Source organism: Papaver somniferum, unplaced genomic scaffold (genome assembly GCF_003573695.1).
Source record: "Papaver somniferum cultivar HN1 unplaced genomic scaffold, ASM357369v1 unplaced-scaffold_128, whole genome shotgun sequence".
Lineage (NCBI taxonomy): Eukaryota > Viridiplantae > Streptophyta > Magnoliopsida > Ranunculales > Papaveraceae > Papaver > Papaver somniferum.
In genome coordinates this window covers 372,986-445,074 of record NW_020621936.1, presented here as the reverse complement: position 1 = coordinate 445,074, position 72,089 = coordinate 372,986, and the positions used below count along the sequence as shown (strand labels likewise).

Genomic DNA, 72,089 nt, shown 5'->3' with positions numbered 1-72,089 from the left:
CTGCTGAAGTAGTCATCTAGTATATTACCTTCCTAGTTTGAGGCTTATAGGAATTGTTTGAGGCCTATCATTTTCTTCACCCACCTACACTAAAGAGATAAGGGGTGTCTAAATTAGGTAAAAGTATTAAATTGCCCTCACTATTAAAATTTAATCCCAAACCTTATCCTTTTAGATTTTAAACCTATTCCAATCCTTTGAAAACTAAGACTCATTCAAATCATTTCCACCACAAACTAAAATTAAAAACCTAACTTCAACTACATCAATCTTTTTAAAGGAAATTTCTTCATCTATTTTTTTTAATCAATCTAAACATCGTCGATTGCAACCCATTACTCTTAATTATACTTGTGATTGATTTATCCATTCAAAATTGAAAATCATAAAAAATCTTGGGTTTCTGTGTTTGACCATAATCTGTCGACGTCCATGTCCATATTGATCGATTCCTATGATAATAGGTATATGTACATGTCCACGTCAACCGATTATTTTGTATGTGTTTCCTGGTTGAAGAACATTTAACCAAAATCGGTTGATGTTCATTCCCATATCGCTCGTTACGGTATGGAAGAAATGCCAAGTTTTCTGTATGTTTTTTTTTTTTTTGCTAGAATCAGATGCATGTTCATTTAAACCGACTGTATAGCCTTTGATTTCTTATAAAGACCGATTATGGTGAAACCCATTTTTTTCCAGTTAATACTCAATCATAGAATGAGTATTTCATTATTTCAGTTCGAGCACGAAATGAAAAAAAGTTTTATACCCGAATTGAAAATGAGTATGATTTTATACCCAATTTGAAAACGAGTATGAATTTATACTCAAATTAAAATTAGTGTGTATTCAGATTGATTTGAAAATGAGTATGAAACCATACTCAATTTGGAAATGAGTATGGATTTAAATTATGTTTGATCACCACCAGATAATTGGTCGATGTGAAGGTTCACATCGCCTGATTCTGGGGAAAAGAATTTTTATTTTAATTTTTTTGAAGCTACAATTAGTTTATGTAGTAATAATAATTAATATCAACTGATTCTGGATTTTCAACCAGAATCGACCTACGAGAGCATGAACATCGACCTATTACGGTTGATGATTTAATAAAAAAAAAAAGAATCATGCTTGGTGATCATTAACATTAGTTGACTTCTGAATTAACAAGATTAAATATTTGTTAATCAATCGAATTAACACTAATTAATTAGGAGAAAATTAGCCATTAACTAAAATAATTGGATAATGGGATTTTTATTTTACTTCAAAATATCCCTTTTTGTCTTATAGTGGTAAGTCATCCCTATAGGCCTCAAACTAGGAAGGATATATTAAGGAAACTTTTTTTTCTTTTATTTATATATTTTCCTAGAACTCGTCTCGTGTTCTAGGAAAATAAAATAAGCGGCATTAGATTGTAATACTTAGTTTGATTTTTTTTATTTTTATCTTTTTGCCAAAAATACAATATTTCCTTGAAAAGAACTAGATAGTTAAATTGCCTATGCACTCCATCATCTTCAAAAAGAATACCAGAAACATGATCGGCTATCAATTAGCTAGTACCAATTAACAAAGAGTATGCTAATAGTGAAACTTGATAAATAAGAGATCAAAGTTCTCCAGTTTAAAACATTCCTAACCTTGGGACTACTTGTCTTTCTACATATAATAGTAATATTTAACGACAAGTCTATCAACGAAAATTCTAATTTGTTGGATACCAATAGTCTCAAGATAAGGTGGAAAACCATTCGTATTTCTACCAGTGTTCATGGATCAATCTTATATTGCTTCTGTATGTCTTCATATTAACAACCGAAGAGATTCACCAGAATCATTAACAAACTTCATCTTTAATCTTACCCCGCCTGCTCCCATTGGAAGAATGCTTCAACACTAGTCCTGACCTGATCGACATCGCTTATGTAATTGAATATTTGATATGTATGTCTCCTCTGCAACTTCCTGCATAGCCAGAAAGAATTAGTTTAGTTTCTCCATGGGTATTTAACATCACTCAGAAATCTAGGGGTTCCATTTGCTTTTGTAAGTGATTGACATTTTTCTGGCTTGTAATAAAACCTTTGGTAGTTGAGACCGAATAAACTATCCGGCCCTACTTACTCAATTTTCTTAGTATCCATGTATCTACAACCAATTTGGCCAACACATGTGAATCCCTAAACAAGAGTCCACTGTCAATAGTTATTCCATAGTCCGTCGTGAAGACTATCGCTACAACCTTCATAATTGTTCCGATCAAGATTCCTTTAGGACGTCTATTAAACAACAAATGACAACCAGCCTAATACCAACTCAGTTCCAATCACAAATCAAGAATAGTGATAAAGATTCTATTCAAGGATCTTCTATTTAAGATTTGAAATACCTGAATCACAAAGATAAGTCATATATGAAATTCCTTGATCAAATAAATCAAGATTTACGATTACCAAAATAATCCCCTCAATTACAAGATTTGTGTTTGTAAAGAATTACAAGCCACCTGTTCAACAAGATTTATGTTTACCTAAGTACAGTAGATCCATAAGCATATGTTTATCAAAGATAAACTACTTGGTAAGTCCCAGTCGATCAAGTCTAGCACATAGACTCACCAATTACCACAGTCTTCATAACTTCAAATTATTCAATCTTCAAAGTAACAATCTGCACCTTCAGCTTGATTCCTCTAAAGATTTATCAGACATAAAAAAGTCTTTTAACATTGACAAATCAAAAAACCTACCAACCGATTCTGAGTTACTTGAATTTGTTATAACCCGATCTTCAAAATTCTTGAGTGGTCTTATTATAAAAGAAAATGACTATGGAATAAATAAAAACGTATACAGTAGATAGCTATGCATCAGTTCAACAAGTACAATATGAGAGAAACAAAATGAAAAAATTAAAAAAATTGCCACGTTTTTTTTTTCTTCTTCATAATTTATTTAATGCCCATACCGTTAACAATTCCTTCCGGATCCATCAAAACAATAAAATCTCATGGCTTTAACAATTCCATCCGGGTCCACCAAAACAATAAAATCTCATGGACTTAGTCAATTTCTCATATGGAGAGATGATATTTAGGCGGGAGCAATTACTAAATTTCCCATTAAGCTAAAAACATTAAGAAAATCCTCTGCCGTCCACGCGTAAATTAATCGACGTCTTAAGATTAGTTGGATTAGATTGTTACACATGTTAAGAAATCGACGGTTCTGGAATAACGTATACCAGATCCAAACACGTGTTTAACTAGAGTCCTTTTTCTTCTTTCATTTCTCTTCTTTTTTTTTCCTCCGCGTTTGAAGTAACAAAATCTTCGTCCCCTCCGTCATCCCCTCAACTGGTTCTCTATTCATCTTCTTTAATGGAAAACAAATAGATATTACCGCTTAACATATTTTTATCAGATTCAGAAGCTAAACAATGATTTCTTCGTTATTCTTACAATACAAGAACAAGAATCACCATGGGAGCTCAAAACATTTGGGACGCCATGAAAGTTGCAGAAGAAGCTCGACACCATGAACGTTGCAGATCTTTTTTTCTTTCCCTGAAATGATCAAGTATGTTTGAACATATATATTGAGATTTGAGCTTGATTATATATTCATATGATAGAGATTTGATGTTCCGAGAATGAATGTTGGTTTGGGTGTGTGGAGAAAATTGTGCAAATATTTGTTTAAGAAATGGTCAAATTTGGATGATTCTCGTTTTTCAATGGAGACGGTTTCTGGTGGCATAACTAATTTATTGTTTGAACTTCAATCGATCGGTTGGGGGTTTCTTAAGTTTTGGTTCTTAAATATGTGGATTTTATTGTATGTTAACTTCTTTTTCCATTTCATTGATTGATTCATTGTAATTTTGTATGAATTGATGATTTACGATTTTCAATTGATGCAATTTGATGTTTGAGAGCTCTGGAATTTATATTTGGGATATTTAGATTTTGGGTCTCAACTTTGTGACCAGCTTTGAGTTTGGGTCCTGTGAAAATTTTAATTAGAGTTTGGGTCTCAGGACTGTCATTGACCGCGTTGACAGTTATGAAACTGGTTAAAAGAGGAAAAGACCAACTAAATCTAACGTTTCTTTTTATTTACTAACCATACCTACCGTTTACACGTGTGTAGAGGAGAACTGTCCAAGAATCGACGGTTCAAGATAAAAAAAAATTTGACCTAACTATATATCGAAGAGAATAGTAAAACTTATCATTTTTCTAGGGTTTTTTTGCTACGCTCAACACTCTCAACACGGACATTTTTCTGAAGAGAATCGACGGTTCAAGCCTGATCTGAGTTGAGTGTGGTCTTATTATTGTCGTTGTACAAGATTTCTGCAGTTGATTCATTGTTTGATTAATCTGATTTGAGGTAAGTTAAAAAGTTTCATTTTTGGGGTTTTGTAGACCCATTGATTTGGGTTTTTTTCTGGGTTGTTCTGATTGATGTCTATGAATTTTAGGACAGGAATACTAATTTAAACGATGAATTTTGTTTTTCACTTTGTCTTTTAGGGTTTTGTTCTGTTCAAGTATTTCTTTAGATTTTCCTTTTGATTATTTTTCTGCTTTTGTCGAGTGATGTTTAAATAAAGAAAGGGTACATGGAATAGTTAATTCACTGATGGAAGAGTTTTATTGTGGTCCTTGTTTTGCCTTTAATAATTTCTGTGAACTGTAAAGAAAGGAAAAGGATTTTTTCCTGTGTTGTTGTACTGTGGTTTTTTATCAATTACTGAAAATTGACTTCACGGTAGAAAGAAAAAAAATTGTGGTTGTAGTTATTGTGTGTTGTTGAGTCATTGTTGGGTAACTAATGCAAGTATGTGCGGGTATTAAAATGCAGGTACCATGGATGACTTGTTTAGATATTATCCCACTAGAGGTGGATATCTTGTTGGAAAATATAAAAGAGCCGAGCATCCTAATTTGGAGAAAATGCCTGACTATAGACCAGAAGAGGACTTGGACTTCCTTCCTATTTTGTACCCCAATAAAACTGCAACACAAGGCAGCTGTCAAGTTGAGTCAAGCACAACTGGAAGTCAAGCATCTGGTGTTGTAGACCCATTGCAAAGTAATGAAGTTTTTTCACAGGTTGATGATGATGAACTATTTGCTAGTACATACAATACTAGTGAGACAGTCAATATAGAGGAACAAGATATACCTGATGAAGACTACGATAGTGAAGATGTGGAACTCTTACATGAACCAGAGATAAAGATGATGAAGAGATTGATCTCACTGGTAAAATTCAAGAAACGTTAAATTCAACCCTTGAATTCAAGGAGTTCGTTGAAGATACACAGAAGATTGATGGTGACTTCAAGTTATCTGAAAAGCAAGAATTTGTGGAGAAGCTATTTGTTGGGCAGCAATGGTTGAGCAAACAACATTGCAGGGATTATTTGAAGGATCTTGCACTTGACATGAATTATTGTATGGTACAAAAAAAGAACAAGGAAAAGATTCAATCATACAGATGCAAGGATGAAACTTGTGAATGGAAGATTTACTGCTCTGTACTACCTGATGGGCAAACATTTGAATGCAAAGCAGGTTAGGCCACCAGGTAGACCTAGAAGTCAAAGAAGAAGAGACAGAGATGAGGGTGGGAATAATAGGAAATATATGTGCGGGAAATGTTATGTCTATGGTCATAATAGGGTAACTTGTAAAGGGGCTGCTGCTGAGGACCAACATCAAGGTAATATATATGTGTGGACATTGACTGTGTATGCTCTGAATTACTTTGAATTTGGCTTATGATCAAAATGCCTTGTGCTGGGATTGTTTTTGCAGCTCCAGCCACCTTCACAGGTCCTCATGTGAGGCCCAATCCAGCATTTAGGCCACCTCCACCAACACCAGCTACTGCATCAAATTCTGCATCAAATTCAACTACGACATCAGCTCGAGGTGGTGGTACCAGAAAGAGGAGAGGTGGTGCAACAACATCAGCTCCAACATCAACTATTGTTGCACCTTCTTCAGTTGTCACTGCATCAACTTCAACTACACTAGCAGAACAAGGTCATGCAAAAAGAGGAAGAGGTGGTAGGGGTAGCAGAGGCGGAAGAGGAGTTTCTACTGCACCAGTTGAACCTGTTGTTCAAGTTCAAGCATCTACAACTGTTGCCTTTGGAAGAGGAGTTGCTACTACCAATACAAGATGTGGTAGACCAAGAGGAAGGGGATCTAGATCCAATGCAAGGGTAAGGCTTGTGCATAGAAGACATGGCGAGATTATTGGTTTTGGTATATTACAAGCTGAACCGCCAACACTGCGTAGAGAACCAACACTAGCTCAGGTAACATTTAGGCTCAATTTATTCCCGTTTGTCATTCTTTACAACTTGTAGTTTCTTGTTGCTTGTCATTTTTTTGTAATTTACAATTTCTTGTTACTCAATGTTTTAGGTATTCAATACTGGCAGAGGAGGTGGCAGAGTGGGTCGCGGAGGAGGTGGCCTAGTGACAAGGGGTGGAGGTATATTTTCATCATCATATGGAAGGGGAAGTAGGAGGTTCATAGACTGGTTTGGGACACCAGAGCAGTGGTCCAATGATGAAAACTAAATGCATCAGGCTTGTTTAAGCTCTTCGTAGTCTTTTATTTAGCATACAAGTTAGTTTCTTTTGCAGACATCTTACTATGGGATAAAGGCGAAACATTGTCATCTTTCTTTTGAGAATATGAACAAGTTGTAGTGACAAACAAGTTGGGTACTATTGAATCTGATAACTCTTGGTTTATGAATGCAACTTACCTCTGGTTCTTGTATTCATGTGTTCTTCATTTTATATTTGTGGACATATATATTGATGTGTGAAATTGTGAGCTTAAATCTGTCCGCAGGTGTAAAGTTGATGTGTGAAAAATGGTTGAAACCTGGTTTGTGCAGAGGTTTGAGGTTGGGTGCAACAGTCAGGTAACAGATGAATAATCCAGACCGTTGGTGTACATCTATTCTGCACCGTCAGATGCGTTTCAGGAGATACTAAATAACACGTGTGTTTCACATGTTTGACGGCAACTTACGCCGTTAAGTAAATATAAATTAATTTTAATTATAATAATTTTCTTAACTGTCAAGACGGTCAATGACGGTCCTGAGACCCAAACTCTAATTAAAATTTTCACAAGACCCAAACTCAAAGTTGGTCACAAAGTTGAGACCCAAAGTCTAATTGTCCCTTTATATTTCAGAAAATAGGGTTCATGTGTTGATTAATGGAAGATATATTTGAGAAGGAGATGAATAGTGTTTGGTTTGACAGCGAGTCACGAGTAGACCACTTGCACTGTATGAGTCGCGAGTTAAATGAAAACTAACCGACTGTTTTAACTCGGCCCTAGCTAGACGATTTAATGACTTGAATGTCTTTTGACCTGGAATATTAAATGCCACCTGTACACTAACTTTCGTTAGCCGTATGAAAAAACGGGACGGAAAAGGTCAATTCATGGGCATTAAATAAGTTATGAAAAAAACTTGGGCATTTTATCAAATGCATTTCCCCACATAGGCACTTTTTTAAGTTTCCCAAACTAAATAACAATCTAATTTCCCACCAACAGTAATATTAGAGATTCTTAATCCCTTAAGAAGGTTTAAATTAGTTAGTCGTGCTTTTGCGCGAACTTAATCGAAGATACTCACTAATGACAATAACCTCACACTACTCAGATGTGTTCTGAGATAAGTTTGTAAGAATGAAAAACCCCACTGTTTATAGTGTTAGGACCAAGGCTTGTTTAAAAACAAGAATAAGTAATTTCAGAATCTACATATATTCATAAAAGCATTTCCCAATTTAGCATTATTCTTGATATATTTTTTTATTTTTATTTTGAACCATTCTTGATATGATTTTTGTTGTTAGGTTACCAACCACAAGTTCTGTATGATTTTTTATCTCTAATTGTAATCTTTCAATCCGATATTTTTGATATTATTTGATTATAATTACATGTATAACGTATTCCCAATGAATGGAAAAATATTGTTTCCAAAATATATAATTAATACTGGAGATATGTTTTTTTTTGGCCATATTTAGCTAGTTGTAAATCTTTGTACCTTGCTGAATTAGTCAACTGTGCAATCTTCTAGAAATGGGAGGCACGTCAATTCCGATGCTAAGTATAGTTAAAAAATCAACCTCAAATACTAATCAGGATATACCATTGAGTATCAAAGTAATTAACATTCACAATAATATATTAAAGTTATATTCGCGTGTTCAATATTTCTTGGATATAAACCTCCAAATCCAACTTGTAAGATCCTCGAAATCTGTTAAACAATAAAGAAATTGACAATTCAAAAATATGCACAAGTCAGAATCAATTCAAGGATCGGTTTTGGGAACTGACCTTATGGGATCGATCTTGAATACTTATTCAAATATGAAACCTAATTCGAGTTCAAACTAGATTTTAATCATGTTTATGAAATTATTTGTTTCCAAAAAACATATTAAAGTTCAACACTAAGTAGTAACAAGTACAAGATTAGTGTCATGCCGAAATCACAAAAGTATATAAAACTATACTAAGTTGTAGAAACAACTAATTATCATTGTTTCTACACCTTGATCATAGATAATCATCAAGTCACCTTATATACTAAAGCCATGTAAACAAACTTCACATGTTATGTTTTCAATGAATAAGATTCTAAGAACTACATAGAAATGGAATAGTCGTTCAATAGCTACTAACCTCATTTAAAGGATGATGTCTTCGTTTATTCTTCAATATGTCTTCAAGTCTTCAAGAGTAACTAGACCTTGTCTCAAAAATTCTATGTTCTAAGTATAACCTAACAAAGTTGACTTTAGTAAGCAATTCAAGCGGTGAGTTTTGAGAATAAACTTGACATGGGTTTAACCGAGCAGTACTCTAACATCTTGGGTTTCTCATGATGGTTTTTACTGGTGTATAACCATACCCCCTTCCCCTCTCCTTTATGGCATAGGTCCTTCACGTGGAAAAGTTTATTCTGGTATTTTTCATGGCTTCTGGTTGGATGATGAAAGGTTAGACAAGGGAAAAGTCGCGGAGGCTGCTGGTCTTGTGGAGGAAAGCCATATTCTCGAACCTGTAGCTGAGGTTATTCAAGGTCCGAATCCTTCAACGGTTGGGCTTCATCCTGGTTATGCACGTGTTCCCGATAAATAGGTAATTTCTTTGTGTCTTTCTATGTGCTATTATTTTTCACGTGGGTTACTCATCTTGTTTTTTTATGTCACTATAGGTCATTTAGGCCCAGCTTGCGGAGATTCAGAGAAAAATATGGGAGACTGTTGAGTAGCATGGTGAAGCCGTTGCTGAACTCTGTCGTGCTCGAGATAGGGAGAAGAGGGCTTTTTACCGCTAAAAAGCTGAAAGGGAATTTTTGGCTTCAACAGAGGTTCTATCAGTGACAACCGGTGGAGCGAAGAAAGACTTTTCTAGGCTAGGGTAGAAGTGGTTTTGGAAGATGAGTAACATATTTTCTGTATGGACCGAAAGCGCGAGATCCGTGGGCGTGTCGAACTTCTGATTAGGATGGTCTCTGTGTATAACTAAACTTTACGACTTTTCTAGGATTTTTTTTGTTTTTGTTCTTCCAGTCCGTGTGACATCAACAATCAGTACAATATTTATTATTAAGGAATATAATCGATGTACTCTTAATGTAAATTTTACTATGATTCCTTGTTGATCCTTGTTGATTCTCGGAGCTATTATGCTGGTGGCCTTCATATTCTGATGAGAAAGATCTATGTCACTTAAAATCCTACTTGGCACCATGCAGACAAAATGTCACTCAATATCACAGTCGCTTGTTTATCATGTCACTCATATTTCCAGATATACGCTATCCTCAGATGAGAATGATAGTCGATTTAAAGAACTTTTGCTTTACATAGCTGCTGATATTTATCTTATCTCATTCACCCTAGTAGGAGCTTGCTCCTCACGTGACCTTCATAATACAAGCAGAACATCCATCCATTTGCCATTTTACCTGTGGACTTTGGGTTTTTACTGCTTTGTCTCCCATATTTTTATAGGGAGCATTCAGAGTATAGTCCGACATATTGTGTTATATATTTGAAAGGTCACACTCTGTTCCATATTATTTTTCCCGGGGTGGTCTGCAGGGGGAGATTTTTTTTTAATCAAGCACACATAAAAAAATATAATTTCGTTGATACTTTCACTTTGATTATTGATATAATTTTTTCAAGTGAATTGTATTCTTAGGATGCGTCATTGCTCTGATGATGATTTCTCCTTGCTTCCATATGCTTGTTTGGTATGCCTATAAGACATTGGGTAGGAATTCTTCCAAACTCCCACCTTCAACTTTCAACTATAATTTTTAGATTAGTACACCCTCACCCTATTAGCAGCCTTGTAAAATTTGATGACAAAAAATAGTGTCCTAGCACGAGATAATTAGTAGTAAAATTTACCACTAAATTTTCACTCTCATTATCAAGTTTGATACATATTTTACAAGATTTTAGAAATGGTTTTTTGTTTCCCCTCCTAAAGCATTTGGTCTCAAGGAAATATTTAAGTCACATTGTATCACAAATTAAATGTTTGGTCACATAGCAATCTTTAGTTACAATATCCACTAAATATCTTGGGTCCCGACTAAAAGGGCAAAACATATTTTTAGGATCCCATTGAATTTACGGTTTCTAACAAATTGACCAGTCAACGGTTTGATCAAGGACCTAAATATAGCCAAATCCAAAATAAACGTGAAAATTTATGGTCTCGGATCTCTGCCATGATGCGGCTTTAATCCACTTAGTGAAGTGGTCCACCCTACAAGTAAATTCCTTTTTTTTTTTATGGTCCAAAGATATGAATCCCCCACATGGCGCAAGGCCACAAACTTAATACTGAATTTTTTCTTCGCTTGGGGCATATATTGTTGGTAAGTATTTTTGTCACGCTTCACATATCTGGACTAATATGACTGCGAATACATGTAAGGACAAAAGTACCATTTTTCTAATAACATTTTCTCGAAATGGTTACTGCAATCTTTTTAATGGATTGTTCGTAGAATTATCAGTTATCACATCTTGTGAAATACATCTTAGTAATGATCCCAAGATGATCATCCCTTAGGTGAAAATAAGGTCCAATTCTTGTGCTACTAACATAACCATGCATGACTAAGTAAAAATTGCTTAGAACTTTATAGATTGGACTGATAAAAGTTTAATCGAATCATGAACTTCAAGATATAAGTCACAATTTCTGGATTTAGTGGTTTCAAAAGTGTATCCCTTATAAATTCGAAAGTTATCCTATTTTAGTCAACTTTCGAAAGTTAGGTAATGCAATATCCAGAACTTTGCCAGCGAGCAAACATGGTGACTGGCTAACTTTGAGAAGTTAATGGACGAGCATTAAAACATTCCATAACCTCATTTATGAAAGTATGGTAACGAAAGTATGGTAACGAACAATGTTCTTAACTGGCTTTACTTTCGAAAGTTCAGAGTATCATCTTTTGAAAGTTATGCGATTTCAAAAATTTACATCTCTTAGTTTTTAAAAGTTCCATGGTAATGACTTAAACATTCTATGTTGTTCGTCCATGAGTTACTCGAAATTTACGCAAGACTCGATTTGGAATCCATATAATGATCTAATAAAACACTAATTCTATAATGCATTCCTTCGAAACTTTGATCATATTCTATAATCAAGTCTCTCATATTAAAGTTACAATTTTACTTGATATATATGTTGTTTCTTTCACAATAAATCAACCATATGAAGAAAATTAAATCTTAAAATACTTATTTTTATGATATATGAATACGAAGTATTCGTGTAATCTTAGGTCTTTGTTTTTAACTCTTTAGTGTTAGCTTGAAGTATTTCAGTCTACATATCTACACCCCACTCTAACCTTTTTTGAAGTCTAATTTCAACAATAGTTCAAGCATCATTTTTGACATCTAAACTTGACAGCATACATATCATACTAACGCATGCGGGCTCAACCGAGCAATGCTCTAACACAACCGCCATTCTTATATTGCTCCCAGTTTGATCTTTTTAAATGGATACAACTTTGCTTGTGTAATCTAATTCATACATCACTGTCAAAAAGATTACTTTTCAACAAGGTAACACTGGGTATATAGAATAGGTATCGAAACCGAACGTTACTATTAGGATCAAAACCCAAGTGTTGGAAAGTAAAGTAAAAGCACACAACAATATTTTGTTAATGAGGAAACCCCATATGCAAAAAAAAAAAAAAAACGGGACCTAGTCCAGTTTTGAATACTCTCAGAACTAGTTACCTAGTTTCCTCAGTATCCCCGTGCCTACAACCAATCTGTCCAACACATGTGAATCTTAAGATAAAGTCCACAATCTTATGTTGCTTCAGTCTCTTTGAAGAATTTAAGCACTCGATCCTTTAGATCGTCTTTCAAACAATAAATGACTAATATGTTTGGTAACCGCTCTTGATATCTCAAGAAGTTAATCATAGACATTATAGTTGAGCGTGACAAAGGCTTTTCTGTTTAAAATCAATTAAACTCTTTTGTCGGGTTAGATCTTCAAAGATTTGGATTAACGAGTTAACCAGATCAAGTCAAACAGAACTACCAGATTCGTATATTAAAGAGTACCACCAAATGATAGCTTGTCAATCTAAATACGACTAGAGATCGGATCCTAGCCGATCAAGTTTGTGCACGAAGCAAATCACAAAAGATACGAAACCAATAAGAAAATCCTCTTATCCAATCTTCTGTACCTGCACAATAACAAACTTGATTCCAACTTATGATCGATCACGCACAAAATGAAGTCTGTCAACAATGGATGATCACAAGTCAACGTCATATCTAAAATCAGATATGAACTACCACTAATCTCTTGATCTAGTTTGAGTGATCTTATGTCGGAAGAGAAGGCTCTCAAGAAAGGTGCAATCAAGAGTTGACAACCGTTAGCCAATTAAATCAATAATCGAAAACTAAAATAACAATGAGATTCTAGTTTCCCACAAACGGTACTAGTAGACGCTTCTTGATCCCAAAGAAGTCTTTAAACTAGCGGACGTAAGAGATTTCGCGTAATTAGGTTACTCTCCTCTCCAAGATAGTCTTACAAGTAATACTATTAGTCGGACACATCAATGACTACAAAACAAAGTGCCTTCCTCAGGATAAGTTTGTAAGATGAACAAACTTCACTATTTATAGACCAAGGTAGTTTGGACACCAAGGAATTTCTATAACCAAAAATATTCTCAAGATATGCAATAAAACATATAAATCCGGTTTTGTCTAAATCCAACCAATATCCAACTGTATAACCGAAATCCCTCTTGGACAACTCAATATTATCTAATACTTAATTAATATATCTTTCCAGAGATATGTTTTGTTTGCTGGTAAAACAAAAACATATACATTCGAAAATCTCAAAATATTCTCAAACATTTTGGTTTGAGATCTCACCTCGAGTATCAAGGAAAATCTTTGAACAATAAAATATAAGATTTCAGCACATGTTCAAATTACTCATCATGTAGACCTCTTGAACTTTCCTATTTTGCAAACCCAATTCCCAAATCAAACAAACCCTAAAGTGTATGTAACTAAGAAAAACAGTTATGCCTATTGGGATCGGTTCTATCTTAACTCCCAACATAGGTTAGGAGCGGTCCTACCTTTGACTGCCAATATAGGTAGGGATTAGTTCTACCTTGACTCCCAACTTTAGTTAGGATCGGTTCTACCTTGATTCCCTATATAGGTTAGGATCGGTCCAACCTTAGATCTTCAATGAAAGCCGGATTTTCAATCTCTTAATATTCAATTCAACGTAAAACATAACAACTAGAAGGTGGATTAGGTTGGGAAAGACTCGTAACCGTTAGATTTTAATAAGAAATCGGGACAATCTTTCGACCAAGATACTAGACTTTAATTTAAACTATAAATTAATAAATTTTGTTAAAATGAGATTAGAAATCATAATCATCTTAAGAACAAGGATATGGGGAGTATGAAACTACTTCAAAGTGAAGTAGCATGTTAAATTTGATCATATTTATCTTCCAATATGGAGGTAGAGAAGGCACTAATTTCTCCAATTTTATTCAAGCACTGCTTCAACAGAAGAAGTAGTGTCCAAACGTCTTCAGTAAGCAACAATAGATGAGTCGTTTGGGTGTGTGAAACTTGTTTTTAATCCTAATTTCCCCGGTGGATTTTATCCAAATATACCTCCACTCTACTCCATAGTGAAAGCTATGTTATTAACCCATGCTTAAAAGGTAAGACAGATTCCAAATATTATGTACTTGGACTAAAATAGTCTTACTAACACCAAAGTTTTACATTCGCCATCAATGATGTCGATGTTGACATCGACAATGAAGATGGTGGCGGCAGAGATAAAGGTAAGTTGTGACGGCCTCCGCTTTAGTGATCACACAAGCCAAGCTTACGCAAGGATCGTGCAACCAACTCCCAACTTGGAACGGGCGAGTCAATAAATTGTGCGGACAAGAACCTACCGAGTGAAACAAGCTCGGTGTCATTAAGCTAAATTTGTTTGTGCCCATATGAGTTCATTTGTTTAGCAAGTTTCATCTCCTCTGGATCTGAATACTCATATCATGACAGAAGAAAGTAAGCAACATTCATGCGAAAGAGGTTCATCTCCCAAGTTTGTGTGTTTAGAATAAGTCTAATGGTGGAAGAGGTTCATCTCCCAAGTTCGATGCCACCTCATCACTTGGAATAGATAGGGAACAACAAATGTCGAGATATCTCTGAAATGCAACATTCATGCGAAAGCTTATGAGATGTGGGGTAACGGCAAAATCATTACCATTAAGGAAACTTGTAAAGGGAAAAGATGGATTAATTCTTTCTCCGTCGATGGGGGTTTATGGTTGATTGCAAAACTTCGTGATATTCTTCAGGAAGAATTTTTCAATCAAGAGTGGTCGTACTCTTGTAAAACGGAATGGTTTCTTTTATCCAGGGATAAAAACAAGGGAGGGGAATTTTTAAAGTTATCTATTCCTGATTCTAAAGGATTTTTGCATCCTAGTTACTTTCCAATGGGGAAGAACAAACAAGGCTGAAGGGAGTTTTGTAAAACCCTTGAGAGATGCTGCAATTACAGTGACAATAAATCTCAAGCTCTTAACGTCATACAGACAAAAAGTCATTCTCCCATTAATGGTTCTTCTCCTATTAATTGTTGGACGAAATCTCCTCTGGTGGCAACGACAGTTTCAGGTGATTCAAGCATCAACTTTTTGGGCAATTGGGATTTGGCCTTAAAGCTAGAAGTGAATACGTTAAATGTGGATTGGTCAGAAATAGGAGGGTGGTTACAGCAACACCTGGATATTCTTCTTTTAAGATTTGGCCGTTATCCTTCAACGCCTAGTTAGTAAGTTCGCGAATGATTCGCGAATCATTCGCGAATTTTTACGTATCACGAATTTTACCGTCTTATTCGCGTACGTTTGCAACTCCGAACCCAAGTCGCGTATTATGTGGCATTCCCGGATTATTCGCGAATCGTTCACGAATTTTACGTATCCCGAATGATACGTCCGCTTAATTCTCCATAAATTCTTTAACTTTTACTTTTCAAAGACTCCACTTTTTGGGCTTTACTGCCTCCCGAACATACACGACCGAATATTAGACGTGTTGTAATTTTTATGAAACAAAAACGACTGAAGAGATTTGAAGGTGAAGGTGAGAGAGATCTCAAACTCACTAACCAAGCATCTAAACCACCATACGACGTCCTTTTGGATAACTAATGTTGTATATATTATTAATATCATCATATTGAGTTTATTTTTTCCTTAAATAACTCACACATATGCATAAAAATTGGTCTATGACCTTATAAATACAAATTATTTGTTATATATAGATACCGAATTTTCAGAGCCGAACTCACATTTATAAATCGAATTATACACGTACGTATGCCGTTCCGAATTAATGACGAATCACATCCCGTTGACCGAATTTTGGACCGAATCTGGATTTTACAAAACCGTATAATACTCGTACGTTTGTCGTTCCGTACGTTTGCCGAATCCCGAATTGCTAACTAGGCTTCAACGAGGCTTTGATTTTTGCTTCTTCCTCGGTGGAGAAAAACAGAATTGTTTCCAAGGGTTCTTTAATTCTCGAGGAGGTGGAAATAAAGTTTTCTTCTTGGTCTTTTGAGACGTCTACTTCTGCAAATCTCAAAATCTCTAATGTTTGGATTGTGATTACTGGTGTCCCTCAACATACTTGGGATATTTCTATGTTCCATACTATAGGATCAACTTGTGGAGGGCTTTTAGCGATTAGTCATGAGACTAGAACAGGGGAAGTAATCTCAGAGATTAGACTAAAAGTTAAAGGACCAGTTCCAACAGGAGAATGGTCTCTAGGGTTAGCAGGGAAACAAGAATGGATTTCAGCTCGAATCACTTTAGCAGAAAAACAAGTGGAACACTCGTCGGTAATTCATCGGAGCTTGGTATTTGAACCCGAATCCTCATCGGTGGGTACTGGTATGGAAGAAGATGACTCTTTGCGTCGCCCTAGGTTGAATCAAGGACATCTTGTTGTCGTCGCGCCGTTGGATAACACGTTCACTCTCTTAAATGCTCAACTACCTCAATTTAATGGCGCCAAGGACGGTATTGCTTTGTCAGAGTCGGGTCAAAGATCAAATTCAAATTTGAATTTCTATGCTTCGTCTCAAAATGCTAACGTTATAGCTTGTCAGGGTGGTCCTTTGAAAGCCCATTTGGTATTCCTCCCTAAAGGTACTTTTGGTAAGAACAAAAAGCCCATGATTATAGAAAGCCCATTTTCTTCACTTTCTAAATCTCTGGATCGGGCTCTTGTCCATGACATGGATGATGTAACTAGTAAATCGGTGGAGGAAGTAACTAGTAGATCGGTGGAGGAAGACGTATCTGATGGTGAGTATTTGTATAAGAAAACAGTTGTCTGTGAGTCGCCTATTCTATTCTCGCTCTAAATAAGGGAAATATATGTGATTCCCATTTAGAAGAAGGAGAAATCCCAATTCCTAGTTGCAGGGAAAATAATGAGCAAACAGAGAATAAGGGCTCTACTGGTCATTCCACTTTTGAAGATGGAGAAATCCCAATTTCAAGTTGCAGGGAGAATGAGCTGACAATGGAAGAAAATCAAACACACCCATCGTCAAATACAGTTAATTCTTCATTGGCATCTCAAGGTTTAAATCACACGGTGGAAAGAAACAAAATCGCCTACCAGGTTAGCAGTACTGAAACCCCTTCTGATTCCTGTTTTTTGGGTAGACAATGTGATCCCGTCAAATTAAACAAGGCTCAAAGATACTTGGAACACAAATTTGGTACTCTATATGATATGGCAAATGGAGTTTTAAATCCTACGGTAATGACTTTTCCTAAATCTAAAGAAGAGTTTATGGAGATGATTGTTCATGGAATTCAACTTCATGTTGATGCTCTCAAAGACCAAACTTGTGAAAAAGGGGAGGCAGATTCTAGTGGAATTTCTATACCATCAAGAGTTTCTCCTAGTCTCGGGCATGAGTCGCATGATTTGAATCAAATGGAAGAAGGGGCAAATTCCTCATCTTCGGATCCGTCAATTCCCCTTGGATTCGAAACATATGACCGATTCCAAGGGACTGAAGAAGATCAGGAGGTTGCTTCAGAAATTGCTGACATCGACATTACCAAATCAGCAGTGTCCGAGCCGGTTCAAGGAGCTAACACCAAGGTGGGCAAGAAGTCTACAGGTTCAAGGAGCTAACACCAAGGTGTGCAAGAAGTCTACAGGTCTCCCCCAAGAATAAGACGATAAGCACAAAAAAGAAAATCTTCTCGAAATTTCTTACTAGTCCTAGTAAGATTTCAGCAAATAATCTCATGGAGTTTGGTTGTATAATGGGGTTAAGCTTTCCATCTTCGAAGGCAAATCGCAATGAAATGTTTAGTGGTGTGGCAAAAAATCACAAGGGTTTAAATATGGAAGAGGTTGATGAAAAAATCCTACTTAAATGTAGCTTGCGCTCTTGTTTTAGTTCGCAAGTAACTATGGTTGTTTAGTTTCTAAGTGTTGGAAATATGGGCACCCATGTGTTGTGCATGCCCAAAGTCCACCTTGGATGGTTACATAAAGTCATGTGCTTGACTTTGCCAAAAGGAAAAATCCTTATCCAACTAACCAAGCCATGGTGAAACATGTGTCTTGTTTCTTGCCACCATGTGTTTGCATGATGATCACAAGTGTTTAATCACTTACTCCATGTGTTTATCTCCATGCTAACAAGTGTTAGTACTTGCTCCCAGTGTTTGGTTCTTCCTTGATACTTTCCAAGAGAGGATGCTTGAAGTTTGAGTATAAATAGGCTTCTAGTTTCATTTGTTGAAACAACAATTAGAAGTAGTAGTGAGTTTAGCAAGAGATAAACCAAGTATGGAGATTTATCTAGATAGTTCTAAGTGAGTATTCAAGTTAGCTAGCAAAGTCTTCTAGTATTCAAACATTAGTTGTAGAATCACTAAAATTCCTTTGTGTCCTTTGGAGAAGAAGTAGAAGTTCTATACGGTATTTAGTTTGTGGAAATATAGTTTGTGCTCATTTTTGTGGCACCTACTCACCGCCGAGTTTGGAGGTTCAAGAACGTAAACGCAAGTGATCCGTTGGTTCGACGTCATCCTCATTTAGAGCGATTACAAGGTACGAACTAATAACCCGCTTCCGCATTTGATATGTTCAACTTACATATATTCGTTATATATGACCAACATTGGCATCAGAGTCTTTTATGCGTTTTCATTATTTTTTGAACCATGGACTAAACGGCCATTCCCTGAAAGGACTATGACCTAAAATTAATTATATGGAGTCATCACCTTTGTGGTTCAACGTGTTCCAATTTCTGGCCTCACACCGACCATCCAATGGATCATGGACTAAACGGCCTCTGCCCGAAAGGACTACGACCTTAAATTTAGTTATGTGGAATCATCACCTTTGTGGTTGATTTAATTAATTTCATATAAATACAAAATGCATGATATTAATTTTTTTTAAATATGATTAATTTGATGAATCATGTTGTTTAATTTAATATCATTAGTGTTTTGCTCAACAAAAATACTTAGTGTATGTGTTTGCGAAAATATATATTACTCTGTGTATTTTCAGAATTTTAGAAAAATCTAAAAGTGGATTTTTTTTCTGAAACGGGACATATTTTTATTTTGTTTTTCATTAGTTGAAAAATAATTTACTTGATTTATTTTCATTAGTTGAAAATAATTTCAATAATATATGTTTCCGAAACAGTGCATATTTTTGCTTTATTTTCGTTAGTTGAAAATAATTCGTGAGCGAGATATTTTGAAAATTAGTAACAAGAAACTCCTGATTTGGTGTCCGTTTTCCACATGACGTACTTTGTAGCTTATTTATCTCTGTTGATAGATCACTAATCATCATATGTTGGTTGATTTTAAGTGGTTTTATTGGCTCAAGTTATGTGCTTTACCAATATTTATTAGTCCAAATTAATTGATAGAGGTTATATTAAAATGTATATTTGGGTGATGATTATGAGCCTAGCGAAATTTTCGATCTCGAACTTGTGTGTAGATATGATTTTATCAATTAGATTTTGAGACAATATAGTGAGTGTACACATAATAATAATGTCCAACTTTGTGCAACAAACGTGTAGAAATGGCTAGCAACAATGTGATTGTTGATCTCAATAAGGGTGACAAACTTGATGGGAAGAACTATGATGTGTGGCATAGAAAAATCCGATACTTGTTGGATGAAGGAGGCAAAATGGAACTCCTAACAAATGAAATGGTCCGACCCGCAGAGGGTTGGTAGCTCAAGGAATGAGACCTAAAAACTACAACCTATGTTTTACCTACAAGTATACAGGGTCTTGATGAAGATAGAATGTAAATAGAGGTTTGTCCACAGAGACTTGGAGGATTTGCTAAAGTTTTCTAAATTTCTAAAGTTATCTGAATTCAAAAGAAGGTACTAAGGCTTTTGATTCCACTACTTGACCCTAGGCTAAGGAAATTATGATGCAATGTATGTCTTGTTCTTTCATGAAAGACTACAATGAGGATTCTACTAACTATCCTAACCAAATTACCCCTAGCATCAGTTGTCTTTAATCAGCACAACTAATCACAGGCATTTAGCTCCTCTAGCTAGTTTAGCTTAAGGCAATCTATCTAGTGGATTGAATTCTTGGCCAAAGACCTAGCTCCACTCCTAGTATCAGCTGTCTTCTAACAACACAGGTGATCACAAGCAGGTAGCCCAAATGGCTAAGCATTCATCCTAAGGCAATTCAGCTCAATAAAAGAACATACAAATACATTAACATTCCTAGCATATGATCAAGAGCTTCCTCTAAACCCTAGCAAGTGAATTAGAACATGGACATGCTTGTAATCATGATACTAACAGGTATAAACATGCTCCACATTACACAACATACAATTCACATTCAACCTTTATGCATAAGAAAGATTCAACATGGATGAATTGAAAATGAATTTTGAAATTAATATTGAACTGCAAATATTGCTCACTGGCTAGCCCAGAGATGCCGAATTTCACAACCCCTAACACCCTTTTATAGTTACAACAAAAAAAATTCCAAATTCCCCAAATCAGTGAAATTAGGGTCTGACAAAAAGTGAGATTAAATCACCTAATACATTGAAAACTACTCGAAAACTTTCACCCATGCCCCTAATTAGACGTACACTAACTTTCCCCCAAAAATCCCCAATTTATGAAATTAGGGTTTTACAAAAAATCCTTACCTAATCTCTGAAAACGACTGATAGCTCTCACCCATGCTTCCTTCTCGTCTGCTGATGCTACCCATGCCTTCGATTTATCCTCTAACCTCACCTATTTCATCAACTCCTAACCTAGGGTTCCTGTGAGATGAAACGATTAAGAGGTGATGTAATAAGTAGCTAGAAAAGTAGGTCTTGGTTTTTAGAAGTGATGATGGCTCGAGTGGTGGTGGTTGAGTGATTTGTGGGTTATGGTGGTGGTGATGGAGACAGCGTCGCTGTTGCAGAAGAGGGGAAGAAGGAGATGAACGAAGAGAGAAGGGGGTTGTTTGGTTTGGGTATAGATATTTAGTGCTCGGGTGTTGGGCGGTTGTAGCAAATTGGATGAACAGCGAGGATGAGCCGTGGGATGTGGAGATGATGGATCGATCTAACGACGAGATGGAAGGAAGCGAGGAGCGACCGTTGGATGCGAAAGTACAACGAAACTGACGGCTCAAGATGGAGTTAGGTGTTATAGTGTTTTTCAGGAGCTTCAGATTTTGATGCACTATGATGAAGCGACCGTAGGATGCTGAGATGATCAAATCTGACGGCTGAAGATGAATGCGGGTATGGATATTGGAAATGGGTTTGGGTGAGGGTTTTGGGCCTTGGGTATGCCAAGCCCATATCTTCTTTAAGAACAATTCTTCCTCTTCAAGCCCACTTCTAGCCTTTTGGTCTTGTGCACAACATTCTTCACGGCTTCCTTGTGTAATTCCTCCCGGCTTTTCACTACTTTTCTGCTCTTTTCGCTCCGCTATTCATCCAAACTTTATTTATTACCTAAAAATGAAAAATTAATTAATAAAAATATTTATTCTTGAAAACAATGAAAATACAGAATATGGGATAAAATGTAGAATTAATGCACAAAAGATGAGTTAAATTCCAAGAAAAATATATAGAAATATGCACTTTTTAGCACTCATCAAATACCCCCAAACCTGAATTTTACTTGTCCTCAAGTAAAACAAAACTAAGGAAATCCTAACTATACCACTGTCGCTGGTCTCTCGAATGCATTTAGCGTATGCACTAAGCCTTTTGAACCACTAAGTGTCCCTAGTGGACGAGTGAAGTCTCCTGAAGGTTTGCTTAGAACGTACCTACAAAGTTCTAGGACAAAATATAAGCTCAGATTCCATCAAATGTGACATGTGCAAGACAGTTTAAGCTCACAGCAAAATGGAGATGTCAATCTAGCTATCAAAGGCACAATCCTAGCACTAATAACAAATAAAGACATGTGATAAGAGTGTAAAGTGTATCTACACATGTGTAAGAAAGATCGGATGTTATGACTACTAATCACCAAGAGATAGTTTCTTAGGCTAAGAACCGAGGTCGAAATCTAGCTAGCTGTCCGGACTTTACGAGAATTGTGAATGAGTTGGAGGTATTTCACAATTACTCGCGTTGTACATCATGGCTTGCACCCTTCCTTGCTTATTACAATGAAACAACAAAATGCCTCTTTACATGACTCTTATTGACTACTCTCTTTTATTTTTGGATAAGAGAGAACTATTTTCTTTAAATGACACAAATGGAATTTGAATATTTGATTTTATTTATTTATTTATTTATTTATTTTTTGTATTTTTCTGATTTTTTTCTGATTATATACATTGTTTTTTTCTTTTTTTTGGAACAAGGAAACACTTTTGATACATAAGGAAAAAGAAACAAAAAATTACATGACACTTTGCAAGAGGTAGCCCTTTTTGATGCACCCAGTTAAATTCGATGGTTGTTTTTCTTAATGTAACCTCCACCTTCTATCCCAACCAACCAAAGAACAAGCTAGTCAAGTTTCGTTCAGTATTCTAAAGTGATTGGCAACTAAAACTTCCGATAGAACACCTCAAGGATGAGGCTATACATGTATTGGTAGATCGTGCGCGTGCAAGTTTCTTATCACTATGTGAATTGTGCTAGAATCAGGGGTGCCTAAATATCTAGACTAAGACTCCTAAAAGTTACATATTTGCACAAGAGTCAATATTTCAAGGTAAATGAGCTCCATTTTTATGATTTTTTTTTTTTTTTTATTTTTTTTTTTGATTTTTCATTTTTTCAAAAAGAGGGAGGAGTTTTGTTTTCAATTATAGCATGTTATAAGGGTATATACTGATTATCACCCCTAAACCTAAATTAAACAGTGTCCTCAATGTTTAAATAGTGCAAAAGAAAGAACTGTACAGAAAAGGAAAAACATAAAATAAAATGGAACGTTCAACCTGGTTTATGTACAAGGGTGGACCAATCAGGACGCATAGACGGGATCCTCCAGATCGGTTGCCTCAATGTCAGGCGGAAGTGGTTCAAGGAACGGTTTCAATCGCTGCCCATTCACTTTGAAAATGTTCTTGTTGGAGACATCTTCAAGTTCCACAGCTCCATGAGGGAATACCGTGCGTACTAGGAACGGGCCGGTCCATCGGGACCGCAATTTTCCTGGAAAAAGATGCAGCCGAGAGTCGTATAACAAAACTTTCTGACCCGGTGTGAATGACTTGCGCAGAATACGCTTATCATGAAACAACTTCATCTTTTGCTTATACAGCTTGGCACTGTCATAAGCCTCATTCCTTAATTCTTCTAACTCATTGAGTTGAAGTTTCCGTTGTGCACCCGCCTTGTCGAGAGAAAAGTTAAGTTTCTTGATAGCCCAGTAAGCTCGATGTTCTAATTCCACAGGAAGATGACATGGCTTTCCATACACCAGACGATAAGGGGACATGCCAATTGGTGTCTTATAAGCTGTTCTATAGGCCCACAAAGCATCATTCAATCTCAATGACCAATCTTTCCTTGACGGGTTGACCGTCTTCTCCAGAATGTGCTTAATTTCCCTATTAGAAACTTCTACTTGTCCGCTTGTCTGAGGGTGGTACGGAGTTGCAACCTTGTGGGTTATGCCATACTTGCGTACTAAAGACTCAAAGTACTTGTTACAGAAATGTGAACCACCGTCACTGATTATAGCTCTAGGGGTACCAAAACGTGAAAATATGTTCTCCTTCAGAAATGAGAGTACCACCTTGTGGTCATTCGTCTTGGTTGCAACAGCTTCAACCCACTTCGAAACGTAATCAACAACAACTAGGATGTATAATTTTCCTTCAGAAATAGGAAATGGACCCATAAAGTCAATCCCCCACACGTCAAATAGCTCAACGATCAAAATCGGATTCAACGGCATCATGTTTCTCCTCGAGATACTTCCTAGTTTCTGACAGCGCTCACAAGCAATACAATACTCATGGCAGTCTCTAAACAGCGATGGCCAGTAAAACCCACACTGCAGGATCTTTGCAGCGGTCTTCTTGGCACTGAAATGCCCTCCACATGCTTGGTCATGACAGAAAGATATCACATCTTTGTCTGTTCCATGTCGGGTACACATCTCCTAATGATTTGGTCTCGGCAGTACTTAAACAAATATGGGTCGTCCCAAAGGAAATGTTTAACTTCAGCCAAGAACTTGGAGCGGTCTTGTCTCGACCAATGTGAGGGCATTCTACCTGTAGCAAGGTAGTTAACAATGTCGGCAAACCAAGGAAGGTTTGACACAGACATCAATTGTTCATCAGGGAATGATTCTCTAATCAGCTCAGATTCATCAATAGACTCACTAATTAATCGGGACAAGTGATCAGCAACCACATTCTCACAACCTTTCTTATCACGGATTTCGATGTCGAATTCCTGTAATAAGAGTATCCATCGAATAAGGCGAGCTTTAGCATCCTTCTTAGAAAGAAGATACTTCAAAGCCGCATGGTCAGTGTATATGATGATCTTAGATCCTATCAAATAAGATCTAAACTTGTCTAATGCAAATACCACGGCAAGTAACTCCTTCTCGGTAGTCGAATAGTTGAGTTGAGCATCATTAAGAGTTTTACTAGCATATATATCACATATGGTAGTCTATCAACACGCTGTCCTAAAACAGCGCCAACGGCATAATCAGAGGCATCACACATGAGTTCGAACGGTAGTTCCCAGTTGGGTGGTTGGACAATAGGAGCTGAGGTGAGGAGAGTCTTGAGTTCTTCCCATGCCTTCACACAAGCAGCATCGAAGTTAAAGACAACATCTTTGACAAGTAGATTACACAAAGGTCTTGAGATTTGGCTAAAGTTTTTGATGAATCGCCGGTAGAACCCAGCGTGACCTAAAAATGATCGAATACCCTTCACAGAGTGGGGTTGTGGTAAATGTTGAATGAGGTCGACTTTAGCTTTATCTACTTCAATTCCTTTTTCCGAAACGATGTGTCCTAGAACTATGCCGGAGTTTACCATGAAGTGGCATTTTTCCCAGTTTAAAATCAGATTCTTTTGCTTACATCTAGACAACACAAGGACCAGATGGTCCAAACATTCATCAAAAGAGGAACCAAACACAGAGAAATCATCCATAAAGATCTCGAGAAAACTATCTATCATGTCTGAAAAAATGCTCATCATGCAACGCTGAAAAGTAGCAGGTGCATTACACAACCCGAAGGGCATACGTCTAAAAGCAAATGTCCCAAATGGACACGTAAATGTAGTTTTTTCCTGATCTTCGGTGCAATGTGAATTTGGTTATAACCGGAAAAGCCATCTAGAAAACAGTAGTGACTGTGTCCAGACACACGTTCTAGCATTTGGTCTATGAAGGGAAGGGGGAAGTGATTTTCTTGTTACTGTGTTCAACTTCCTGTAGTCGATACATACTCGCCATCCTGTGGTTGTACGTGAAGGGACTAACTCATTCTTTTCGTTCCGAACTACAGTAATGCCTGACTTCTTAGGCACAACTTGAATGGGACTAACCCATTTACTATCTGAAATCGGATATATGATACCCGCATCAAGTAGCTTCAAGATCTCACTCTTAACAACGTCTCTCATGTTAGGATTAAGTCTCCTTTGCATTTCCCTAGATGGTTTGGCATTCTCTTCAAGATTAATGTGATGCATGCAAATGGTGGGACTTATCCCTTTGAGATCTGAGATGGTCCATCCTAAGGCTTCTTTCTGCTCCTTAAGTACTTCTAAAAGCTTGTTTTCCTGTTCTATGTTTAATCGTGAAGAAATGATAACAGGTAAAGTATCAGAAGGACCTAGAAATGCATACTTCAAAGTATCAGGTAATGGTTTCAATTCCTGTTTGGCCTTAGGAGACTCATCCGAAGATATAACAGACTTCTCAGAAAGTGGGAGTTGTTCCACTGTAGTCTGCCATTTAGTGATGTCCATTTGAGGTACAGATTCGAGCAAAGATTGGACTTCACCAATGTATTCATCATCATACAACTCCAAGTTAACATCTTCCAAACATGCTTGCAAGGGATCTTTTGACATAATGCCAGTCAATGAATCTTGTATCAAACTCTCAATCATATTGACCTCATGTACATCCTCATCATCAAGATTCACATGCTGTTGACTAACATTAAACACATTCAGCTCTACAGTCATGTTTCCAAAAGACAGCTTCAACACTCCATTACGACAATTGATGATCGCATTAGACGTCGCCAAGAAAGGACGTCCTAAAATGACAGGAATGTGACTATCCGGGTTTTGTACAGGTTGAGTGTCTAAGACAAAAAGTCTACAGGAAAGTAGAACTTATCAACCTTAATCAAAACATCCTCAATTACACCTCGAGGGACTTTGACGGATCGGTCCGCCAATTGGAGAGTTATGGGTGTTGGCTTCAATTCTCCAAGACCTAACTGCGCATAAACAGAATATGGCAGGAGGTTCACACTTGCACCTAGATCTAATAAAGCTTTATTGACCATGTGGTTTCCTATAGTGCAAGAAATTGTTGGACAACCTGGGTCCCTAAACTTAGGTGGAGTTTTGTTCAGAATGATGGAACTCACCTGTTCAGCTAAGAAAGCACGTTTGTGCACATTAATCTTGCGCTTTTGAGTGCACAAGTCTTTGAGGAATTTGGCATATGCAGGGATTTGCTTAATTGCCTCAAGAAAAGGAATGTTGATGTTGACTCTTTTGAACAGTTCTAACATCTCATTGTAGTGGGTGCTTATCTGTTGGCGAACTAACCTCTGAGGATATGGAGCAACATGAGCATTAGGAGTTAGAGGGATATTCACAACAGTGGGATTGTCGGCTTCACTAATGTGCTCAGGCTCCTTTTCTAAGTTGGAGGTGTTCTTTGGTGGTGCAGGCAATGATATGTTTGGCTCAGATTCATTTGATTGTGGTATGCCTACATTGTTCTCAACAATCTTACCACTTCGGAGAGTGGTGATGGAATGAACTTGATCGGGTGAGGTTTCATTGTAAGATGATGTGCCTGCTTGAAATATCCTCTTTGGATTTTGTTGGGGCTGGCTAGGAAGTTTACCCTTTTCTCTTTTATTCAGTGCATCGCAAATTTGACGCATCTGTAGTTCTAGAACGGAGACTCGTTGATCAGTTGCTTTCTCATTTTTCATCAGATGTTGGGTCAACTGATTGATACTCTCTTCGATGCTAGACAATTTCTTGTCAGCAGTGTATTGAGGGTACGACTGTTGTTGAGGATTTTTAGGGTATTGATAGCCTTGATTGTTTTGATAGCTTTGAGTGGGTTGAGATGGTCCTCCTTGAATGGGTCCTTTAGACCATGAAAAATTGGGGTGGTTCCTCCATCCTGGGTTGTAGGTCTGTGAATAAGGGTTATGCTCTTGTTTTTGAAACATAGCATGTGCCTGTTCCAGCCTAGATTCTTGGAATGCATGCATTTCCGGACAATCACTGACCTGATGGTCAGAACCGTTACATATAGCACAGATAGCCATTTCGACATGTTCACAAAAAGCAGTGGTAGAAGGTTTTACGTTTTTCTGAAGTTCTAACGCTTCTATTCTTCTTGCTAGTGCTGCCATTTTTGCATTTCCCTCAAAATCAGACTCAATTCTATGGACCTTATCTACAGGTGTAGTCTTTCTAGGTTCACGAATGGACTCCCACTGTTGAGTTTTTTCAGCAACTTCAATTAGGAAAGCCCAAGAGTCATCAGCACTTTTATCTGTGAAGAGTCCATTGCACATAGACTCTACAATTGTCCGGGTGGAGACATCTAAACCTTCATACAAAATTTGCACAAGTCTCCATTTTTCAAAACCATGATGGGGACACTTAAGCAACAATTCATTGAATCTCTCAAGATATCTAGCTAAGGTTTCACCTTCTAATTGTACAAAGCTGTTCAGACTTTGACGAATTGTCGCAGTCTTGTGATTAGGGAAGAACTTTTTGAAAAACTCTTGTGTGAGGTTGTCCCATGTCCTAATTGACTGTGGATGTAAAGCATACAGCCATGACTTGGCCTTTTCCTTCAAAGAGAAAGGGAATAGTCTCAATTTTAGGGTTTCGTCAGACATCTGAGTGAAACGTATAGTTCCACAAATCTCCTCGAATTCTCTCACGTGATGGTAAGGGTTTTCATTTTCAATTCCTCTAAACACGGGAAGCATTTGTATTGTGATCGATTTTAGCTCATAATGACCAGTAGCTTCTGGTAAAACAATGCACGAGGGTTGACTTGTCCTTGTGGGATACATGTAATCCTTGAGACTACGTGGTTCTTCCATTATCTCAGGTTGGTCCGGTGTGTTTTCCTCAGAAGATGTGGGTATGTCAATTGGGTCTATTGGATTGACTCTAATTAGTCGGTTTGATTGGTCTCTAAAGGTCACAACCATATCCTAATAAGATCATTGATCGATGAAATAACATCTAACAAGCCCACAGTCAATGAAAAAAACACGACCTAAAATTTGGTTTTGTTGGGTTTTGGTTTCACAATGGGTTTTTGTTTATAAAATGTAGAGCCCAAATTTTTGGTTTGAGAGGGTTAGAAACTTTGGTTTAAAATGGGTTTAGAAAATTTTTGGATTAATTGGGACAAAGCCCAACCAACTAAAAGGCTTTTGGTTCTTGGGTTCTTTGAAGAATTTTGGTGAGAAAAATCTTAACTCACGGCCCAACAGAATTGTTTTTAGGAGCCCAATGGATGGGATAAAAACCTATAGTCCAAATTAAATTGCAAGCCCACAATAGAAAAGAAAAAATAACAAACAAATAATTACAAGCCCATAAAAGAAAGAGAAAAAGAAAAAAAAATAAAAATTATTACAAGCCCAAAATAAAAAAAATAAAGAAAAAGAAAAAGAAAAATTATTACAAGCCCAAATATAAATACTTAAATACAAGCCCAAAGAAATTTAATGAGGCCCAGTTGGGTTAGCTCATGGGTTAGGCTTACTTGATTTTTGGAGGGAAGTCCAAATTTGGGCTTTTTATCCCTTTTTGTTGCACTAGCCCAGTTGGGCTTGGATCTTCCTTAGCAACCTTAATCAACAGCTCAGCAGAATTGCACCAGCAGCTTCACAGCAGCAGCAAGCAGGAGGGAGCAGCAACAACAGCAACAGCAGCTTCACAGCAACAGCAACAGCAGCTTCACAGCAACAGCAACAGCAGCTTCACAGCAGCAGCAACAGCAACAGCAGCTTCACAGCAGCAGCAACAGTAGCAACAAACAAGGAAGTTGCAGGTCAGGAACAAGCAAGATTAACAAGAAAGAAAACAGAAAACAAGCAAACCGCTACCGAGTCCCCGGCAGCGGCGCCAAAAACTTGGTAGCTCAAGGAATGAGACCTAAAAACTACAACCTATGTTTTACCTACAAGTATACAGGGTCTTGATGAAGATAGAATGTAAATAGAGATTTGTCCACAGGGACTTGGAGGATTTGCTAAAGTTTTCTAAATTTCTAAAGTTATCTGAATTCAAAAGAAGGTACTAAGGCTTTTGATTCCACTACTTGACCCTAGGCTAAGGAAATTATGATGCAATGTATGTCTTGTTCTTTCATGAAAGACTACAATGAGGATTATACTAACTATCCTAACCAAATTACCCCTAGCATCAGTTGTCTTTAATCAGCACAACTAATCACAGGCATTTAGCTCCTCTAGCTAGTTTAGCTTAAGGCAATCTCTATAGTGGATTGAATTCTTGGCCAAAGACCTAGCTCCACTCCTAGTATCAACTGTCTTCTAACAGCACAGGTGATCACAAGCAGGTAGCCCAAATGGCTAAGCATTCATCCTAAGGCAATTCAGCTCAATAAAAGAACATACAAATACATTAACATTCCTAGCATATGATCAAGAGCTTCCTCTAAACCCTAGCAAGTGAATTAGAACATGGACATGCTTGTAATCATGATACTAACAGGTATAAACATGCTCCACATTACACAACATACAATTCACATTCAACCTTTATGCATAAGAAAGATTCAACATGGATGAATTGAAAATGAATTTTGAAATTAATATTGAACTGCAAATATTGCTCACTGGCTAGCCCAGAGATGCCGAATTTCACAACCCCTAACACCCTTTTATAGTTACAACAAAAAAAATTCCAAAATCCCCAAATCAGTGAAATTAGGGTCTGACAAAAAGTGAGATTAAATCACCTAATACATTGAAAACTACTCGAAAACTTTCACCCATGCCCCTAATTAGACGTACACTAACTTTCCCCCAAAAATCCCCAATTTATGAAATTAGGGTTTTACAAAAAATCCTTACGTAATCTCTGAAAACGACTGATAGCTCTCACCCATGCTTCCTTCTCGTCTGCTGATGCTACCCATGCCTTCGATTTATCCTCTAACCTCACCTATTTCATCAACTCCTAACCTAGGGTTCCTGTGAGATGAAACGATTAGGAGGTGATGTAATAAGTAGCTAGAAAAGTAGGTCTTGGTTGTTAGAAGTGATGATGGATCGAGTGGTGGTGGTTGAGTGATTTGTGGGTTATGGTGGTGGTGATGGAGACAGCTCGCTGTTGCAGAAGAGGGGAAGAAGGAGATGAACGAAGAGAGAAGGGGGTTGTTTGGTTTGGGTATAGATATTTAGTGCTCGGGTGTTGGGCGGTTGTAGCAAATTGGATGAACAGCGAGGATGAGCCGTGGGATGTGGAGATGATGGATCGATCTAACGACGAGATGGAAGGAAGCGAGGAGCGACCGTTGGATGCGAAAGTACAACGAAACTGACGGCTCAAGATGGAGTTAGGTGCTATAGTGTTTTTCAGGAGCTTCAGATTTTGATGCACTATGATGAAGCGACCGTAGGATGCTGAGATGATCCAATCTGACGGCTGAAGATGAATGCAGGTATGGATATTGGAAATGGGTTTGGGTGAGGGTTTTGGGCCTTGGGTATGCCAAGCCCATATCTTCTTTAAGAACAATTCTTCCTTTTCAAGCCCACTTCTAGCCTTTTGGTCTTGTGCACAACATTCTTCACGGCTTCCTTGTGTAATTCTTCCCGGCTTTTCACTACTTTTCTGCTCTTTTCGCTCCACTATTCATCCAAACTTTATTTATTACCTAAAAATGCAAAATTAATTAATAAAAATATTTATTCTTGAAAACAATGAAAATACAGAATATGGGATAAAATGTAGAATTAATGCACAAAAGATGAGTTAAATGCCAAGAAAAATATATAGAAATATGCACTTTTTAGCACTCATCAAGGGTCATACTTCCCAACACCGTCGTGATCTTGAAGCCTACGAAACTTGGGTTAAGAAAGATCGTAGTGCACGCCACACTATGTTGAGTAGCATGCACAATGATCTTATTGGAGAATATGAGGATTTTCCTATTGCCAAGCAAATGTGGGACCAGCTAAAATTTGACTTTGGTGGTACGTCCACCACTAGACTTCGCAGCTTAGTGCTGAAATTTGAGGTCTACCGAAAGGATCCCAAGCATTCAATGACAAAACATCTAAGAAGGATGTCGTCAATGATTCGTGAGTTGAAATATGCTGGGAATGTTCTAAGTGATGAACAACAAGTTTTAGCTGTGATAAGGTCATTGCCTGATTCTTGGGTGCATATGAAGCAAATTCTGACTCATAATGAAAGCATCAAGAATTTCTCTGACATATCTCGACACGTTGAGCTTGAAGCTGAGCGCCAAGAGGCGACACGTGTGGCTACCTTGTATGCTCAAGGTGAGCGCAAACCACAAGGGAAGCGCAAGAAAAATAGCCAAAGGGATGCTGAAAAGGCAGAAAAACCATCTAAGCGCCGTCGTGGAAAGCGTGCTGGAAAAAGAGACAAATCTAAGATGAAATGCTATAACTGTGGAAACAAAGGACACTTTGGCCGTGAGTGCACTGAGCCGAAAAAGGTACTTTGTTCATTTAACTCTGTTTACACATATGTGTGTTCACATGTAATGGTTGCTCACTCTCTCCCTGAATGGATTGTAGATACGGGAGCAACAAAACATGTAGCTCGAGATCGAGCGGGGTTCGTAGATTATCGACGTATTTCACGTGGTACATATAGAGTTTATATGGGCAATGGCACATGTGAGGATGCTATGGGAATTGGCACATATCATCTCTCTATGCGCTCTGGACGCATTTTAACACTTCACGATGTGTTATACGTACCAGGAATCCATCATAATCTACTTTCAGTTATTTCTCTTCTTAGTTTAGGGTACTCTTTTAAAATAGAAGACGGTAGGTTGGACATATTGTTTTATGGTACTTTGTTTGGACATGGTTATTTATGTAATAATTTCTTTAAATTAGACTTGTTTAATTCTATTTCTTCTGAGACTTTAGTGTCTGAAGCTAGTAGTAGTAGTGTTATTGACTGTGTGACTTGGCATGCTAGACTAGGACATATCGGGCAAGATAGGATGACTCGGTTAGCTCGAGAAGTCCATCTAGGCTCACCCGCTAAAGTTTCCTTACCCGTGTGTGAACCTTTTCTAGAAGGAAAAGCTTGTAGAAAACCTTTTGGTAAAGCCAAACGTGCTGCTCAACCTCTTGAGCTAGTACATTCTGATATTTGTGGACCTATGAATGTTAAAGATAGACATGGTTATTCTTATTTTCTCACATTTATCGATGATTATACGCGATTTGGTTATGTATATTTGATTGCTCACCGCTACGAAGCCTTGGATTGTTTCAAGCGCTTTGTTGCAGAAGTTGAGAATCAAACTGGGAAGAGTTTGAAGACTCTCCGTACTGACCGTGGACGCGAATATTTATCCGATATGTTCAGAGAATTTTGTGAGACTAAGGGAATAACTAGACAGCTTAGTATTCCAAATACTCCGCAACAAAATGGTGTTGCAGAGAGAAGGAATAAGACATTATTAGATATGGTTAGATCAATGATGGCACAAGCCAACCTCCCAATATCTTTCTGGGGGGATGCTATTATGATTGCGGCCTACATTTTGAACCGTGTCCCAACTCAATCGGTTTCTTCTACGCCATATGAACTTTGGAAAGGCGAAAAACCTAATTTAGTTAATCTGCGCCCATGGGGTTCAGCTGGTTATGTTCACAACACTTCTCATGTGTATGGAAAGCTAGGTCCTAGAGCAAGAAAGCTTGTCTTTATAAGATATTTTGATTGCTCAAAAGGATATGTGATGTATGGTGAACATCCAAGTGGAGGGATTAATGAGATAGAGTCCAGAGATATTGTTTTCATTGAAAATGATTTTCCTCGAATCAGTGACATTAACAAAAACTTGGAACTCTTTGAAATAGAAGAGAGTGAAGATATCTAAGCATCTTCGAACGAAGGTAGAGAATTAGTTTCTCAACCTATAATCGCTGAAGATAGTGGGAGTGGTCTACATCCTAGTGGGAGTGAACCGCTAGAGACACGAGTTTTTGAACCACGCAGAAGTGAGCGTGGAAAAGTACCCCGTCGTCACTTTGAAATTGAAGGGGGAATATTAATGTATGCTGCAAGTATTGAAGATGAGCCTACTTCTTTTAGAGAAGCCATCTCTTCAGTTGATTGCAATAAATGGATTTTTCCAATGCAATATGAAATTAAATCAATGGATAAGAATGACGTTTTGGAGTTGGTTGATCTTCCACCTGGGCGAAAGTCCATTGGAAACAAATTGTTCTTTAAAGTTAAACGCAAGGCGGATGGTTCAATCGAAAAATACAAAGCTCGTCTAGTGGCAAAAGGATATACTCAACAAGAGGGTATTGACTATGAGGAAACCTTCTCTCCCGTGGTAAGGTTTTCCCCAATTCGCCTCGTCCTTGCTATTGTTGCATATTTGGATTTAGAATTGTTCCAGATGGATGTTAAAACTACATTCCTTAACGGGGAACTAGACGAAGAGATTTACATGTCTCAACCAACGGGTTTTGAGGTCAAAGGACAAGAGCGCAAAGTTTGCCGTCTCAAACGTTCCATTTATGGCCTTAAACAATCGTCTAGACAATGGTATATGCGTTTCCATAAATCTATCACCTCTGCTGGTTATGAAATGATTGAGGAAGACCATTGTGTGTACATAAAACGATCCCAGGAAAGCATTCTTATCCTAGCCTTATATGTCGATGACATTCTATTAGCGGGTAATGATCTGGAAGGAATTGTCGCCACTAAGAAGTGGCTGTCCTCTAATTTTGAAATGACGGACATGGGTGAAGCTAATTATGTATTAGGTGTTAAGATCACGCGAGACCGCTCAAGAAAGACTCTTAGTTTTTCTCAAGAGACTTACATAAAAAAGATACTTGGGCGCTTTCGAATGCATGATTGCAAACCCATTGACACTCCTATGGACAAAGCATGTATCCTAAGTAACTACCAATGCCCTAAGAATGAAGAAGAAAAGAAATACATGTCCAATGTACCATATGCATCTGCGGTTGGGAGTCTTATGTACGTTATGTTGTGTTCTAGACCCGACATCAGTTTTGCAGTAGGGATGGTAAGTCGTTACCAAAGTAACCCTGGACCAGATCATTGGAAAGCAGTTAAAAGGATATTTCGTTATCTTAAAGGGACTGCTAATCTCCCTATTTGTTACCATGGTGAAGACATTAGACTCAGAGGATTTAACGATGCCGATTGGAGCAACGATAGAGATGAGTTTAGATCCACTTCAGGATACATTTTTAAACTTGGAGGTGGTGCAATCACTTGGTGTAGTCAGAAACAAAAGTGTATTGCTCTATCTACAATGGAAGCAGAGTGTGTTGCACTTGCGGCAGCCGTCCAAGAAGCTGTCTGGTTGAGGAGATTTCTTAAGAGACTCGGTGTCTCGGAACACGCAAAAGAAGCGGTGTTGCTTCACAGTGATAGCACATCATCTCTACCATATGTGAAAGATCCTAAATACCATGGAAAAACCAAACACATTGGTAGGAGATTCCACTTTATACGCGATATGGTTGCACGAAGAAAGGTTGTTCTTAAACATATCTCCACAAATAGAATGTTGGCTGACCCTTTGACTAAGCCCATTCCGAAAATTGCTTTTCAATCTCACGTAGAGAACATGGGATTAAATAGGATTTGATATGTAGAACATGTGATAATGACATTATTATTATAAGTATTAATGATTTCTTAAATGAATATGTTTTTATAGAAATCATATACTTTTGATGTGTACACGGATATTAAAGTTGTCAGCAGGCAAGAATCGGCCTACTCACACAGGTGATTCGCCTTGGCGCTTAGAATAGCGAGCAAGATGAGACAAAAAAAGAGACGTTTTCCGGAATATATGTTTTTCGGAAAACCTCGTGCTTTTAATGGCAAACTTTTCTATACAACTAGAAGTCGCCTTAATATGTTTAAGATGAGATCTTACAAAGAGATAGATCATTAAATGTATCCACCATTTAATGAAGCCTGTTATACAATCAAATGTGATTTTCTGAACAATTACTATGTGAATGACTGTTGGAACAGAAAGTCAAGTTAGGCGCTTAAATGGCGACTAGACTAAGATCTGTATGGCGTATGCTTTTTATGCTGGACATGCCCATTTGAGTGGGAGAAACGCCATAGCATACACTTTGTGATGTATGTGCTAAGTCGACCGACTGTGAGAGCGATGAATGATTCCCCGCTTCATTGTTGTGTGAGCCACTAGATTAATATCCAATTCATTTACCCCTTTGACTTGAGTTTATGTCATGAAGAGGATACTTAATGATGCTACTTTAGCATGTTTTCTAATACGATGCAACTTCCCGTATGATGATACATGTCTAGGAAAGATGTTAAGTTGAATTGGAACGATGTGAATTTCTTGGAAGAAAATTTGATGATACACCATGAATTGTGACTCATAGCTGGCCAGCGTTTTTCGTCTGTCGAAAATTATGAGTACAATTGATAAAATGTACATGGGTGCAATACTGCTTGCTAGAGGGATTAAGAGTATTGTGTCAGGTGTAGTCAAATTATTTGAGGTAATGAGATACGAACATTCTTTGTGAAGGGTTGATGTCTCCATGCTGACTTGTAATGAGGTTCTAGTATGGAGCTCCCAAAATGAAGGTATCTCGGCGGTCGCACAAACTATTTACTAATATGAACATTTTTCTCTTAGGACTTTGATTGGGAAGCATGCTGGCGTTACACACACTATGTGTGAGTTGGAGATGTTGGAAATATGGGCACCCATGTGTTGTGCATGCCCAAAGTCCACCTTGGGTGGTTACATAAAGTCATGTGCTTGACTTTTCCAAAAGGAAAAATCCTTCTCCAACTAACCAAGCCATGGTGAAACATGTGTCTTGTTTCTTGCCACCATGTCTTTGCATGATGATAACAAGTGTTTAATCACTTACTCCATGTGTTTATCTCCATGCTAACAAGTGTTAGTACTTGCTCCAAGTGTTTGGTTCTTCCTTGACACTTGCCAAGAGAGGATGCTTGAAGTTTGAGTATAAATAGGCTTCTAGTTTCATTTGTTGAAACAACAATTAGAAGTAGTAGTGAGTTTAGCAAGAGATAAACCAAGTATGGAGATTTATCTAGATAGTTCTAAGTGAGCATTCAAGTTAGCTAGCAAAGTCTTCTAGTATTCAAACATTAGTTGTAGAATCACTAAAATTCCTTTGTGTCCTTTGGAGAAGAAGTAGAAGTTCTATACGGTATTTAGTTTGTGGAAATATAGTTTGTGCTCATTTTTGTGGCACCTACTCACCGCTGAGTTTGGAGGTTCAAGAACGTGAAACGCAAGTGATCCTTTGGTTCGACGTCATCCTCATTTGGAGCGATTACAAGGTACGAACTAATAACCCGCTTCCGCATTTGATATGTTCAACTTACATAAATATTTGTTATATATGACCAACACTAAGGTTTGTCAAAAGGCTTTTCTGGCTTTTTGTTTTTCCTTGAATTTTTTTTGCTTTGATTGGAGTTGTTTTCCCCTATTTTTGGTGTATTGCCTCGCGTACTGCTTGTGTGCTTCTTAATACAATTCCTTTTGATCGATCAAAAAAAAAAGAAGAAGGAAGAACAAATGTGATGGTGGACCGTAAATGGGTCCCAACAACGCTATCACAAATTACATTCATTCTTGGCTCACAAAATTGATGATCAGAAAGGATAATCATATTTAAAAAAAAAATCAACCACAAGATTGAGTGCAATTGAGAATGACGCTCAACGCAATAAGAATTACATTTTAGCTTGGATTCTAAGTTGTCTTCCATGAAATTTTGAAATATGGCTTGAGAAAAGCGTGGAAGACTCCGTCTTGAAAGCCATTAGACTTTGACATTTCACAAATTTTCCACCCTTAGAATAAGTTAGATTTTACCTTTAGACTTGACATTTCATCCAACGCGCAAGTGGCAGTAATTTTTGATCTCGCTCTATCGAAAATAAAGTTTCAGTTGCTAAATTAGTCTCAGGATCGTGGTTCATTATTATATCCAACCATGTAGTTTACGGCCGGCCAGCTGCAAGATTCATACATTTTTCAGCCATCTTGGATGCTCTAATAGACGGGGATCAAAGTATAGTTTTGTCGGTGGGTACCAAGTACCAACTACCAATAACCAAATAAGGTTCCAAGTCGTGGGAATTTTCCGCTAATGTTATACTCCAGCCTGTATATCTCCACTAGCAAGATTTAACTTCATTTCCTTGCCTTTTCTTCATCAGTTTTAAGAGATTTCTCTTGCAGCTATATAAAAGATCCCGTATAAGACAATAACCTATAAACCGTTAAGCCAACAAAATCTTTTTAGCCGAAAAAGGATAGCTGCATTTTTAAGATGATAAAGGTGGAAGTGACTTCGACAGATATCATCAAACCATCATCTCCAACACCAGATCACCTTCGAACCTACAAATTTTCCCGCTATGATCAAACCTACAGTCTGGTTTATGTTCCCATCATCCTCTTTTACGATGGCGGTAATGATAATTACCTCGAAAGATCTGGCCGGCTAAAAAATCTCTGTCAGAAACCTTGACCAGCTACTATCCGGTAGCTGGAAGGATAAAGGTGACAAGAATATGTCCATAGAATGTACAGATGAGGGCGTTACCTATATCGAAGCACGGGTGCAAGGTAACATTTCCGATTTTATGAACCGGAATGCACTTCAGCATCTCCTACCTCAAGATCTCCATTCCAAAAATATACTAACTGATAACGAACCTCTACTAATTGTTCAAGTCAACTCCTGTGATTGTAATGGAATAGCAATTTGTATCTGTATGTCACATAAGATTGCAGATGCAACAACTTTTGTCACATTCATCAATAGTTGGGCTTTAGCCGCCCGGAAGTACACCTCTGAATCAACTACGGTTCTACCGACGTTTGATTTGTCGTCTATGTACCCTCCATTAAATGGACTCAACTTCATGGGATCAAATGATCAACAGATTGTTTCTACAAAGAGGCTAGTTTTCGATGTCTCTAAAATTGCAGTGCTAAGAACCAAGTACAAAGACCCATCAAATGGAGAGTGCCCAACACGGGTACAGGCCGTTTCTGCGCTTATCTGGAAGGCTGCAATAGCTGCAAGTTCTTCCCCTAGACAAAGTATATCAACCCATGCTGTAAACATGAGGGGAAGAACAGAACCACCATTGCCTCGTCATTCATTTGGGAATCTTGCCATACTGGTGGTATCACAACCTTCGAGAAACGAAAGTGAAGGGGCAGAGTTGGCGGGTCTCATGAAGGATTCAATAAGCAAAATCAACTGTGAGTATATAAAGGCTATGCAAGGTGAAGAAGGATACTTAAAGTTCCAAGAGTCAATGGCAGTGTCATTCGCAGGATTTATGGAGAATGATGCTTACTTTTTTAGTAGCTGGTGTAAGATACCATTATATGAAGCAGACTTTGGGTGGGGGAAGCCAGTTTGGGCGAGTGTTGTCATGCTGCCATACAAGAATATAATCGTTCTGATGGATGACAAAGCTGGAGATGGAATTGAAGTGTGGATCGGGTTGGATAAAGAAGAGATGACTCTGTTTGAACGCAACCAAGAACTCCTCGATTTTGTCAGTTTTTCAGACTGAATTTGTTAGTTTTTCAGATTGATGATAAGGAAAAAATAGAATTGTAAAAAAGAAGAGAAAAGAAAGTAATTTATGCTTATGAAGCCAAAGGTCTTTTGTTCGACGATCTAGTTGTTGGATGCCAACATGATAACTGTTAGTTTTAGCTTATGCTTCTGATCTTGTGCTGTCCGACTTGTTTCTTGTTGTACTGCCTTAACAGGTATGAATGGATAACTCCAGACAATGCATATTATATGTACCTGTTCTGTTCCAGTGTTGTTACCGAGTGTGAAAAACCTTAACCTCATCTGAAACAAAATGTAATCTTGGAACTAATATTGAACAACTTATTACTGCAAGTTATCGAAATGGGATCAAGTAGCAAAACAATACTGAGAAAATCAGGTTAATATATTCAAGTGAGAACTGCAGTGAGTAAGCTAATAAAAAAACGATTTTACAGGAGCGAGCAATCACACTAAAAGATGGGCGCGAACTGAAAATCATTGAACTTCAACATCTATTATTTACCCGAAACATCTGTACTCAAGAAGACCTTGTGTGCTTCTGAAATGTTGTGTACCACACTCCGTATATGTCGTTTCAATGAGAAATTTTAAGAAAGCTTCACATTCTGTAGCAAGATGCAATTTCCAAATAAGTGTTGGAAGGGTAGTAACTACACTAGATTATGACTTGGACATCACTGCAAACTTACAGAAATGTATGCAGTTATCTGTAGGTTGATTGGTAACATTATTTGAAAGACCAATCAATAAAAATGATGATTGAGACTGAACAACAGTGAATAGCAATACAGGATAAGCAACAATAGCAATTCAACTCACTTACATTACAATTGCTGAGCAGTGCACAAAGAACCGCTTTTTCGTTGGCACAAAGAACCGCTAAGTTTGATTCATTAAAGTAGAATTCATGTCAGATTCTTAAAGATAACGAAGGATTTTTTTATTTTTTTTAGCATTAAGGATCAGTTCCGCCGAGTACAATTACATGAACAACCAAATATAGTTTCTGTCTTAGCATATGCCATCTTTCTTCTCAGCTCAAGATTGAGTAGTTAAGCGTTTGTAAGATTCGATCAGGCACTTCCTCTATATGTACAAGGACAAACCTCTCCAGAAATTTCTTCTCTGGTATGTCCATAACTGATAGTAAACTTAGTGTTGACTTCACCAACCGCTTGGATTTCAATATCTTCAATACCTCATACCGTGGTTTCACCCTCTTCTCCAAGCTATAGCTAAACAATGTCGGCTTCGATGAAATATCCGTATGGCTGTAACCAAGCTCCTCTATAAAGAAATCCGCAACGGCTTTCACTTTCTGCTCAGAAACCCCCAAGCAATAGGGAGACTTTTTAAATGCAGATACAATATCTGACTCCGACCAACCATACCTCTCAAACATTTCAAATTTCGCTTTAACAGTAGCTTCGTTCATGCAACTTAACACAAATAAAGCATGAATAAACATTCCAGAACCCTTCTTGAACCCGAATTTCTCTGCCCGGGATACATTATTTTTCATCTGGTCTGCTTTTAGTGTGAAAAACCTTGGATACTGTAACATAAAACTTGAAATCCTTTCATCACGAACACCACATTCACTTAAAATCTCGACATTAGCACCAATTATCTTTGGAAGGTCCATAGTAAGTAGCCAATTACTTTTCTTGAGAGCCTTAACAATATTGGAATTAGAATGAAAATATGACTGCAGAAAGTTTATATTGGGTAAAAGAGTTGTATCAATACTGTATGCAAGAATGGATGGGTTTTTGTGAATGAGGTCAGTAATATCAGAACTGGATAAACCCAGCTCTTGAAGAAGAGTAAATTTAGGTTGAAGGGTTTTAACTTTTGTTGAAATCAATCTGGGGTACCTTGAAATGATACTGTTAATGTAAGAATCAGAGAACCCATTCTGCTTCAGAAAATCTGGAACATTATTTATATCTGTTGAGTTGATTTTGGTTGGAATTAGTTTGTCTTTTTTGAGACTAAATGAGTTGATGAAACTATTTCTTCCACTCAAAAGATGAATGTTTTTAGACAGAGTATACATTATCTTATCTCTAATAATAGTTACAGATTCTCTACTAAGAACTAGGCAGATACAAGAACTTACCTTTTTTGCTCTGAAATCTTAACGTGTGTGGAGATTTTGAGGTTGAGATGTTCAGAGACAGAGTTCTTTCATTTCCTTGTAAACTTCAGGCTGTAGTTGAACTTCCTTGGATAGAGTTCTTCTCTGGGTATAACCCAGTTGGCGGCCAGGTGGTAGATTTTTGTTTTTTGGTGCAAATAATAGCCAGGTGGTAAACTTGTATTGCGAAATGATATATATCCCGCGGGTCCAATCCCGCGGGTTATCCCGATTTTGGCTTCGGAAAGTCTAGATTCACGAGGAGAAAATCACGTTGATATCACCGTGAAAAAATCACTGTAATATCACCAATAGACACAAAAAAAAAATGGTGGGGCCCACTGAAAAACAAAAACCCACCCCCTTTGTCTCCTGTGGGGTCCCCGGGGCTGTGTATACCGGTGCTGTTTTGGCTTTCGTGAGAGAGGGGGTGGAACCCACTCTTAACCCACCCCCTGCAAACCACCGAGCCACAGGGGGATTCACATTTCGAACGCCATCTATTGAAGTCATCGTTAGAAGCAAAGATCTTTGGAAAAAGAAGGCGGGAAGAACTGACAGTAAAGATCTTTGGAAATGCAAGGGATTCTCTCTAAATAAAGTCTTTCTCTTGCCCCTCTATAGGAATTCTTGCAGTGTGCGACATATAATGTTCAGACTTCCCGTCTATACTCTTTAAGTAAAGAATCCTTCATTTCACCTGTTCTTTTGCCAATTGATCCTTCAACTACGAGTGTTCGCAGAGAACAGTCAAGACTTTGTTTTTTTTATTAAGCCAACATAAGATACAATCGTGACTTAAAAATATACAAGAATGTTCAGAAGTCAGACCGAGTATTCATATGTGAGGATGCAAGTCATTGTCAAAACAAAAACTATTTGAACATCAAACCAGAACCTAATAAGATACATTTATACAAGTGGAGAGAGCAATTATCAGCAAGAATCTTCAAGATACTTGAGCATGGTAACGATGAGTTTGCTGGGTATTATGAAGTTAACCTTGTTCTTTGTATGGAGTCCAAATGAGTTTGCTAACATCAACATCAAGGCCCCCCTGTCCGGCTGCTTTTAAATGCCGATCAAGTACCTTAGGATCTGCACAAATTGCATGCTGCCCTTTCCTGTACTGGATCAGGTCTAGACCCTGCAAGGTGGTCAAAATATCGTCTGCTTTTATGGCAGTCATGTCGCTAAGCTCCTGAAAACACAAGCGTAAATCACTCAACCCATGTTGGCATGTCTTCGCTTGGATCCTATAGTTAAATGTAGAAAAAGAAAAACAGTTAAAATTATGGGTATCATGAAGGTGTACCTTAATGGAGATATTGCTCTTGTGCTTTTTCAGGATGTCAAGAAGCACCCTTGTCCAGTATCCTCTGTAGCTCAGAAGTCCTAGGTCAGAAAGTGGCCTCTCCGGTGTCCCTACTTTGCCTTCTTTCTTAGAGAGCTCATAAGCTGTTTTATGTTCTATACATATTAGCAACTTTGGAATAGATAATAATAAATTATCCAGAATTGCTTTACCATATATTTCAAGTGCACAATGGTCGCAAGGATTAATGAAAATAAATAGCCAGGCATAGATTAAGAAGTTTCACATTACACGAGTTTTTAAATGGCAGGCTCACTAATTGTACAACAGATGTTCTTTGTGGCGATATAATTCAGAATATCAGATGAAGAAAATAAGAACTCATCAGAAACAAAGGGGAATACATGAAGAAACAGTAGGCAGAAAACTTACAAAACGCAATTAGAAACTTTCCATAGCCTTTCCTTTGATAGGGAGGAAGTGTTAAAATGCACGCCAAATTATAGGATTCCTCAGAATGTTTCTCCTGCATCAACCGTGGTAATTTAAATTTAGTCCGCCCAAAGACTCATTACAAATTGTTCTTCCGAGTAATGCCCTTCTAAGAGATGTATCTTTTACTCTGACCTTTCCTAAGAAATATATCCAATGAAGAAAAATTAGAGACTGTGACAGCCACTATAAACAGATGCTTACCTTTGAGAAATATCCAACCATGTGACATCCTCTTTCATCACATTCGCAAAGAACATAGAAGAGAAACAGATCAACATCATAGTAAAGAGTCTTGTGATCGAGAAACAGTTTCGCTAAGTAGCACAGATTTTGGCCGTAGACCTTGTTCTTCTTGCCATCAACCTGTTCAAGATGTTCGGACTCAGATGAGCTACATCGATTGGAAAAATATAAATGTAAAACATAACAGGATAATTCATTATATTGCAAAATACCTGTGTTACACCGATACGCCTAAAAAAAAAATCAGCCGTATCGATACGTATTTACACGGATACGCGTACTAATACTCCCAATACTTCAAGATACAACTCAGTTAGAAACCTTTGACTAAATATTAGATCTCAATATCTTAATATTAGAAAATTAGGTATTTTACTAGATTCTATGAGAAGTTTTAACTATAGTGACAAAATATTAGTTCCAAATCTGTCCACTGATCTTGCTCTAGACTTTCTTCCTTTTTATCCTGACATTTTCTCTCCAGTGAGGTTAATCATACATGCATGTATTTTGTTAAGTTTGTATCTTATATATATAATATATATATGTTAAACTACTGATATGCCGTATCGCTGTATTTTAGTTTTTCAAGTTGGTGTATCATAGTAGCGTATTGGTATCTTGTATCCGATACCGTATCCGTACCGTTGCAACACAGCAAAATACCAAAACAATGAGAAGACTGTAAAACGAAAAAGGATGAAAAATGAGACAGGCAAAGTTCTTTCTCTGGATGCATTAGGAGCTAGTTTGATCGAATGACCAAAAGTCCTCATATTGTTTATGCCTGTGCGACAGACGTAATTTTCAACCGTCCAGATGGTCACTTGGATTCTTGCTTCACATATTTTGTAAAAGATTAAACAGAAGCTAATAAGTAATAACATTTATTTTGTGAAAGATTAATAGAAGCTAATAAGTAATAACATGAATAACCCAAGTGGAGTGGTGAAGTAACAGCAGCTTAGCCATTTTTACTGCGAGTGAGTGTCACTGCAGATGCATCATTGTTTAGAAAGGAAGACTAGTACACCCTTTGAAATGTAACCTTCCTGCTTATACATTTATTCTTTCAACTGATATCAACCATATACATTTATTCTTTCAACTGATATCAAACAAGGTATGCCTATACAGGCTTGAAACTTATCTCTATATCACTCTTCTAGCTTATAATTGCTAAGGCGGGTTTCAGCAAGCAGTGAGAATATATTAGGGAGTGAGAGCTACTTTATCCTACAGCTCTTCTGGGAATGAAACTTATTATCATCTTTGATAAGTATATGTACTTTATTGCAGGTGCAAGAATGAAAAACTGCATAGCAGGTCAATACTCTTGACCGGAACTTTTATAACAAACCAACCAATTAATAAAAAGTTTGTAACTACAACTAAGATAGGCTACTTGCCTCAAACATTGAAAGTGTACCACTGCGATAAATTTCGTCACCAGGGGGATGCTTTAGATCACACTTCCTCTGCAGAGAAAAAGCAAACGAAATACAGTAAACAAACATCCATGATCTCCTTATCAAAAGAGGTTTTGTCAAAACATGTAACAGGTACAAATTTATTTTGTTGTATGAAACTGTAAATAGAACAACAAATAAAGCATAAACAAAAAGGATAGACTACAGGACTAAGTCATACTTGAAAAATAGCTAACATCAAGGCCCATGCTTCGTTGTACTTTATCATGACAACACATAATCAAATCAAACGGGAGGTGGTCTCTGAGAGTAGGTGCAGAACTAAATAACAGAGCTCGCACATTTGGAATGAGGTGATATGCGGCAAATAATTAAAATAAAAGACAACGCATCAATAGGGCTATAGCTTCCAAAGCAGAAAAAGAGAAGGAAACGAATGACTAGGTTTATCAAAGAATGGCAAGGAAGACAATTTAAATCACAGTAGCCCCTATAAAATTTTTACCAATTGCAGTATAAAGGACTTTAAAACAATTTCATGTGCTGGCAAAACCTGATCAGAAACTGAAGTTAACTCACCATATGCCTCTGAAGCTGTTCTTTACGCTTCATAAAATTGAGGCAGAATTCACAAAAGAACAGTTTCAGCGTATCATTGTATTCTGGTGGAAAAGGTGAGAAATACCACGTCTCGATCTCGTATCTCCCAAGTTCTATAGTTGCTATATTTTTGACTTTTGTGAATTCTTCGTGCTCACGCAAACTGGCAGCATCAAGCTCCTCATGGCCCTGCACATGATATGAAGAATGGAGACATGGAGTTATAGAGTTATACCAACTCAAAAGAACATTCTAAACGAACTAAGATGAACCAAAACTAAAGAAGAGAGTGTTCAACTCGTCAATTATTAGGAAATTTGGTTCCTAACAGAATGCCTGATCTTCCTTAAAAAGCAGAGTATTCAGCTTGAGAGAGACACATTGAAATTTAGAGTGAGGCTAGGTTTGGGTTTTCAGCTGTTCATAGTAAATATCCATGTAAAAAATGACAATCCACATTCTACATTTTCCCCCCTATACCAGCACTGAATTCCAAAACACAAGCAATAATCTCTTATATTTGCGAGTACATGACAATATTTGAATATCATATATGGTTATGGCAGATGGGTTCTATATAAAAAACAATTATAGACCCAAAAGTACAATTTTTAACAAACAATAAGTATGACAGCACACCATTTGGGGTCAGACAGATACATAAAACTATACCCACATGTATGGCCATGTCTGTATTCTGGTAATCTTCTAACTAACAATAAGCGACATACCTACTGGAGAACTGTTGAATGAATTCCTATGCTTACAAATTCAGGGTAGTTTGTGTTAGTTTTCCTATCTATGTACAAAAATGACTTTGAAAGAACTTCATGCGAAACCTACTAAACACAATGAATAATCAAGGAGGTCTTCCATCTTAGCATCGAACCGTTACTTCAACATGCTGTTATCTTAACTAAGTGTGAAAAGTCATTCGAATGTATAGAGGACAGGAGTAGGGAAAAAAACTTTTGCACATTAAAAAATGTTGTATCCTCTCAATATCATATCAGATGTCAAGCAGATACCACCATAAAAATTTAGTTTGCACATAGTTTCAATATGAAAATTTAGTTTGCACATAGTTTCAATATGTACATGTTATTAGATCTAAATACAAAGATAGATAAATGAAAAAGAGTAACAAATACAGGAAAAGGTATAATACCTCTAAGGATTCATAGTATGATAGTAAGATGAATATTTACTTACCTCGACATGTGTCTCGTCAATCTTACGCTTCTGATGGCGTGTCATTTTCAAACTTGTTGCCTTAAAAAAAATGTGTAAGAAATTTCCTCAAAGTTCAAGAGCGTAAGCACATCCAAGACAATTAAAAGGCAAAAAGACAACAGTACCTTGTCTTCAACTTTTTCATCGACATCAGTCTCTACCGAGTTCAAATCAAGTTGTTCAACCTTAACCCACTCATCAAGCCTCCTATTAACTATGAACAAAGCAAAGTCCATAGTTAGCAATCAACCTTTGAAAGAATTATAGTACAAAACAGAACAAACAAACACCTAATTGTTCAATCTGATCAACTTGCCGCCTTACCTTTAATTTCCCAAAGAATGCAATAATTACCAGAAAAACACACAAACAAACAAACAAAAACCTATTTACAAGTTCACATTAAACACAAAATATAAGCTATTCAAATCAAGCATGCCCCAACCCCAATTTTCAGAAATTATTCTATTTTTCAAGAAACTCTGTGAGTCATATACAAAATCCCTAAACCCTATTTTAACAACAACTTTTCGTTCTTGTATAACCTAAAAAAAAAAAAATTAAGCAAAAAAAAAAACAAAAAAACTTACATTCAGTGTAATGAACGTAGTATTCATAATCATTAGGACCACCACAAGGTAATCTTCTTCGTTCAATGACTTTAACAGGATGATATTTTCCATCTCTCCATCTACACATAACACGACTACCCACTTCAAGTGGAGAACCTCCTCCACCACCAGCGCCACCTAATCTTCTCCTCCTCAAAGAACCATCATTGTCAGGTGTTAATGGCTGCTGGTGCTGTTGTGGTTGTGGATGGGGATTTAAAATTTGATTTTGATTCTTTGAAGAAATTAATATCTCTCTTTCTTTGTCTACTTCCGTCGGAGCATCAAATCCATCTCCATGATGATTCTGTTGTTGTTGCTGCTGCAGTTGGTTTCCATTGCAATTAGCGTTTGTTCCATTCGATGTCGTTGTGGTTAGGGCTTCCAACGAACCCATTCTTCCCCTTTCTTTTTCAGGATTAGAACAGAAAATAGTTTAAGAAGAAGAAGATGCGCAGATCTGGGTTACGGGCACCAGTTCCGAATCAAAGCCGACCCTGATGTTAGGATGAGGACGGGCCCAGCTTAAAAGTTAATGGCACCCTTTAATTTAGAGGATGGCGCCTCCCGGTACTTTCTAGCGTTAAAATCTTCCAATTATGTTTGCGAGACGGGAGAGTTGAAGGTTATATAAGAAACCTGTTCTCAATAATTGACTTGTTGTATACATATATATAGAGTACGAATTACAGGACTTTTCTTGAATGCGAAGCAAGATCTATATAAAAAGGGAGTTCCTTTATATAACCCTAGAAAATACTAATCGTACCCCCATTAATTAGTTATGTTAGGTATAATTTTCTTTTTCTTTATTCTTGGATAGGCTAAAGTCGGACCCATGTCTCTACCCAAATTCAGCCAACTGGACTACCCCATTGCTAGACCCAATCCCGCCAAACCCCTCTATACAACTAACTAAATACAAATTTCTATTATGGTGGGGATCGAACTCCTGACTTCCTCCTTACTGGAGTTGATGGGATATCATTGAGCTATGCTCTTGGACCCTGTTAGGTATAATTTGATTAACATGAAAATTGTTGAATGATCAGAAATTTTTGATACCGATACCCCATTCAAAATTTGTTATGTAACCATATATAAACGAAAAAATATATATCTCTATATATTCGTTAAAAAATCCATTCAAATTTTTATTCTAAATACAGAATGTAATTCTAATTGAGATTATATATTCTGCCTAATATATAACATAATTTTAATTACGAAATTAATTGTGAGATATATAAGAATACATGTCATGGAAGAACATAGAACACTCTAGGTAAATCAACCATGCAATCCTTAGTATCCCATTTAGAAGATTTAGAGATTGAACCATATCATGAAGACTTGGGCAAGGTTCACAGGTTATTATAGAGAGCATGGACCTGGATGAGCCATCAATAAACACATCAGCTTCACTTATGGGCTTGTAACAATCACCAGACGACAATGGTTGGTCGAGATTGCAACCAATATTTGAGAACACTTAATCTGGTCGAGATTGCATCCGTTTTCATTCACTGTTCCGTTTTTAATTTCACTTAAATTTGTGATTCAAGATGCACATAATTTCAAAGAAAATCTTCAAAGGCATTTTAACAAACAGAGAAGGTGTAATGTACAAAAATGTAAGTCTTTCAAACTAGGCTAGATAAACTATAACATAAAATTAATATCAATATAAATCCAAGGTGGAGTCTTTGTCAATATCTCTACTTTCCCTTGATGAATCAGACAATCACCACTAATACAGAAGCAAGAAATCAACCAGATGAAAAATTAAATTCCCAACGAAAACAATTTAAAAGCCAAAAGTAGGGTTTTTTACGAGCTAACATTCATTGTATACATTCCACTATTGTTTTTGTCACGTATCCCAAAAGAAAATTTAAGGTTTGAGGATTTACAGACATAGGGAGGAAGAAAGAGAACTCTATTCCTGAAGAGATAAAGATACATGAGTTTGTGTTTCTATTTAAGATTTGTTGTTTAAGGGTATGAAAAATTTATAATTCTGATGGGGTAGGTAGATAAATGTTGGGGGTATGTAGATAAATGGGTATCGTCAGTATTTCTGGGGGTATATACAAGAACACCCTATAAAAATTACAAGAATTATTACATGCAGTTTATAAAAAAAGACTTATGGATGCATGATATATATAGAAATTACAAGATATTATTACATGTAGTTTATAACAAAAGAAAAGGCTGGAAAGACCGGTCAGCTATGTTACGTATGTAACATTTCCGACACTCCCCCTCGATCGAAGTGGATGATCAATGATATTGAACTTGGATCAAAGAAGACAAAAGTGATATTTTGGTGTAGATTTTGTAAACACATCCACAACTTGATCTTTGCATCTTCTGTTGAACTGGCTTGAATATCGGGTCGATTCGTAGATGGTGGCAACAAACCTCTGGATTGATTCCCTCCATATCTTGCATTTTCCAAGCAAACACATCGATATGGTCTCGAAGTAAATCTTCCGGTCGCCTTGCTTCTTCATCGGTCAGCAACGTTTCTATCTTCATTATTTTTGGTTCTTCCTCCGACCTCAAGTTTAGTTCCCGAGTTGTTAGCAGTGAAGTTAGGCTTCGGGTTTTCAATAGGCATTGTGACATTTAATTGTTATGCGATTTAATTCCCACCCACCTTCGAGTAGGTGTTATCACAAGACTCTCCTCTTCTAGATGGTCCTCGTAACCTTCTTACCTCGTACCGAGGTCGGGTGTTTTCTTGATCCAAAGCCAGATTCCTTTGTTGCGGCTCCCTCATCATTTCCTCCTACCTCATTTGGTTTGCCAGTATCATAGCCAAAGTCGCATCAGTGCTTTCGTGACTTGATGGGTCGTTTTAGTGACCACTACACATTAATTGTCTCTTCCCGAGACGAATCTGTCTTAGCCTTTCTTCTTCTCGATCCACAACAGATACATTCAATATGAGATTCATGGAAGATAAGCAATCAAAGAATAACATAAGAACACAAAGATATACGTGGTTCGACAAGATTACCTACGTCCACAGGAGATAAAAATGAATCTTATTATTTCTCACAAAGATACAATAGTGGTAATGCTTAGTAAACTCTCAAGGATAGGTACACTTAGTCTCTCCCCTTGCTCACTCCACTTAAAAATCCTGCCTCACCTCATCACATCGCTGGGTATTTATAAGCAAGAGTCATGATACATCGAAACAATAGTGTTAAACTATCCTATCAACCTTGATGTTCCTTTCGGGTGAACCCTCTCGATGCTTGTTGATCATCGCTGTGGCCACCCGTTATATGTGTATCTCGATGATTCTTCGTGTAGCGCCCCCAAAGTTAGCAGCTGACTAATCCAAGTGATTAACTAAATAAAGAGGCGCTAAGCCTAAATCATTTACTTAAACATTCAATTAAGAAATCTGCTACAAAACTTAACACTAAACGAACCCCGCTCAGAAATATATATACAAGAACTCCTCTCAAATGATACATATACAATAGTCATTTGGTTTGCAAATAAAATTTACAACATAATAAATATATCAATATTTAACTAATTAACGGAATCAACTCCTCGAAGCTTTCGCTGCGCAACTCTGGTCTGTCTCTGAAACTGAAAGTGGGAATGGGTGAGCACATCATCCCTAAAAGGGGTACCCAGCAGGAATAACATTTCACTTTAAAGAAATCATGAGAAAGATTTGGAAAACAGTAACGTTTTCCCAAACATCGACAAGTGACCAAGTCACTCGAAATAAACAAACATGTATATGGACAAACTCCTTCGTCAAACAATGTATAATATGGTTGTGCAATTCCGAACTCGCAAATCCATACATAATCGTATGTATGGATGTCGACAGTTCCGAACTCTCAAACTTCCGACCAATATATCATAAAAGCTCTAGGTATAAATGTGAAGGAGCGTATCTTATATACCACACGTGGAAATTCTCATTTCCCACAACAATTCATGTGACAAACAAACATTACAATTCCTTTCCAAACCGTGGAAAGATTAACAGAATTCATAGAATTATTATCATAATGCAATTTAAATAAAGCATTGAATGCGTGACAAACAATGCATGAGTTGATAAACATAAACTTTTGTAAAAAAAACATAATGATTACAAAAGAGTTGAAGGTATTATCACCTCTTTTGATGACAAGCCACGCCTACCTCGAGATCCACGATCCACTGGTTCATCCTTTGAATCGATCGTTGTTAATAGACTAACTGCAAATGCAGTTGCAAGCTACAATCTTCTACGACTCTTTAATCACCATTATCCATAAGCTGAACTTCAGAAACACTACAACCACCACTAACCAATACATACACAACATTATCAACAACTTCTACAGCAACAACAATACCACCAGACTCCATTTGTGTGTCACATTTAAACTTCAGTTACCCTTTAATGTTACCACCTTCCATGTCTTCACCAGATTCATCAACAACATACATCACTACAACAACCTGCAACACCAGTTACATCTTCACAGGGAAATACTCATTTCATCTCTAAAACAGACTCAATTACAAGATACTCCTTGAGCAGTCCCAATGGCTCTGTGGTTGCATTTCTTAGAAACATTCATCTAACCCTAACCATTCCAGACTCAACAATATTATCATCTCCTCCTTCTCCCTGTAACTCACATCTATCCAATACTAAGACTAATTCTTAACACATCCAAACCTTGTAACTCAATCACAAGACTAAGCTATAATCATAACATCATCTGCATTTACTAATTCTATTCAGACAATACCTTCATCATTTCATATACTGCCTGCACTTTCATCTCTACCACCATTTTCATTTTTATTTCCGCCTCATTAACACCCGCACCCTAGGCTCCAATAACTGCAACTCTAGCTAGCCTTGCACCAGTGAATACATCACCGACAGTTTCATCTTTAAAGCCCTGTTACTCAAAACAACCACACTAGTTCATCTCCACATCCATTCCCGCATCAACCTCAGTTCAATTTCCAATTACACATAGGATGAAAATAAAGCAATTTAACTCAAACTACTATAATTAAGACAAATCGGAGACTTATCCAAGTATTAACATCCTTTGATTAATTACTTTAACACTTACTTCAGTTAAAATCTTAGAAATATCGTTTTAGACCTGGAATTCATCACCATCACCAACTTCATCATCTGAGACTTTGATTTCACATGCAACTCCATTCTAATTCTCTCAATTATTCAGTACCCATCTCAAATCCTCCTATTCAATCTTTATTCTTCCCTGAGCTTTCCCATGATCCGTAACTATCGAATCGGAGAAAAAACATGGAACCCTAACTTTCTAATTCATCACTGACTCAACTTCAGCCTTCAATTAAATAACAACCCCCTTTGTTATTCATCATCAACTACTCAAATCCTCTTTTCATTGATCAATTCTTCTATAACTTCAACTCACAGAAACCCTAACTTCTTCAATCGATAACCAAGAATCAACACCACTCTCATCTCTTCATAAACATCGACAACATCTTCTACTGCTCTCGCTCAACACTTAATTCTCTCAAGTCATATCTCAAATCATCTCTCGTTTTCGAACAGAGGAAGAGAGGAGAAAAAGATGAAAGATAAAGAAGAAAAAAGAAAGAAGAAAAACAAGAAAGAAATAAGAAGAGAAAAGTAAGTTTATCCGATCGATTTGGTTAGATAAGATCAAGGGGAATTCCACTAGAACAACCAGCAAAGGATAATGGAGACCACATGGTTTGATAAAAGACCATTTTGCCCTTCATACAAATCTGATAGTATCTTCTTCGTCCAGGATCTGAATGACACGTTCGAATAGTCTATTCTGTATAAATTTTAGAGACCTATTCAACGGTACTAGTTTCATATCTAGATCGTTGTTAGATTAGTTTCTTTTAATTAACGCTCGTGTTAGACTAATCGAGTTATTAGCGGCTAATTCGTCAATTGACTGGTCTAATAGCGTTGACGAGCTTCAGGGTTCTTACATTCTCCCACATTATTCATTATCATCCTCGAAAATCGAATCACCCTTCTGGTATTCAAAATTCCCCACCTTATTCAATAATCTCGTCTCTTGTCTAAGCGCAAACAACATAACAAAACATAACTAGATGGCTTACTTCAGTTACATGGAACCCTAACTTTCTAATTCATCACTGACTCAACTTCATCCTTCAATTATACACCAACCCCCTTTGTTATTCATCATCAACTAATCAAATCCTCTTTTCATTGATCAATTCTTCTATAACTTCAACTCACAGAAACCTTAACTTCTTCAATCGATAACTAAGAATCAATACCACTCTCATCTCTTCATCAACATCGGCAACATCTTCTACTGCTCTCGCTCAACACTTAATTCTATCAAGTCACATCTCAAATCATCTCTCGTTTTCGAACAGAGGAAGAGAGGAGAAAAAGAGGAAAGATGAAGAAGAAAACAGAAGGAAGAAGAACAAGAAAGAACTAAGAAGAGAAAAGTAAGTTTATCCGATCGATTTGGTTAGATAAGATCAAGGGGAATTCCACTAGAACAACTAGCAAAGGATAAAGGAGACCACATGGTTTGATAAAAAGACCATTTTGCCCTTCATACAAATCTGATGGTATCTTCTTCGTCCAGGATCTAAATGACACGTTCGAATAGTCTATTCTGTATAAATTTTCGTGACCTATTCAACGACACTAGTTTCATATCTATATCATTGTTAGATTAGTTTCTATTAATTAACGTTCGTGTTAGACTAATCGAGTTATTAGCGGCTAATTCGTCAATTGACTGGTCTAATAGCGTTGACGAGCTTCAGGGTTCTTACATTCTCCCACCTTATTCAATAATCCCATCTCTTGTCTAAGCACAAACAACATAACAAAACATAAACCTAGATGGCTTTCTACAATTAAGATCTAAAATTTGTAGCTCTAAGTTCAATAAACTAGCTTTCCTATTTCATAAGGATTGTCTCTAAGTTCACTATGGAAAATTTAATTCTAACAAATAAGCATGTCTAAGTTCTTTGAGCTAAAATTTATTATCTAGTATTTAATAATTTATTAATATGATGTAATTTATCCATATAATTAATTCCAAATTTGATTTCACGTAAATCTATAATATCTGATATTTTAACTTTACTATTATACAATCTATAAGTTTTCCAAATATTATCTACTTTAAATTTTCTATTAGCATAGCTATTGAAATACTATTATCGGCAGTGTTACTATTTTCCATATATTTATTATTATCTTTATAACTTTGTTTATAGTCCTGTTGGTACACTGAATCTTAATTTTCCCAAGTATGATTTTGCTTTCATGTAAGGATTACTATAATTGATTTAACCTAATTATATCGAGTCTGTATACTAAATATATCTTATTAGATATTAGCGTTGGTAACTTAATATTATTTCAATTCGAATCTGCGTAAAATTATAATTTATTCTAATAGTCTTTAATCTAAAGTATCTTATTGTTATACGAATTTATTTTCCTTCAACTCTATTGCTGTACTAAGCATCCAAATATCATTACTACTTCATGTGTATTTGTTTAACTTCTAATGATTTACTAAATCAGTTATCGAACTAAAAATAATTTAAGTATAAGATTATTAAGAAATTTAGTCTTTCTATTTTATGCAAACTATCTACACGTTCTTAGGTCTAATAATAAGTCATGTATTATCTATCTGGTTTCAAAGCAAAAGAATGTATTTCTTATTTTAATTAGTCTACAAAATATGACCGTGGATAATCACTAACAATTTTGCGTAGCTACTTGATCCAAATTATTATTTTTATCGTTATGATTATTAGTGATCTTATTATTATCTATTATAACTAATTTTAATGGTTGAGCTATTATCTTAACTACTTTTGCAATTTAGCTTTATCTCTACTTTAATAGATTAACAACTCTAATTACGGGAAAAGGTACTCTATTAGTTTCTAAATAAATTTGGGATCTATCAGTTTACTAACAGAAGCAAGTCTTGCTAATATGAATAGTAATCCATGCTTGTAGTTGGCATGTCCAGGTTAGCAAGACCCGACGATGGTTTCCTACTAACAAAGACAACACAAACACACCAGAATTTCCAACCTCACTATTCTCCAGTGCTAGATTAATTAAATGTCATTTCATTAAGACTAACAAATCTCTAGTTTTCTATTTGAAATTTCTAAACTATAAAGTATCTGATTTCAACCTACAAATTTTACTTCATAAGGATATACACAAAAAACAAGAAACAAGCAATCATCATGCTGAACTAATCAAACAAATCAATTCAAAAATATTTTAGTTCTTGATTGTTTTTAGTGATTAAGATTTATCTCACAAACCCAACCCAGTTCTAACTAATCTAGTTTACTAACTGGCACTGGCTATTATCTATTGTTTCCCATTTAAGATTTAATAGTAAGATCTGATACCAACTTGTAGCGCCCCCAAAGCTAGCAGCTGACTAATCCAAGTGATTAACTAAATAAAGAGGCACTACGAGTCTAAATCATTTACTTAAATATTCGATTATGAAATCTGCTACAAAATTTAACCCAAAACTAACCCCGCTCAGAAATATATATACAAGAACTCCTCTCAAATGATACAGATACAATAGTCATTTGGTTTGTAAATAAAATTTACAACATAATAAATAGAAATATTTAACTAATTAACTGAGTCAACTCCTCGAAGCTTTCTCTGCGCAACTCTGGTCTGTCTCTAAAACTGAAAGTGGAAATGGGTGAGCACATCATCCCTAAAAGGGGTGCCCTGCAGGAATAACATTTAACTTTACAGAAATCATGAGCAAGATTTGGAAAAAAATAATGTTTTCCCAAACATCGACAAGTGACCAAGTCACTCGAAATAAACAAACATGTATATGGACAAACTCCTTCGTCAAACAATGTATAATATGGTTGTACAATTCCGAACTCGCAAATTCACACCTAATCGTATGTATGGATGTCGACAGTTCCGAACTCGCAAATTGCCGACCAATATATCATAAAAGCTCTAGGTATAAATGTGAAGAAGCGTATCTTATATACCACACGTGAAAATTCTCATTTCCCACAACAATTCATATGACAAACAAACATTACAATTCCTTTCCAAACCGTGGAAATATTAACAGAATCCACAGAATTATTATCATAATGCAATTTAAATAAAGCATGGAATGCGTGACACACAATGCATGAGTTGATAAACATAAACTTTTGTAAAAAAAAACATAATGATTACAAAAGAGTTAAAGGTATTCCCACCTCTTTTGATGACAAGCCACTCCTACCTCGAGATCCACGATCCACTGGTTCATCCTTTGAATCGATCGTTGTTAATAGACTAACTGCAAATGCAGTTGCAAGCTACAATCTTCTACGACTCTTTAATCACCATTATCCATAAGCTGAACTTCAGAAACACTACAACCACCACTAACCAATACATACACAACATTATCAACAACTTCTACAGCAACAGCAATACCACCAGACTCCATTTGTGTATCACATTTAAACTTCAGTTACCCTTTAACGTTACCACCTTCCATGTCTTCACCAGATTCATCAACAACATACATCACTACAACAACCTGTAACACCAGTTACATCTTCATAGGGAAATACTCATTTCATCTCTAAAACAGACTCCATTACAAGATACTCCTTTAGGAGTCCCAATGGCTCTGTGGTTGCATCTCTTAGAAACATTCATCTAACCCTAACCATTCCAGACTCAACAATATTATCATCTCCTCCTTCTCCCTGTAACTCACATCTATCCAGTACTAAGACTAATTCTTAACACATCCAAACCTTGTAACTCAATCACAAGACTAAGCTATAATCATAACATCATCTGCATTTAATAATTCTATTCAGACAATACCTTCATCATTTCATATATTGCCTGCACTTTCATCTGTACCACCATTTCCATTTCTATTTCCGCCTCACTAACACCTGCACCTTAGGCTCCAATAACTACAACTCTAGTTAACCTTGCACCAGTGAATACATCACCAACAGTTTCATCTTTAAAGCCCTGCTACTCAAAACAACCACACTAGTTCATCTCCACATCCATTCCCACATCAACCTCAGTTAAATTTCCAATTACACATAGAATGAAAACAAAGCAATTTAACTCAAACTACTATAATTAAGACAAATCGGAGACTTATCCAAGTATCAGCATCCTCTGATTAATTACTTTAACACTTACTTCAGTTAAAACCTTAGAAATATCGTTCTAGACCTGAAATTCATCACCATCACCAACTTCATCATCTGAGACTTTGATTTCACATGCAACTCCATTATGATTCTCTCAATTATTCAGTACCCATCTCAAATCCTCTTATTCGATCTTTTAATTCTTCCATGAGATTTCCCATGATCTGTAACTCTCAAATCGGGGAAAAACATGGAAACCTAACTTTCTAATTCGTCACCGACTCAACTTCAGCCTTCAATTAAATACCAACCCCCTTTGTTATTCATCATCAACTACTCAAATCCTCTTTTCGTTGATCAATTCTTCTACAACTTCAACTCACAGAAACCCTATCTTCTTCAATCGATAACCAAGAATCAACACCACTCTCATATCTTCATCAACATCGGCAACATCTTCTACTTCTCTCGCTCAACACTTAGTTCTCTCAAGTCATATCTCAAGTCATCTCTCGTTTTTGAATAGAGGAAGATAGGAGAAAATGAGGAAAGATGAAGAAGAAAAAAGAAGGAAGAAGAACAAGAAAGAAATAAGAAGAGAAAAGTAAGTTTATCTGATCGATTTGGTTAGATAAGACCAAGGGGAATTCCACTAGAACAACCAGAAAATGATAAGGGAGACCACATGGTTTGATAAAAAGACCATTTTGCCATTCATACAAATCTGATGGTATCTTCTTCGTCCGGGATCTGAATGACACGTTCGAATAGTCTATTCTGTATAACTTTTCGAGACCTATTCAACGGTGCTAGTTTCATATCTAGATCGTTGTTAGATTAGTTTCTATTAATTAACGTTCGTGTTAGACTAATCGAGTTATTAGCGGCTAATTCGTCAATTGACTGGTCTAATAGCGTTGACGAGCTTCGGGGTCCTTACACTTCGCCTGTTGATGAAGAATGTCTCGTTCCGATATGTATGCCTTGTTGATCTTATGACACCGGGACCACCTGATCCGATACTTCTACTATTGTGCATGCTTCGTCGGTATCATTTAATGCCTTGTCACCTAATTCAAACTGAGCCTTTGATTCTTCTTCCACTTTTCACATGTCTTCCCCCGATCAGATGTGGTAGATAACTTATTTACAGCGTCCTGACTCTCAGACTTCATCTAGAGCTTCGTCGTTGCCTCCTCAGTACTCCACCTTCCCAGATGCTACTACATACCTTTGTCAATAATTTACTACTATGATCACATTTTTCTCTCCTCCAATTGTTTGTGACATCGTCGTAACTAGTTTTCTGCGAGTCAACTTTTAACTTTTGCTCTTTTGGGTGCCTTGGGATCAACTCGTTAATAACAATAGAGGAATATATTGATGATGAAATACTATGACGATCGAATGCTTTGGAGTTAGATGGGGATTTCTTGTGGCTTGTACATTGGAATCATAGAATCTTGTAAGTTACTTTCATTTCATATGACGTTTTTGTTGTAATAGTGAAACTGGTGTTGGTGCTCATTTAGCATGTTATATTACCGAACTTTTTTCAAATGTATCTTAGTCCTTCTACCATTGTTTTTTTCATATTTTTCCTGTACAAGCAAAACACATACTAGTTTAGCAGTAATATCATGATTATTTTCTTATTGCAGTAATAAGAATTCAATTAAACTGTTCCTAATATATTATACAATTTTTGTCCTTTTGATTTATGATGTAACAGGTTAAACAAAGTTAGCAAGGAAACTCATCTACCATAATTTATGCAGTGACACATGTCAAATAAATGGTGATGTGTACAAAATCCACATGGGATACCAAAGTCAACATGTACAGAGTCCATGCTGACTTATCCGAGTTGTATCAGCGACACAGACTTAAAATCATAAATTCTAAGGACGATATGACTTTTTAAGTCCATTTAACTGGGCTAACATTATGTCAACATTTTTTTTTGAAACAACAATCAAAATAGGCCTAGATTTGTAAAAAAAAAATGGGCCTATATTTGATAAGCACAAAATAAACAGGCATATATTTGTAAATTGCCCAAGAAGAATTCACCCCATGTATGTCAAAAAATCAACTCCCATGAAAGAGATTCGTCCCTCGGTCTTCAAGGCACTTATAACCGTGATTCCTATCATATGTCGCCGCGAGCCACATCTGGTCGTATTCCATGATTTCTAGCATACGTCCCCGCGAGATACGTTGTTCGTGTGATAAGTGCATAATTCATATGATTTTAGTGTCCATTTCATACTTGTTTAAGCTATTATTCTTGCATGTATTCGTATTATTACTCTTGTTTTCTATGATTTGTCTCAAATAGGTGAATCATCCACAAAGGAGCTACAAAGTTCTGAAAAGTTCTAAGGAGAAGTATTCCAAGTGCCCAAGTCCAAGAGAAGTGGAAGAAGTGCGGCGAAAAGGAGCAAAACGCTCATAATCAAGACACAGGCCAAATACCGATCTTAACTCATTCAAATTAAGGATTTCTCATCATCATATTGAATAGAATTAAAAGATAAAAATAATGCAAAAAGAATGAGGTCATTCCGAGTTCGTATGAAGAAGTTGTGGCCAAAACAGTTTCCATTGAATACCGAAGACGGTGAAGTCCGCGAACTGGGTTTGCGGACGGGGTTCGCAGACTTATTTCCGAAAATATCTGCTGGAATTTGAAGTTTGTGGACTGGTATATGTACCTAGCAAGTAGGGAAACGTGTATTTACACCTTGGGAGACCTAAGGGCACGTTTGGAGTCGTTAGTTCGTGTTTTCGGGTTGGGTTCTTAAACTTAACTAAATATTTGGAGACCAAGCAATGTAAACCTATAAAAAGGGTATTAGGTTATGTAATCTAAAAATCGAGTCTCATATCACAAGTTTTACATCAAAACCTACGGTTTACCCTTTTAGGGGGAAACCACCATTATCATCCTCTTTGTAATATGAGTAGCTAAATCCTTTGTTGATTAAGGATGAATTCAATGTTCTAAGCGTGAAGCTTTATTAATAATACAAATCTATTGAGAGTTTTTATCATCATCGTTTGTCTTTACTATATCTAGGGTTTATGAGTGATTATTAGATTGGTTTGGGTGCGCAATCAGATTAGTCTATTGATTGTTCTATTGCTAGTGGAGGTTATGAGATAAGTAATCGTCGATTGACTCTCTACACAAGTAGAAATCGCGAGACCTTACAGAGGGATTTTGTGGAGAAATTGTGTGTGAAGACAATAACAACAAGTAAACCTTGAGCTAAGAGTTTAACTACTGGGATTAACCTAATTCACAAAGCTTAAAGCGTTCGTCGGATTACACCTTGATGAGCTACTACTTGGTGGTTCGGTCGAATAGAATATGATATTGGAGAGTTTCCGTATCCGTGGTACAAGGAGTTTTGGGGATAACACTGAGCTAGCTGTTATTCCACGGTTGGTTATGAATGGTTCTTACGAACAATAGATAAGTATATTAATCCAGTTATCGCTTGGTAACGACGAAGGATTCCTTGATCATCTCTTTCTTCTTTATTGTCTTTCTATTATCTTAAAACCAAAACCCCCCTTTTGTTATTTACTTTATTTTGCTGATCAAATAACCTATCAATTACACAGCTCTCTATGGAAACGATCTCTTACTACCGCTATATTACCAATTAATTAGTGGGAAATATCTGTATTAATTTGTTGAGCCTACGACAGCCCATACAAATTTTGGCGCGCTGCCGGAGAGCAGTTGATAATTGATTTGTTATTTTTTTAGCTTGTTTTTGTTTTTTTAGATTTTTACTTTTATTTTCTCTTTTGTTCTTGTGAGTCGTCATGTTTCCTTACGGAAATAACATCTACGGAGCACAAGACTACACATACAACAGTGGTAATCAATATGGTTTTCGATCTCATTCTTATAACAACTACTAACTATCCTATGGGTATAATCAAAACCAATCCTTTGGCTATGATCAAAATCCCACGGAACTTTATGGATATGCACATACATATCAATAACCTTATGACGGGTATGTATGTGAACAATCACAAGGATGGGAGGATAGTTATGCTTCTAATCGTTTATCTCTTGAACTTGAACAGAAGTTTGATCAGATTATGCTTCTATTAAAAGAAAGTAAGTCCACAATGGAGTCACTCAATGAGCAACTAAGCGCGGAGAACAATATGCCAACCGAACCTGACTTCAATATATCTAACCAAACTCCTGATTGTTTTTATGATCATTCACCTATTCGAAAAGGGGAGACTTGGTCTGGAAATAGTGTGGTGAGTGAAGATGTTGGTTCTGGTGAATGTCTTGACCAATTCCAAGCGATGACACAACATCAACAAGCGCTCCATACAATTGAAGATGAACAATACGAGCAACTTCAGGAAATTCAAAGGAATGTGGACAACTTACAAATATAAATTTTTCAACTCAAGGAGACAAGGAATGAAGAAGAAGTTCAGCCTCAAAACCAAACCAATTCTAAAATTCCTATGGATGACAGTGATTCTGATGAAGATGAACCACCTCTCGAAAGTCTATGCAACAATGATACAATTATTCAAACTCCGGATTATAATAACGATCACTCGCCTATTCAAAAGGATGAGATTGGGTATGACATATCTATTGTTATAAATGGTGTAATGTACTCAAACGAAGAAATTAGGAGTTGCATCAATGAACTAGACGTTTTGGGAGAGGATTCCGATGACGAGATTGTTGAAGAGATTGAGAAAGAAACCAAATTGATTGAAGTCGTGGAAGACCCAATTGAGCTAGATAATAATAGTTCGATAGAGGACCACGATATACTTGAGGTAAATAATTCACTGTTAATTACGAATGAGGATCTGGTACAAGGTTTTTCTAATCCTTTGCTTAATTCTATATCTATTGATCATTTTCCTCTAATCGAAGTAGATTCTAAAAGAGTTGTTAACCCAACTTTTAAGAAAATACCTCACTTAGGATTGGAGTTGTGTGCTTCTAAAGTTTTAACGGATTATTTTGCTTATAAGTATCCACCGGTTGATGTGTTTGATTCGAGTATTGTACAGGTTCACCAAGCTGAAGAACCTTTTGAAGTTCCCGAATTCTATGTTCTCTATCCACTGTCGAGTGTGGAAAGGACTAAGCGTGGGGGAAGCTTCAATAAAGTGATAGATTCACTATTTATATCTTGTGATAATGTTTTTATGAAGATGTTATATGAATTGCAGATTGTTATTTGGAAGGATTACCAAATTTTCAGATTACTGGTGTACGGACGATAACAATAACGTCGGGCTTTGACGACGTTAAACCAAGCGCTTAATGGGAAGAAACCCATCGGTTTTGTATCTCTATCCCTTTTGTTTTTAATTTTCTTAGTTTTTCACATCATATCTTGCATTCCCATCTTTGATTTTACAAAGTTCTATATCTGTAATGAAAGTTTTGACGAATTCTCGTTAGAAAATTCTGATTGCGCATTTGTTATGAGAATAGCTCTCGAGACTTCATACGGAGTCCAATTTGAGTAGTTGACCCCAAATTTTAAAGAGGACAGACATACCTTTCTTTTCCAAAAAGAAAATATGAATTCAGAGTCTATTAATTTGGAGCGATAGGCCTGGACATTTGAGTTTCAGAATTTTTCCAAAACTTTTTCAGATTGCATGTCAGTCAGTCCGGAGGCCATCAAAGTCAGAACGTTTATCGAAACACTGTGAAATTTTGACACGTTATAGAAAAGACGTAGGCGAACAACTTTCGTTAAGATGTTTTTCCTAGTTCCCTATCCATTGGTACAGTTTTCGAGTTTAATTTGATGTTGTGTCAGAAATCAGAATTTTCGGTTTTGAACATTGAGGACAATGTTGAGTTTAAGTGTGGGGGAGTAGTTAAGCATGTTTGGTTTGAATAATAAAATAATAAATAAATAAATCATACTCTTTGATTTCTTGAATTCTTGAGACTTCATCTTTTGGAGTTAATTATGAGCTACTTAGGATGACACTCTAAACCTTTTTAAGGTTGAAACAGTTCTTACAGCTATAGATTGAACTCCACTTTGTCGTTCTACAATTCTTAAATTTATACGTTCATAATTGAATGCGAAACTAATCTATGGTAGTCGTTTGAAAGAGTCATCCTCGCAATTAATCATTACTGAATCACTTTCTTTTTATTTTTGCAGTTTTATGTTTCTCTATAGTGATTTGGTGGGATCCTGATACTGCCATGGATGTTGTAGCAAGGTAATCATTGGTTGAGATATTTGAAAGCCTCATAAGACAATTGTCTTACACTCTTAAAGAGTAAAGAGTAAGCCGGAAAAAAAATAGAAAAAGAAAAGAAAAAAAAAATATATATTTATATATAAATAAGACTCCTCTTCATTTCTCAACACCAATAAATGATAGGTCCGGAATTTCGGGCTAATAATAGTCGATGAAAAAAAAACCATATCATCATTGTATAGCAAGTCAAAAGACTATTTATGTGGTTCTTGACACTTTGATAGCAGTATGTGTGAAACGTTATCCCTGTCTCCGTCGCCTAAGCAAGCTTGGAGTGCAGGATCCAAGGCAACTATCATGTACTTGCTGAAAAGGAACATGCGTTTAGAGTATCTAATCATGTGGTCGAGTTAAATGAGTGCTTATCTCAACTAGTGCGCTATAAATATATTCCCTTTGACGACATTCATACAAGTATTGTGGGTAACATCTTTCACTTTAGTCTACATTTGCACACTTCAATTTTTCTATTCCATTTTCTTATCTATCTATGTGATTTCAGTATGTGAGTGTTGTGACAAACGTTGCAACAAGTACGATGACTGTCTTAGTAGAGTTTTGCAATCATGTTGAATGTCATACATAAGTAATTTCTTGTCTGTGCAGATTGGAATGTATGTGGGATGTTTGCAGCAAAAGAACATATGTATGTTGATTATCTTATTAGCTACTATTTTGTGTCTATCCTTAGTGGTTATTCCAAGGCAAGAGATTGGAGTAGGTTTTGTGGGTATACCTCTTGTAAGCCCTCACGAGACTATAACTCGTCCACTAGGGACACCTAGGGGTTTAAAGGCCTGTTATTCATGATAAGAGTAACGGTATTCTCACGACATGGAGTTATTGTATTTATGATTAGTTTTATTTAGTTTGCTCGAGGACTAGCAAAATCTAAGTGTGGGGGAATTTGATAAGTGCATAATTCATATGATTTTAATGTCCATTCCATACTTATTTAAGTTATTATTTTTGCATGTATTCGTATTATTACTCTTGTTTCCTATGATTTGTCTCAAATAGGTGAATCATCCACAAAGGAGCTACAAAGTTCTGAAAAGATCTAAGGAGAAGTATTCCAAGTGCCCAATTCCAAAAGAAGTGGAAGAAGTGCGACGAAAAGGAGCAAAACGCTCATAATCAAGGAACAGGCCAAAGACCGATCTTAATTCATTCAAATTAATGATTTCTCATCATCATATTTAAGAGAATTGAAATATAAAAATAATTCAAAAAGAATGAGGTCATTCCGAGTTCGGATGAAGAAGTTGTGGCCAAAACAGTTTCCATTGAATACTGAAGACAGTGAAGTCCGCGAACTGGGTTTGCAGACGGGGTTCGCAGACTTATTTCCGAAAATATCTGCTGGAATTTGAAGTTTGCGGACTGGTATATGTACCTAGAAAGTAGGGAAACGTGTATTTACACCTTGGAAGACCTAAGGGCACGTTTGGAGTCGTTAGTTCGTGTTTTCGGGTTGGGTTCTTGAACCTAACTAAATACTTGGAGACCAAGCAATGTAAACCTATAAAAAGGGTATTAGGTTATGTAATCTAAAAATCGAGTCTCATATCACAAGTGTTACATCAAAACCTAGGGTTTACCCCTTTAGGAGGAAACCACCATTATCATCTTCTTTGTAATATGAGTAGCTAAATCCTTTGTTGATTAAGGATGAATTCAATGTTCTAAGCGTGAAGCTTTATTAATAATACAAATCTATTGAGATCTTTTATCATCATAGTTTGTCTTTACTATATATAGGGTTTATGAGTGATTATTAGATTGGTTTGGGTGCGCAACCAGATTAGTCTATTGATTGTTCTATTGCTAGTGGAGGTTATGAGATAAGTAATAGTCGATTGACTCTCTACACAAGTAGAAATCGCGAGACCTTACAGAGGGATTCTGTGGAGCAATCGTGTGTGAAGACAACACCAAAAAGTAAACCTTGAGCTAAGAGTTTAACTACTGGGACTAACCTAATTCACAAATCTTAAAGCGTTCGTCGGATTACACCTTGAGTGAGCTACTACTTGGTGGTTCAGTCGAATAGAATCTGATATTGGAGAGCTTCCGTATCCGTGGTACAAGGAGTTTTGGGGATAACACTGAGCTAGCTGTTATTCTACGGTTGGTGATGAATGGTTCTTACGAACAATAGATAAGTATATTAGTCCAGTTATCGCTTGGTAATGGCGAAGGATTCCTTGATCATCTCTTTCTTCTTTATTGTCTTCTATTATCTTAAAACCAAAACCCCCCTTTTGTTATTTACTTTATTTTGGTGATCAAATAACCTATCAATTATACAGCTCTCTGTGGGAACAGTCTCTTACTACAGCTATATTACCAGTTAATTAGTGAGAAATATTTGTATTAATTTGTTGAGCCTACAACAGCCCATACATCATGTAGTCTCCCGAGACTCATAAATTGTCCATGGTTGACTTATGATCATGAATGTAGACATCACATCTCCCATGAGAACGATTAGAACCTATTTGAGCTTTGAGACTGATTTCGAGTACATCCCCGTGAGATAAAAACTGGTCATGTCTACTCTAGGTCGCGATTCGACTTACTAAGGGATTTTGGATAATTTATAGTAAATACCTGCGAGATACACTGGTTATTTTGCCTCAAAATCCCTATGATAGATCCCTAGAGCATCCTTTCTAGAAACAATAGTCATTTTGGTCCCATTATACAGACAAATTCATAACTGATTCCTAACATATCCATACGATATATGTTGGTCAAATAAAAGTGATCCAAGGTCTCATTGAGACAATTACTAAGCACACAGGCCTCTCTCAATCTCTAACACGTCCCAAATGACTCTAGAAAGACTCAATCTCATGAGCTAAGCCTCATGACAATCTGAGCTGAAATGGTTCATTTGAAGAGTTTAGTATAAGAACAAGAATCGGGGCACAAGCCTCACCTAGGGCACACTCCACATTTTCATCTTCTCAAACACACTAAGGAGTAGTAAATTGAGTATGAACTGTGCATGCTTGTCCAAAAACGTGGATAAGCTCTCTTGATCTTCACAAGATAAACAAAGGGACCCACATGAAAGAGTTGTAATCAGTCATGAGAGATAGATCCCAGTACATCTCAGCTCCTCTCACACTCTGCACACGATTTATGAGGCGCTCATTTCATTTTACATGACTTATCCCAGTCATGCTCATAAATTAAAGAATATTTTTCTATCTTGGATAACATCGGCTATAAAGAGTATCTCTCCCTATCATCACATCATCACAAGTATTGTCTTAGTCACACACACATGGAGGGATATCAATTACGATTTTGGTATAACAGTCTGTAACACGTATGAGAAATACCTGGATTATTTTTCTTTGCAAAAGAGAGTAAAGGCAGTGGAATAAGAGGATTAACTCATCCTAGTTTATCCTTAGTTATTCCTTAGAAGATGGGAAAAGTACTTCGCACTGCAAGTAATCCCTATATTTACCAACCTGAGATTAGATAATTCAGCTATAAGTAGGTCATTTATTCACCAAGTTAAACACTACTTTCTCATAACATCTCAGAGTAATGTTTTATTCTCTGATGTCTTTCTTTCCCTCCCTAAGACCAGTCACATTCTCTCATGTTACTGAAGAAGCTCTTGTGCGGCTATTTCTCTTGGTTTACGCGAGGACTGTTCATGCTCAACCTCGTAACTCACTTTCAGAAACTTAGTAGCCCACTTTTAGTAGCTCACCAATTTTAGGTAACTACACCAATATATATATATATATATATTTTAGACTTAAAAGGCCAAAATATCATTAAGCATGGGGTCACTATAAGTGGACTAAAAAGTATAAAATGAGAAAGAAAAAAAAACTGTCAAGGACAGTCTACAATAGCGTCCCAGTTACAAATCAAAGTTGATAAAGAGAAACCATCAAACAGCTTTGTATGCAGAGACCAACTGAAGAGGGCGCACTTGACTGCTTCTTGTTATTTCTAGACTTGTTAAAAAAACATATTTTGTTAATCTCTTGCAATGTAATTCACCAAATTGCAAAAAGCAACATAGACTAAATCTTGTGCTTCCTAGACTTAGATTTTGCAGACCTCCAATTCCAAATAGAAGTTTTCACAGACTTGGAAAAAACCCAGTTTATACCAAAACTATCAAAGAAATAGTTCCAAATATCGAAAGTAGTGTTGCAATGTAGAAAAAGATGTAAATTGGTTTCTCGATCTGTCTTACAGAAAAAGCAAAGGGGAGAGTTCACTTTACCGGCTCTGAATAACATATCTCTAGTTGGAGCACCCTTGTAACAATGAGTCTGCACTAAAAATGAAACCTTCATATGGATCATTGAATTCCATACCTGTTTATGGGGGAAAGATAAAAATGCTTCCATTTTCAATTGAATCATAGGCATTATCAACAACAAATGGTTTTCAATTGAACCAAGACCTTGTTGTAAGAATATTTATACACATATAAATATCCTCTTGGTCCATGTAATTACTTGGTTAATTATGAATATTGCTAAATGTGGTGGTTACAATTTTGGGATCATTCTATATTCCCTCTTCCTTGATGGACGGTCGAGATTGAATGTTAATTAAAGATCCTATGAACCTTGGTCCTCCTTCTACATATAAAAAGAACTCAATAACCATTAATATTGGTTCAAGAACTTTATTATTCATTTACACAAAAAAAGGGTCAAGAAGGAGTGACCAAAAGTTCTACAAACTATTATGCTCTAGGGGTGTTCTTGGAGGACATCTTGGATTCAATTAATGGCATCCTCAGGTATTCTTAATTTTTAACACAACTATGCTTATGATGTGATTATCATGTTTGTCCAAAGATCCTTTATATATAAAATAAAACTTATATTTGGCATCTAGAGCTTGGTTTAGAACTCCATAATTGTCCATGATGAATGTATGCAATTGTTGTGTTGGTTTGAATCCATCATATGTCTGTTTGATTTATAATAATTATATGCTCATCACGTCTTAATCAATTGATGTGTTTTTGTTCCAATTTTTTTTTGGTTTACATGAAACAAGGTGCTTTATGACATGATTCATGAATAAAATAACCAAAATGATGTTTTCTATTCTCTGCAATTAAGGTTAGATTAATTACTGTTTGGTTTGGTTATTTGTTAATGCATATTGGGCTTGAATTAAATTTATCTTGGTTGATATAACATGTTTTTCGTATGAACTTGCTTAACGTGAAACTATGATGAATGAGCGGCTAGAGTTAACAATATGTGACGTGATTTTGATTTTTTTGATTCTGAAAATGTGAAAAATGGGCTCACTATAATGTTTTCTTAGGTTTCTTGGGCTTGGACCAATAGGTTATGTGTAAACGTTTTTAAAGGTCGAACGTAAAGTTTGTTTGACATGAAGTGAAAACGTAGAGTATTTAAAATCCTTGAATGTTTGACTGTCTGTTTGACTTCTGCATGTTGACTTGACTGACCGCTTGACTTCCGCTGTTGATTTTGACCGTCTGGCCGTTGACTTTGACTGATTGATTTTGGGTTTAAATGTGATCTATTATGAAAATGTAATTCATGAAATCGAATATTGTAGTATGACAATGAATGTAACATGTGTAAGTTATTAAAATGTTTGAATTGTATGCCCTTTAGCTATCACCACAGTGATACTAAAGTATTATGTTATATTAACATGTCGGTGTAAGTATACGCCATTTAATGCAATCACATGAGAATAATTATCACCAAGGTTGTGAAATCGTAATCGCAACGCAAATCGTTTTTTCAATTTTGAGAATCGAATCGTATATTGAATCGGGAATCATAGATTCTTAGTCATTTTTATTTTACCCTAAAATATAAAAAATAATAATGTTTATGTGAGAATACATATGATAAAATATTGATAAGTAATATATAAGTTGAATATAATCATAAAAAGGACTATGGTATGGTGGTTTGACTACTAGCTAGCCCGACAGGGGCCGGGAGTTGGAATCTCCTCTACTAAGTTTTTTTTTGTTAAGAACTAAGTTTATTTTTAAACTTAATGATGACCGCCCAATTCATTGGTCAACGTAGTCAAGCGTATTCAAAATCGCATAATTGTAAGAATCTTCACGCTTTTGGAAGGATTCGATTCAACAGAACGATACCCACAGGAGATGTTTGCTCAAGTGTTTGTACATATAAACATTAATATATGTTTGACTTGAATCACCCAATTCACTGGTCTACGTAGTCAAGTGTAGTCAAAATCACATAATTGTAAGAATCTTCACGCTTTTGGAAGGATTCGATTCAACAAAACGACTTGAATCGTTATTGAAAGAAATGAAGTGAATCGCACGATTTGAATCGTGCGATTTTAAAAACCATGATTATCACCCATAGGAGATGTTTGTTCAAGTTTTTGTACATATAAACATTAAGAAATAATTTTTTAGTCATACATATTAGAATGAAAAGTTACCCACAGGTTACTTTAACTCACATGTTTGAACAAATATTATGATTATATGTGTAACTATGAAAGGCATAATGTCACAGATGTTTGTCTTTGCTTTGTTTATATATATGTGAATGATTTTATGACATGGTTATTATTTTATTTAAAATTCTACCCACATGAGTTTCTTAATTTGTATGTGTGTGCCTAGTTAATAAATTCGTGAATGATTCGCGTATTATTCACGAATTTTTACGAACTCCGAATTTTAACGTCTTATTCGCGTATGTATCCAACTCCGACCTGGGGAATTCGTCTAAAAACTTGTTGCTAAAGTGGGTCGAACTCAGGACCTGTAGCACACTAAGAGAGACTCTAACCAGTTGGCCACAAGCCCGTTGTTCTTTTAACTTCAAATATCACTTATATATTCATTTTAATCATTTTTCTGAAGTACTCTACCACTAAAAACTCTTTACATGTAATTTGATATATGCCGAATTTTGTGTACTGAATTCATATCTTTAAAACGGATTATACGTGTACATATATATACCGTTCCGAATTACTCACGAACCATTGACCGGATTACTGACCGATTTGATTTTTGAGAATTCGAATAATACCCGTACGTATATCGTTTCGTACGTTTGTCGTATCGCGAATTGCTAACTAGGTGTGTGTGAGTTTGACCTTGTGTATCTTTGTCATGTTTTACAGCTTCTAGTTCTAAGTCTTTGCATTCATATACTTCGTTTATCCCATTCTTCAATGGCACCAACTTATCAGAATGAAAAGAGAATGTTGAGTTCTCTTGGTCCATGTAATAACTTGGTTAATTATGAATATCTCTAAATGTGGTGGTTACAATTTTGGGATCCTTTCATATTCCCTCTTCCTTGATGGACGGTCGAGATTGATTGTCAATTAAAGATCCTATGAACCTTGGTCCTTCTTCTACCTGTAAAAGGAACTCAATAACCATCAATATTAGTTCAAGAATTTTATTATTCATCTACAAAAAAAAAGGATCAAGAAGGAGAAACCAAAAGTTCTACAAACTCTTCTGCTCTAGGGGTGTTCTTGGAGGACATCTTCGATTCAATCAATGGCATCCTCGGGTACTCGTAATTTTTAACACAACTATGCTTATGATGTGATTATCATATTTATTCAAAGATCCTTTATATATAAAATAAAACTTATACTTGTATCATCACCTTCATAGATATGACACTTGGTACACCAATTAGTTGAAGAAATTGAATACTATCACCAAGTTCAGATTCGCTCAGATTTATATTAAAGTTCAGCTGTCGAGCATCCTCACTTGTGACCATCTCAACAATTGCAGAATTCTTACGTTTAGATAATTTGAATAGAGAAGTAAAAAGAAGCTGCGAAAAAGAATCGCCAACCCAAACATTTATCCAAAAAGATATTATCCCCGTTATTGACAACAATATTTATATTTCTGACAACCAAATCTTTTGAACTCAATATCCATGCCCATAAGCTTGTAACAACTGGTCTAGAGGAAGAATTTGGAAAGAAAGAGTCCTTGTTACCACCAAACTCTTGATGAATAATTTGTCTCTATTAAAGCCTTCTTTTCAGAGCCATATCTCCAAATCCATTTTGAGTGCAAAGCAGAGTTCAT

The 72,089-nt window shown here is 36.5% G+C and overlaps 2 protein-coding genes and 1 pseudogene across 2 annotated transcripts; 1 reads left to right on the top strand and 2 right to left on the bottom strand.

Moving 5' to 3' along the window:
* Positions 1 to 38,051: 38,051 nt before the first annotated feature.
* On the top strand, positions 38,052 to 39,377 carry LOC113332090 (annotated as a pseudogene).
* Positions 39,378 to 39,484: 107 nt separating this feature from the next.
* On the bottom strand, positions 39,485 to 41,447 carry LOC113332089 (transcription termination factor MTERF4, chloroplastic-like). Its single transcript, XM_026578762.1, has 2 exons — positions 40,485 to 41,447; positions 39,485 to 39,667 (listed from the first exon to the last, which is right to left on the bottom strand). The coding sequence occupies exons 1-2, from the start codon at positions 41,445 to 41,447 to the stop codon at positions 39,485 to 39,487; spliced, it is 1,146 nt and encodes a 381-aa protein (XP_026434547.1).
* Positions 41,448 to 42,264: 817 nt separating this feature from the next.
* On the bottom strand, positions 42,265 to 48,004 carry LOC113331967 (histone acetyltransferase of the MYST family 1-like). The gene is made up of 9 exons (XM_026578613.1): positions 47,435 to 48,004; positions 46,970 to 47,058; positions 46,824 to 46,883; positions 45,591 to 45,800; positions 44,991 to 45,059; positions 43,540 to 43,701; positions 43,276 to 43,369; positions 42,844 to 42,986; positions 42,265 to 42,729 (listed from the first exon to the last, which is right to left on the bottom strand). Exons 1-9 carry the CDS (start codon positions 47,850 to 47,852, stop codon positions 42,526 to 42,528), a joined length of 1,449 nt encoding a protein of 482 aa, XP_026434398.1. The 5' UTR covers positions 47,853 to 48,004; the 3' UTR covers positions 42,265 to 42,525.
* Positions 48,005 to 72,089: the final 24,085 nt, after the last annotated feature.

Bases quoted from the DNA above. Each gene is read 5' to 3' on its own strand.
- LOC113332089 (XM_026578762.1), bottom strand. From the start codon at position 41,447: ATGTATACTCTGTCTAAAAACATTCATCTTTTGAGTGGAAGAAATAGT. The intron at 39,668-40,484 runs GTACATATAGAG...ATTTTGTTTCAG, and splicing joins TTCTGGAGAGGTTTGTCCTT to ATGAGGTTAAGGTTTTTCAC.
- LOC113331967 (XM_026578613.1), bottom strand. From the start codon at position 47,852: ATGGGTTCGTTGGAAGCCCTAACCACAACGACATCGAATGGAACAAAC. The intron at 46,884-46,969 runs GTACTGTTGTCT...ATTTTTTTTAAG, and splicing joins ATGAAAAAGTTGAAGACAAG to GCAACAAGTTTGAAAATGAC. The intron at 43,370-43,539 runs GTAAGCATCTGT...CGGTTGATGCAG, and splicing joins TGGTTGGATATTTCTCAAAG to GAGAAACATTCTGAGGAATC.